At 42.0% G+C, this 72,089-nt stretch overlaps 2 long non-coding RNA genes across 2 annotated transcripts; one reads left to right on the forward strand and one right to left on the reverse strand.

The window, feature by feature from the left end:
• The first annotated feature begins 9,062 nt into the window (after positions 1-9,062).
• LOC117523563 lies at positions 9,063-37,029 on the forward strand. The gene is made up of 3 exons (XR_004564540.1): positions 9,063-9,073; positions 12,365-12,376; positions 36,958-37,029. It is a non-coding gene; the product is annotated as an uncharacterized LOC117523563 (long non-coding RNA).
• Positions 23,918-42,811, reverse strand: LOC117523564. Its single transcript, XR_004564541.1, has 3 exons — positions 42,733-42,811; positions 29,706-29,711; positions 23,918-23,930 (listed from the first exon to the last, which is right to left on the reverse strand). It is a non-coding gene; the product is annotated as an uncharacterized LOC117523564 (long non-coding RNA).
• Positions 42,812-72,089: the final 29,278 nt, after the last annotated feature.

Consider the following 72,089-nt stretch of genomic DNA (forward strand, 5'->3'; position numbering starts at 1 on the left):
GTGGACACGGTTCGAAATATTAAGCTGGTTTTCAGTGAAAATTTTAACAGCTGATGAGAGATTTTGAGGTGATACTGTCGCTTTAAGGACTTCCCACGGTGCGAGACGTCGCGCTGCGCTCTCAGGCAGCGTCATCAGCCTGTTTCAAGCTTAAAACCTCCACATTTCAGGCTCTATTGATCCAGGACGTCATGAGAGAACAGAGACGTTTCAGAAGAAGTCGGTTTCAGCATTTTATCCGGATATTCCACTGTTAAAGGAGATTTTTTTAATGAAAGACGTGCGGACGGGTCCACGCATCGGGACTCAGCCGACGCAGTGCGGCGGCACAGGAAAAACACCTCCGTGTTGATAACCATTTGTTAAAATCCAGTTGGCTTTTGATGGCTTTCAGTGGAGTGAGTATATGAGAAATTGTTTATCAGCTGGAGATGTTCCAACTTGTCCTCAAGGCTTCCAACAGAGGTGTTTTTCCTGTGGCGGAGCGTCGCGGCGGCTGCGAGCCGACGCTGCAATCCGCCCGCACGTCTTTCATTAAAAAAATCTCCTTTAACAGTGGAATATCCGGATAAAATGCTGAAACCGACTTCTTCTGAAACTTCTCTGTTCTCTCACGACGTCCTGGATCAACAGAGCCTGAAATGTGGAGGTTTTAAGCTTGAAGCAGGCTGACGACGGCGCCTGAGAGCGCTGAGCGACGTCTCGCACCGTGAAAAGTCCTTAAAGCGACAGAATCACCTCAAAATCTCTCATCAGCTGTTAAAATTTTCACTGAAGACCAGCTTAATTTTTCGAACCATGTCCACTTCGATGTGTCTCACAGGTTTAGAAAAAATTTTGATCAAACAAAGCGCCAGTCTCTCAGCAACTTCTCAGACAAAGGAATTCCGACGAGGGGCTGGACGACTCCTCCCACAAGGAGTGCTCACAGGCGAATGATGTCACCGACAGGCGTGGAAAAACTCACGCATGCGCACGAGGGTTCAAGCATGTCTGACGTAAAAACATATGAATGAAATCCATATAGTTTTTGAAAAAAATAAAAAGGACTTATACTTTACGGACAGACCTCGTATATATATATATATATATATATATATATATATATGTGTGTGTGTGTGTGGATGTAAACATTTAGGACAGTGATTGCGAACACTGTGTGTGTGTGTGGGGGGGGGGGGTGGAGGTAGATTGGGTTGGTTGTTGTCTGGGGTTGAGGAGTGTTTATGGGAGCCGGTCTGTGCGTGACTATGTGTGTGTGTGTGTGTATATATATATATCTCCAAGGGTGTATACAGGACGTATGCCCCAGAGGAAGAAGCTGTTTGTCAGACTGCTGGTGTGGGACTTTGTTGACCTGTAGCATCTCCCAGAGGGCAACAGGTCAACAAAGTGGGTGGTAGTGGAGGTAGATTGGGTTGGTTGTTGTCTGGGGTTGAGGGGTGTTTATGCGAGCCGGTCTGTGGGTGACTGTGTGTGTGTGTGTGTGTGTGTGTGTGTGCATCCATGGGTGTTTGCAGGACATATGGTCCAGGGGAAGAAGCTGTTTGTCAGCCTGCTGGTGTGGGACGTTATTGATCTGTAGCATCTCCCAATGGGAAACAGGTCAAACAGTGGATAGGCAGGGTGTGAGGGGTCTCCTGTGATGGCCTTGGTTTTCCTAAGACAGCAGGATGTAAGCGATGTTTCCAGGCTGAGCAGAGGGCAGCCAGTGATCTCAACCCTCTGGAGTCCAGGGTATAAGTGGCCGTTTTTTGACTACTTTTGGTTTTACTTTATAATTTACCTTTAGAAAGTGTTTACCTGGCCTTGTTTGGTGTCATTTTTTTCAGCACAACCTCACTTGTGTGACTTTACAGTTTTTCATTCATTCTGACCAACTGTATTAACACAGTAAACCTAAAATCACACAAAAACATAAAATCCAAGTAGAAAAGTTTTTGGGGGTTTTTTGACTGTGAAAACCACACACTTGTTTAACAAACTATTTTCATAACTTAAAATGTAAATATAGATTGTAAATTTTAAAACATATGTACAAATGTAGCTAATGTAATGCTACAAATGTAAGTTAAATACAACTATTTACATAAATACAGGAAATGCTTCAGCCATTTTTTGTACAATTATTTACAAAACAGTCAGATATCACAATTAGATTTAGAATGTAAATATAAATGGTACATTTCTAAAACATATAATGCAAGAAATGCTAATGTTAAACTATTTACAAAACAATCAGATGCCCAAATAAGATGCAACACAAATTATTTGTGCCACTCAAAAAAAACTATTCCTGTCTATCACAACACAGAGGGGCACATCGCAGGCCTGAAAATTCCACGGTGTGTCACTCCTCTTGTTGTCCACCTGAAGGCACTGTTGGCATCTCAAGCTGCCTTTTGTGGCTTTTTGGTGAGGATCTGTGCCTATCACAATTGGCACTGGAACGTGGTTCTGGCTCCTGTTCTGTGGGACACCTGTTTTGTCTGTGCCACAGAGTGTGTCATGGGCTGCACTTGCTTGACACTGCTGATCTCACGATGCAAGAGGAATGCATTTGTGGTTGCAATGTCAAGGAAGTGCAGCAAAACTGTCGTGTACCAGTGTGCAGTTTTCCAATGGGTGGAGTAGTCCTGGATGAGCTGGTCAGATAAGTCAACTCCAACCATGTTTTTATTATAAGCCAACACTGGGGTAGGACAGGGAATGTCTTTCACCGTCCAGCATCCATCCTTCTCATCCTTCACCCTTTCTGTGTAGGGTCTCAGTTGTCCAGGTGGTTTCCAGAGTAGCTTCTTCTCTACAAGAGTCAAGACAGACGCCAGACTACCAGAGCAAGAATTTTAGCTGAGGAAGCTTCTGCGATTTGAAGCGAAACGTCCTCGCGTCAAGCAACCCAGTCCAGTCGAAGATTCAAGCTTCTCTACTAAAATGCTTGATGGATGTTGGCGCACACAGACACCTCCTGTGTGTCCATCGATTTTACAAACACCAGAGGCCCCTCTCTTATCCATCTTATAGATCCTCTTTCAGATTTTGCCCATCCTCTGGGGCATCCTCGTCTGTTGTCCCTGTATGTGCCACATATCACAAACTTTATTTTAGCCAGGTCCATGAACAGTTTGGGACTCGTGTAAAAATTGTCCATGTAAATGTGGTACCCAGTACCAAGTGAAGATGGCTGGATCAGGTTCATGACCACATCATATGACAGCCCGTGCTCACTTGTGGTCACAGTCTTGCCAGTGTAAATGGTGAACTTGAGTGTGTAGCCATTGCTTGAAACAGCCAACACAAAAAGTTTCATGCCCCATTTTGTTGGCTTGTCCTTCAAATATTGTGTCACAGTTTTTGCCTTCGTCGCCACCATCTTTTCATCCACTGTCAGCTCCCTCCTCGGGTGGTAATAAACCTGGCAGGCACTGAGGATGTCATCATAAAGAGGCCTGACTCGAAACAGTTTGTCATGACCTGGTGTTCCCTTTGTTCTATCATTTACTGGATCACTTAGGTGGATGTTCCGGAATATTGATCTAAATCTGTCTCTGGACATTAGTATCACTGGAAAGTGCACAGACAAAATATACGAGGTCTGTCCATAAAGTATCGTACCTTTTTATTTTTTTCAAAAACTATATGGATTTCATTCATATGTTTTTACGTCAGACATGCTTGAACCCTCGTGCGCATGCGTGAGTTTTTCCACGCCTGTCGGTGACGTCATTCGCCTGTGAGCACGCCTTGTGGAAGGAGTGGTCCCACCCCCTTGTCGGATTTTCATTGTCTGGAAATGGCGGAATGAAAAGGACTTTTTTTCCATCAGAATTTTTTCAGAAGCTTTTAGAGACTGGCACCTAGAAACCATTTGAAAAATTTATCTGGCTTTCAGTGAAAATTTTATGGGCTTCACAGAGAATAAGGACTTTAACTACAGGTTTAAGGACCCCTTTAAGTACGGTCGGTGCGCCGTGCTGCGAGCTGCGACGATGCAGCACAAACCACTAGATCATTTCTAAGCTGATGGCTCTGTGGATATGAGACCGTCGTGTGCTCTTTCTCTGGTTATCACAAGACCTGGACATCAGCCATTTTCCGGCAGATTTCACTTTTAACAAGAGATTTTGTCATGGAAAGCCGCGCGGAGGCTTCGCGCGTCACGACCGAGTCGCTGATGAAGCGAGACAAAGGAACACCTCCGTTTCGGAGTGTTAGAGGACAAGTTGGGACATGTCTGCTGGAAAATGGCTGATGTCCAGGTCTTGTGATAACCAGAGAAAGAGCACACGACGGTCTCGTATCCACAGAGCCATCAGCTTAGAAATTATCCAGTGGTTTGTGCCGCATCGTCGCAGCTCGCAGTGCGGCGCATCGACCGTCCTTAAAGGGGTCCTTAAACCTGTAGTTAAAGTCCTTATTCTCTGTGAAGCCCGTAAAATTTTCACTGAAAGCCAGATAAATTTTTCGAATGGTTTCCAGGTGCCAGTCTCTAACAGCTTCCGAAAAAATTCTGATGGAAAAAAAGTCCTTTTCATTCCGCCATTTCCAGACAATGAAAATCCGACGAGGGGGCGGGACCACTCCTTGCACAAGGCGTGCTCACAGGTGAATGACGTCACCGACAGGCATGGAAAAACTCACGCATGCGCACGAGGGTTCAAGCATGTCTGACGTAAAAACATATGAATGAAATCCATATAGTTTTTGAAAAAAATAAAAAGGTACGATACTTTATGGACAGACCTCGTATTTTGTTTCCAGTAGTCCTGGAGACTTGGCAGTGACACTGACATGTATATCAGAAGTCCAAAAAATTTGTACAGATCTTCCATTTCAATGTCTGTCCAGATGTATTTTTCCCCAATGCCTTGATTTTTGAGCAATTTGATTGGTGTTGGTGCAAATTGTTCTAATTGTGTCAGTTGCAAAAAACATAAGTAAAAGGTGTTTTTGACTTTGGGTGGAAAGTGTATCAATCTGGACTCCTGGTGTTCTCTGAGGCTGAAATCTGTTTACTACTGGAAAAGTGTCTGCAACCTCCTCCGTGTTCCAGCAGTCAGCACTGGGGTGTGTCTCTGCTACGTGTCTGAGCGGAGATCTGGATCTGGAAACAGAAGTGCAAGCTACGACCCTCTCTTCAGATCTCCGTGCACACGTTGGTGGATCCACCTGCTTTGGCTGCTCCTCCAGAACAAAAGAGGGGTCATCTCTTTCAGCACCAGAATCTTCACTGACTGTTTCAGGCTCTGACAATGTGCTGTGCGCTCCGTCTTCCTCCAGTTCAAACAATAATTGAAGCCCTTGCTCCACATTCATAAAACCCCTCATTTTTTCAACCCCCCCCCGCCCCAAAAAAAAAACAACAAAACACTAACCACACACGCTTCCCACCAGTTATAAAGAGAAAGCGACCACACAATCAGACCCATGTGGGGTGGGTGGGCTGTGATCAAACACACGTGTAACCCCACGTTACATATGAGAAATATGAGAAGTCATATTTCTTCTCACCACTGTCGCTGCTGCAGTAGAGAAGGAAATTATCCTTTTGGTTACATGTCTGTACATAAACACGCAGCGAAAAATGACAATAATATTCTTGGCGTAAAAATACTCATAGGTCAAGTTACGCTAGGCCTATTAACAAAATTTCAAAAGTGCTATGAAGGTTGAAGTCTCCACATTCAACACACATTCAAAGGGAGCCTTAGAATGCAGCAGATTGAGTGTTACGTCTGCTTAATTAGGTCATATGACTTTTTACCCGAGGGCACATCATTCAACTCCAGAGGGTTGAGGACAGTGTTAATGAACCGCTGCACCACCTTTCTGTCCTCAGCTCTAGAGCCTGCATACCACACACCCAGACAGTATGTCAGTACACTCTCCATGGAGGAGTATATGAATTATTCACACTCTTTGCTCAGTACTTTGTTGATACACCTGTGGCATGAAGTACAGCCTCAAGTCCTCTTGAATATAATGCCATTGTGTGTGCCACTGTGAACTGTGTGTAGAATTTTGAGGAAAAAAAAGAAAAGAATGTAAACCATTTTAGAATCAGGCGGTAACAATAAAAAATGTGGAAAAAGTGAAGCGCTGTGAATACTTTCTGGGTGCACTGAATTTACAGAATCAAAAGTTTTCTTAATTTTCCACTTTCAACAGACAAGTCACTCTCCAGACATTTCTAAGGCCAGAATTTCTTAAGCTGAACTTGCACGTTGTCCGTGGGGTCCACGGGCTCTAGATTGGGTAGTGTCTACAAAATAGGTATCTGACATTTTTCAAGGGTGGTAATAATTTGTGCAGTTCTATAATGATTTGGAATGGTGTGAGTCCAGAATGTAATTATCAGCATCCACTGTTCACTGTTGTTAGTTAATATCTGCAATTTCTCCAAAAATATTAGTCCTATCAATGTTCCGTTTTGTCGGCATTCATCCTTGACCCAAAATACATAAGTATACCAACCGGCAAATTTATTTGTTTATTGAATCTTTGTTTAACCAGGTTAGTCCCATTGAGATCGAGTCCTCTTTTCTAAGGGAGACAGGGACAATTATAAAGTTTCCAATTCACCTAACCTGCATGTCTTTAAATGTGGGAGAAAATTGGAGCACCGAAGGGAACACATGCAAACACGGGGAGAACATGCAAACTCCACACAGAAAGGCCACAGGCGGGAATTGAACCCATAACCTTCTTGCTGTGAGGCAACAGTGCTAACCACTAACCACTGTGCTGCCAGCTCTCCCCAGTTTGTCCATGTTAGAAGGTACACACATGCATGCACGCATGCCAGCCCAGTCTCACGTTTTTTGAAATGAGTCAAATTTTCGTGACAGACTTTTTTTTTTAACTCACTATTACTAACCCTACTCCTACCCCCAAACCTAACCTTAACCTAACCCTACCCTAACTCCAACCCTAACCTTAACCTAACCCTACTCCTACCCCCAACTCTAGCCTTAACGTAACCCTACTCCTACCCCCAACCCTAACCTTGACCTAACCCTACTCCTAACCCCAACCCTAACCCTACTCCTACCCCCAACCCTAACCTTAACCTAACCCTACTCCTACCCCTAACCCTAGCCTTAACCTAAACCTACTCCTTCCCCCCACCCTAACCATAACGCTCCCCCCCCCTGCCGCTTCACTTTTAATTTTGTGCAGCCATCACGGAATGAATTAGAATGAATCTGTGCTGCTGTGATGAAAATGAGGCACTTTTCCTGACAATATCACAAACCAATAGGTTAATGTATATTTCATGCTGCTGAATCATGACTTGCCTGTGCGCATGCACAGAAGACACTTGGTTTTTAATATATAGATGATTTACCACTCCCTGCTGGAATCATGTGTGATTCCAGAATGCATTTATTAATGTCCATTGTTTACTGTTGTTAGCTAATAAATGTAGTTTCTCCAAAAATATTATTCCTATCAACAGTTCATTTTGGCGGCATTCATCCTTGACCCAAAATACATAAGCATACCAAACGGCAAATGTCAGCTCTCCCCGGTTTCTCCGTGATCAAAAGTACACACACGCACGCACACAGAGGCCACTTGGCTTTTAATATATAGATGATTTACCACCTCCTGCTGGAATGGCATGTGTGTCCAGAATGTAATTATCATTGTCCATTGCTCACTGTTAGCTAATATCCTTAATTTCTCCAAAAATATTAGTCTTATCAACTTTCCTTTTGCGCAGCATTTATACGTGATCCAAACATAAATACGCATACCGAATGGCAAATGTCACCTCTCCCCAATTTGTCTGTGATCAAAGCCAAACACACACACAGATATATATATATATATATATATATATATATATATATATATATATATACTTAACCAAAGATGAAATTTATACACCAATTTAAACTTTTATATGTTTCTTTCATGTGATATTTAAATTATCTCTTGGTGCATGATTAAATGTTATTTGTTGATTTATTATTGAATCATCATGGTGAAAACCGTGTTTCTGTTGGTTACTTCCTTTTTCTAGGATTGGTTTAGAAGGTGACTGCCAGTCAGCCAAAGAAGAAAGAAGGTACATGTCATTTATTGTATCTGATGTGTTTTCCTAAATAATTTTGTTTTAGGACCAACCTGATCCAGAGTGCGCAGAGCTTGTTACCATGCCCGTAGCATTCTTTTAAATGAACCGTGAAACAAAGAAATTCTCATCCTTCTTCAATGCTTCCATGCTCTTCTCTGAACTTCTCCTTCATTTTCTTTGTTCCTAGTCTTAGCTTGTGGCTTTAGTTACATTTTTACGGCCGCCAAGGACATAATAAAATCATCAGTGCATATTTTTTTGTCTGTCTGCCAGTTAGCAGGTTTACATCAAAACTACTTCATGGATTTTGACAAAATTTTCACAACAGATAGAATCCACCTCCAGAATCCATTAAATTCTGGAGGTGGTCAGGACCAGGGTCCAGATTCTGGATCAAGTTTCACTCTATATAGACTATGAAGGATTACTGTTAGTAGGATTACATCAAAACTACTGAATGGATTCCGACGAAATTTTCAATACATACATATTGGGCCATGGAAGACTTCATTAACTCTTATAGGGTCTTCATTTTTTGTTACACAGGGAGTCCTGCTGGGTCCGGCAGATCCATTACAATTTGGGGCTTTTAATTCAACATAATCACAGTTTCTTTTCTTTTTTTTTTGTTAAAATACTCAGCAGATGTTTAATTCATCCCAATTACAAGTAATATAAACAACACATATGTTAAGTTTGTTCCTTTTACTTTTGTTAAATCACATTTATGAATAGAAATGCAACTCGTTTTTGTTCATTTTTTTAAATTAAAATGTGAGAGTAGGCATCATAAAACAGGCATAACTGGAAAATAGTTAACAAATGTACAAATGAAGCAAGTTTTTCCAAAACAATAGTGTATTATTTGTTATTATTATGTGAAATTTAACCTACTCAGGTCAGTTTACACATAACACCTGTCTGAACAACACATTAGCTCCACTGAACTCAGCCATTTTCATACCAGACTTTACCACACAAGAGGGCAGCGTTTCACTGTGTGTATATTGTACACAGTGGGCCTCATGTATCAATGTTGCGCACTTTTGGCGTAAATTTAAATTTACGGCGTAAACTTGAAATACACCAAAGTCGCCGTGACATGTATCAAGCAGTGCGCACCTGCCCATTTCTGGCGTACGCCTGACATGATCTTGATAAATGCGGCGGATGGAAACGATCGTAATTATAATAAACATGCCCATAAATATTCAGACTCCGCTTCAGACACACCCTCATTTTACGACATGGAAGCCAGGAAGACGCCAATGAAAAAGAACTTCACCAATCACGACGCGTGCCAATAGAGCGTCAAAAGCGGCCATCGTATCAATTGTTTTGTAGTATATAATCAATAAAGTGTTACAGTGGTCCCTCATTAATTGCTGGAGTTACGTTCTAAAAAATAGCCCGAAATACGTGAAACTGCGACGTTAGGCAGCGTTATTTTTTACAATTATTATAGACGTTTCAAAGCTGTAAAACCCCTCACTACACAGTTTATACACTTTCTCACTCAGGCATGAACATTTTCTCACTTTTCTCTCGTGTGTAAACACTCTCAAAGTTCAAACCTTAGTAGGAAAATAATACCAAACTGTTTTCAGGCCCAAACATTTGTTTGAGAAATAAAAATAGAAAATTTTTACTATAAATAATTATGATGGCATTTAGAACTAACAAATTAATTTTAACGATCAACGAACGAGGTCGGACACAAGAAATTATTAATAGTGACTGACCAGTATTTCACAGATCGCTCCTCTGCATCCTGACGCCGCGCCTTTTTCCACTCACACCTGGCTGCAGGTGTTTGTTTCCGAGTGACAAACACAGTTATGAGTAGTTGTTGGCGCTCTTTTTTCTTCTGGGCGACAAGATTCTTATAAACAGATATGCAGAACAAAGAACACTGTAAAAAAAAAAAGGCATGCAAAATTGGACTAAATACTCCGCGAGACTCCGAGGCCACGACAGGTGAACGGCGTTATAGCGAGGGACCACTGTATTCTCTTTTCACATGTCAATAATTCTTGACATGTGGATATGTGCTCGCTCAATTAATAAGACACGCCTAATCTGTCAGATTTCTTTATTTTTTAAATGTATTTCTGTATTTATTTTATTGTGACAACCGAATGGAGACGACAAAACCTGGTTGCAGCACGGGCGAATTAAGGGAATGATGAAACTACAGTTGTTATTATCAATTTCATAGTCTAAAACGATCACACCACATAAAGCTCAGCGCTGCTCTGGCTCCAGGCTCGAAGTCTGGAGAAAAAGGGCGAGCAGCGTTGTCTTTGCAGTCAGCGCTGTAGCCACGGATCGTGCTCCATAACAATCCAGCAAAAGTGGGATTTGTATTGATTATTATGTAGTATAATCAGGAAAGTGTTATTTATGTAACATATGCATTGATTTGTATAATGGCACTGTTTATCATGTTGATCATCTTCATTTTTATGTGGATTCCAGCGCTGGTTCATTTTGGTGTATAATTTACGCCACCTCTCGACCTGGTGTATATTTTCAGCGCAGCGTACGCCAACGACCACATTGATAAATGCCAAGTAGCGCAGCCGTTTTGGCGTACACCCCATATAATATATATATATATATAATATAATATCGCCGTACGCAACGTTGATACATGAGGCCCAGTATGTGCTTCTTGCACTGGGTGCATGTATATTTGTTTTTCAGTCCATCTTGGGTCCACACATTTCACAGACTAGTCATGGCTGCTGAAGGACTGGTCCTGAGGCTTTTTCACACTTCAGAACTGGCTGATGCTCATCCTCCTGTACAAACCCAGTGTTAGACTCTGAATGATAAGAAATGTGATCATTCTGAAACTTCTTCCTCTGGATCACCATCAAAACCCTCTGTCTTTTCCAATATCAACTGTAAACCAGCCAGAACAGAGAATTGCTCTGCCATCTTGATCAGTTGTGGTATGGAACCACGCTGCTCCCCTCCACTCACCTCCCCACTCACTCACTCACAGGCCCAAAGAGCAGAAAGGGAGAATGAGGGTGCACAGGACCTATGATTTCCACACTTTCAATAGCCCCAGGTCCAGTGAACCCGAAGACCCTGTATGTAATACAAAAGTGAAGGGGGGTATACAGGGGAGCGTCATTGAAAATGTTTTCTGATTTATGTTCCTCACAGAAAATAAGCCAAGGCCAATGAATGTTAGTTTAAAACAAAATATTTGTATAATTTTTCTTAAGACACGAGGACCTTATGAGGGTTAAATTTTGGAGGTGATCTGGATCCAGATTCTTGGTCAAGATTTCCCTTTATATCGGCTTTAAAGGATTATGTCAAAACTACTTCACAGATTGTCACCAAATTTTCACCACAGACAGATATTAGGCCATGGAAGACTCCACTGAATATTGGAGATGATCCGGATCAGGATTCTGGATAAAGATTTCCCTTTATATAGACTTTGAAGGATTACGTCAAAACTAGTTCATGGATTCTCACCAAATTTGCACCACACATAGGCAATGGAAGACTCCAATGAATTCTGGAGGTGATCCGGATCTGGACTGGTAGGCATCAGAAATTCTTGTTTGTTCTTGTTTTTTGTTTTAATCCCACTTTTTGTGTTAGCCATAGCCTGGAACGTAACCAGCGTCAAATTCTCTGCATTTTGAAGACAACTTCCCAGCTGACTTTTTAAAATTAAGAATGAATTTGTGAGTCTCCAAATTCTTCTTTCTTTTGCTCAATGCAAAAAGTGTTTTGGTTAACATTAATTTTTCTACACAGTTTTCTTTGCCAAGCCTTCAATCTTTTTTCTACTTTTTTCAAAGACTTTAAATTGACTTTGCACAAGTTTTGGAAGCCACCAGAGCCTTTTTGACAGCAAACACTGAAATTTTCATCCTGGGTCGGTGAACCCAACTTCTACAGAACTGCTGAATGATCACGTTTGGTCCTGCTGGGTAAATGAGCTAGATCCACACCTGTAAGTCACATGTATCAGGTTATGTAACCAGGAATGGCTGGACGCGCACGCAGAACACAGACACCAAGGTTTGACATTCAAGAAGCTTTAGTGAGTTATCGAGCAATGGCTGGTACACAAAGAGACAGTACAAATACAGCAACAGTGTCAAGCTCATTGGGCTAAAGGCAAGGTCACAAAAACAGGCAGGGTGGTCACAAAACACAGCAAGTCAATCAAAAACGAAGGCTGAAAGCAAAGGCGGTGAAGCACAATAATCTGGCAGAGAAGAAAAAAAGAGAGAGGCTTAAATACAGAGAGAGGCTTAAGTAAAGAGAGAGGTTTAAGTACGACTGAAGCTGACTGGTGCATGAAGGAGGAATTGCACGCCACTTGTGAAAAATCAGAGCCGCCTTGAACGCCCCGTAGAGCTGTCACCACAACCATTTGTGCACAGCACATGCATTCTACATTCACATGCTGCTTGAGCCTGTAACCCATTCCACCGGTGGGGAAGATGAGGTTGCATTGTCATCTGATCGTGTTCGCAGCTTTCGCACAGCATGTCGTATGCAGATCGGACACATTGTGCCGCGGCACGATATGCTGCACAAAATCATTGCCCATGTTACACCGTGACCAAATGACGCAATCAAGGCAGCCTTCAAACAAGCGGCCAAAAGACAGCAACTGCCCATTCATCCCCCTCTGGTCAGACATGTAATCTTAGCCCTGATAACTGTTATGATGAACCTGCAGCATTAACTAACTAAAAATTTGTCACCATGAAAGACAAAATGAGCTCAATATTAAATTAATCCTTTTTCCACATTTCTGTACGTACACATTCAGTTTGGATTATATGTGAGTCTGGTGTTTTTTTTTTTTTTTTTTCACCCCAACTGCCATGTGCCTGACAGCACCTGCCTGAAAACACCTCGCATGAAACATTTTAACATATACGTAAATACATTCAGTTCATTGTGGACTCACCATAGTTTTGTCCTTTTTCCATGAATTGTATAATACAGAGTTTGACTCACAGAAAACAGTGTGCAGCTCCGGTCAAAAGAAGACAAAAAAGTAAGTTTTCTGAAGAGGACAACAGTCACGTGACTTTTTTCAGTCCCTGCAATGGTTTTTAAAAAATCTGTTTTAATTCTTCATAACTGAAAAGGTGCCATTTGTCCAGTGTTGTCATTTTCTGCAGATTTAGCTGATGCTCTCTCTCTCTCTCCCACACACACACTCGCTCTCTCAGTGTGCACGCACAGTGAGGAAATATGACGGCAAACTGCTCAAAGCATATATGTCAAAAAATATTTCTGTAGATCTCTGGAGAAATGTGACATCATCTGTCTCGCTAAAACTCCATGTGAGACACCGATATGCACAAGGGCTGCTGAAGCAGTTACATTGAAACGTATTTCCATGTCACCTCTGCGGATCGGGCATGCGTTAAGCTGCATGACAGACTCACAACTGCCGCTGTCCTGTGTAAAGGCGGCCTAAAGTGTTGTTTTCAATTTTCAGTTTAGTTTTGTTTTGTGTGCAGATTGTATTTATGTCATGACTTCACCAAAATAAGGCCTTCCATAAAAACTATAAATACACTGCACTCAACATTATAATGGCTCTATATAGTCAGAAAACCACTGAGTAAAAAAAACTCACATTGGTAAAAGACTCAAACAGCTTTTATTGCAGGTGGTGATCGAAACATAGTAAATTCACACAGAGTGATCAGTCTATTCAGTAATGTGTTCCATATGGAAATAGACTGGTTTGAGGACACAGGCAGAAGATTGGTGCACAGGAAGGCACTCCAAAGGGCAACAGAGTCCATGAGGGTAACAGCAAAGAAGAGTCCACAGAAAGTGGCAAAGGGCTAAAATACAGTTATCAGTCATACTAGGTGGATGAATCAGGAAAGAGCAGGCTGAGCTCAAGAGACACAAGCAGGCTGAGAGTTCAGCAACTGGAGAACAAACAGAAATAATGTGAGAAAGCAGAGATGGAACCAAGACAATCTGGCACTCAAGTGAAGGGCTGGGGACAGTTATTGACAGTGTGACTCAATTAACCATGAAATGAGCGCACATGTGAAACCTGAAACTTGACTGTCCATGAGACCGGATGTAAAGCTGATGGCAAACGAGTAACTCTTTCATAATAAATGTACAAGGGGAAAAGGAGCAGAGAGCAGAATAGCAGAGGAAATACAAGATAAATTTAAATACACAGAAGTTAATCTCATAATAGATAACATTAGACAAGCAGTTACCAAGAGAGCAGAAAACAAACACCAAAGACATGAACCTTGACAGATACAACATACTTAAATATGTTAAATAGAATTTAACATATTTAATTAAAAATAATAAAAACATGCCCCACAATAATATAACGATAGCAATATATATATATATATATATATATATATATATATATAGTACTCTCACACAACAGAGACTCTACTACAAGAATCGATGGGTTGAGGGCCGTGCTAAGGATTCACAGAGTGCAGCTTCCCCAGAGTTGCTGAAGTAGGTGAATCACTGGAACAGATCAATTAATCATAGAAGTGACACAAAAAGCCATATTTCACATCTCATATTAGCTTATCAATAATTCACTCTTATTGAATCAAGACTGAATGTCCTTCATCTGCAAGGCAACACCAATAAATGGGAAAATTTACACAAAAATGATTTATCTTCTGATGAAAATGTAGTTGGGTTTAGCTTACTCAGGAATAATGAAAAATCTATAAAACCCCAGTGTTTAAAGAATTTATATTTGTGTGCATATGACAATGTATTTCTGTATGGTTAATGTACAAATCCACATTTCCAGGATACTGCAAATCTGTTAGTTGAACAATGGGATGAAAAATTTAGAAATGCGCTGGAATGCCTTACTGATGTGCACTGTCTTCTTAAATATTTTTTTTTCCAAAAGGCCTCCTTCTGACCAACACCTTTGTGCTTGTGGTGTTGTAGTGCTCAGATCCCTGTCAGCTAGAAGGTTTCACCCTGTTCTTCAAAAATATGCTCATCTGCAGGTCAGGTCTCAGAGCACACTACAAACTACAAAGGAGCCTTGAGTCCTGGGCAGCAACTGTCCAGGCAAACAACCAGCCCATATGCCAACCACTCGAAAGTAACCATTTATCTGCCACAGCCAGGTGAAAAGTGGGCATCTTCTTGGCCTTCACCAACTGTTGAGGTCCTCAACACTGAGGCACATGCATGCTAGAAAATGATGGCATTATCATTACCTTTAATATGTATATGTCGCAGACATGAACGAGCGAAGCTCTTCAGCATCTCACCATGTCATTTAGGTCCTTCCGACTGAGTAAATGCTTCAGGGGAGCATTAGCATGGCTAAAACCTTTCAGCCCCACACTTTTTAAGCATTTTTCTTTTTTGCCTTTCAGCTTCTAGGGGGCTCCACCCACTTAACCCCCCGCCTCTTTAAGCATTTTTTTTATGTAGATGTAAATTAATATTCAAAGTTTTCAGCTAGTTGACAGTAGGGCTGTACACTATGGACAAATTATCATATCCCAATATTGTTATATCAATATGATATAAAATATGACTGTTTTCTCACAAAGTGCAGCAACAGTGAAAATTAAACCTTCTTAAACAAAACAGTAATAATAGCACACTCATTTTACACTCATCATAAGGTTAGGATACTGTGCACTCAGAAGTATTAGAACACTTGGAATTTCACACATTTTAAATTGTTTATGCCTTTTTAAATACAAGAAATACAAAAAAATAAAAATTTAAAATTTCTAAAATTATCTTCCTCAAACTCAAACAAAGCAAATCTCTAAAACTTGATAAAAGCTGTAAATAATCAGTTTTATTGCCAGTTTCTTCAGACAAGTCAGGGGATGGAAACATGAACATTTCCAAGTCAATGAATATGTCTTGGACTTTATTTACATCAATTATGAAGAAATATAAAAGTTTCTTTCACCAAAACATCAAATCTAGGCTTTCATCTCAAATGTACTTTCTGTCAAATTGTAGCTGATCTTTCAGGTCTTCTTTTAAGAAAATCCTCCTCAACACCAATTCATCAGGAAGATGGATTTTATATTTTGAATTAATTTATATCAAGTTGTAGAGATTTGCTTTCAGTTTGAGTTAAGGAAGATAACTTTAGATTTATTTATCTAAAGTTGTGTTACTGGTGTGTCACTCAGACAGCAAAATTAAAAATAAGTCCTTAGCAAAATTCAGAGGTTACACAGGTTTTATACAGAACAGAGGAGTAAATTACCTGTATTTCTTTCAGCCTGAGAGTCTTCCCGTTATATCTCATGTATCAACAGCTGCCTGCTCGTTTACTGAAAAAACATGTGACTATATAAGGCAACCTGAATTAAAGGAGAAATGCCGCTTTTAACAAACTGGACCTCATTTCTGTCATAAAATACGAGCATTTATTCACCAATATAACTTTGGTGTCATTTGGAGTCCATGAGTCAAACATTTTTCTTCTTCTACTAGGGTAGATTAGACTCAGAATTTGGCACTTCCTGTTTCAGTGTGAACTTGCCATTATAGTCCCGTGAGATTCCATGAGATCTTGTCTGTCACTCCAGGAAGTGTCAAACCAGGAAGTGTTTGACATTTTACATTTCCTGTTTCACTGTGGACTCAAAACCTGGCACTTCTTGTTTCACTGTGAACTTTGTCACTGTATTCCCGTGAGATTCCATGAGCTCTTGTCTGTCAATGCAGGAAGTGTCGATCCAGGAATTTGACATTTCCTGTTTCACTGTGGACTCAAAATTTGGCATTCCTGGTTTGGGACTCCCTTGCTTCACTCATAAAATTCATTTGGAACTGTTCTTTGTGTCTATGTTTGATGGTGGCAAACCAGGACAGTGTGGAAGGTGTACAATGAATGTGAAAATAGCACCATGCTGAAGAGTGATTTAAGTGACTGACGTGCAAGGAGGAGCAGCCACCTGATGAAATACTACACATCATCTAAAGACTCTGAAGGCAGATTGCTGGGCACAAATATTGGTAGGAATAGCAAAATCAGTACCTGTCAAGATGCTGCATTCAAGCATGTATCTAGGAGGTGATATCAACTGCACAAACACAAAAGCACATTAAATGTCAACTGCATGTCGATTGCAAGTTTGTACAGATAATGTAAAACACAGCACAACATATTTGTAAAAAAAAAAAGCTGCTTGTTCATTTTCTAGATCCTTACCCCACAGTTGTGTGTGCTCGAGTCGAGACCCCATCAACCATGTGTTCTTGGCTGTCCAGCCTTGGTCACCAAATAAATTCATATTTGAACACTTAGGAAATAATTTCATCAAATTCATTCCACCATGATGTCTTCCTTTGTCCAGTTATCAAACCCAGTGACTTCCTGGCTGTGTCCCTCACCACTTCTGCAATAGTTCAGTCATCCTACATCACTTTACCTCTATCCAGCCCCTGTAAATATAAGCAGGCATGCACATAACTGGTACCGGGTGGGTTTGTGCGTGCTAAAAATAAATGATGTGTAGCAGAAAACACAAGGGAAGCACTTCATTGGAGGAAAGCAATGACAGATTGCGGGAAAAGTGTTTCCCTCTGTGTGCTGACTGCTGTGCATCAATGAGTTTTAGCACACATGAGCACGATGAGTACCAGTTATGTGCACCCCTGAATAAAAGGATATGACAGACTCAAGCTCCATAAACTGCTCCACTAATGCCGTTCATTCTCTCAGGGCACGCAGTCACCTGAGAATTTGCTTCACCTTTGTGGACACAATATAGTTCAAGACAGTTACATAACTCTTTGCTATTAATGGAGTTCCTACCACTTTGAATCTTGTCCTGTGGCCTGTGGTTTCTGATCTCCCTGGATATCTGTTTTTCCCTATTTTTACTTCCTCCACGAAGTTGGGCAGAAGTAATTTTTTCAACCGTTTGTTTGTTTGTTTGTTTGTGAGCAGCCTGTAACCCATAATTTTTCATATATATTATATCTTAACCAAATGTGCCCTAATCACTCTCATATTTGAAAGTGAGTTTCAGACTTGCATTCACTGTCACCAGACAAAGGTTGATCTGGATCTGGGGCATCGTGTACAAAGACTTGTGTGGATTTCCTACTGAAACCTGGAGTACAAGGAAACCCAGAAACTGGCGTAAGCATAAAAATATCCAGATGTATCAAAGTGTGTGTAAGCATTGGATCCAAGCACGTTCCATTTGTACATCCCACTGAATGTGGAATTGTACGCACATGCACACGCACCATGCCCCTACCTTTCCACAGCCCTTCTTAAATATGCAAATCCAAGTAAATAGGCCCTGGGAGCCTGGAATTCCCCTCCATCAGATCAGTCAACATGAACACAGAAAAGAAATTATACAGAGTATGAGACACAGATGATGTGGAGACATGCGGGGATAGTTTATTTGGTACCCTGTCAATAAACAAAACGGTAAAAGAGCTGGTGGGAGTATGTGTGTGTGAGAGGCCACAACACTGTGAGCTCAGGGCAGCACACGCACGCTGAAGTAAAAAATGTGAGGGAGGCCGTGGCCGACAGTGTTATTCCAAATTCTACACATGCGTTTATTGACAAATACTGAACACAGGGGGCCTGTTAAGAAGCTCTAGTGTCACGATCAAGAAGCAAAAAAGAAATAATAATAACAAAATACATATTTGAATGTGCACATGCCCAAATGTGGTTTTCATTCGGAACAGTTAAGCGAATAAACTATTTACTCATCGCACACGTGCCAGATGGGGGCACAAATGTGGGGTGATATGGGGGAGGTGTGCTGGGGGAGTTATGGTTAGAGTTCGGGGAGTTCAGAACACAGACCATCATATTTAATGCCCATCACTGAGGTAATTTGAGAACCTGGCGACTGCTTGCAATGTTCTCTAGGTGGCCTCTGGGGTGGTTTGGGAATAGAAAATTTGATTATGATTAGTCTTTTCAGAAAATCATATGCCTGCATAAGTGGATTGACAGTAGTCTTTATATTCACTTATTTCAAGTAGCTGCTTATCTCATTTTATTCCTTTTCACACAGTACTTCACCTTTAACTGGTGATTCACTTGAGTTCCTTTAAAAAGGAATTTCTGTCAGGAAGACATAGCACAACACATAATATGGACCACCTCTTTGCATTCTGTACAGGAGTGAACGGTAAAAATGGCTCACATTATAAACTCCTTTCATTCTGTCTTACTGTGGCACTGCTTTCTCCTCTGTCCACTGTGTGGCCTGACTGAGAGATGGGCCATTTTCTGGAGAAGCACTCAGCCGAAAAAAAAAAATGATTCCACACCAGCACCCGCCGACAGGGGCCATTTTTGAAAAGTGAGAACAGCATATGAATGTCTATTTGTATGTGTGCCTGGGCATGTAATGTGTTCCTGTCCTTTGGTGCATTTTAGCTCCTTATAATATACCCCCACCACCCCCCAAAAAATCATCTTTTGCTTTGCACTCAAATTTTTAAAGAGTTTGCATTTTGACTTTCAGATTAAAATCACAGGCATCTCTAATGAATAGACAATGAAACAGCATAGCTGAATTATCTCCACCTCCTACATGTAAGTCTATGAGTTATGGATAACCATGAAAATTAAAAGTACACATGCACTATTTTTTTCCTCCAGGATGTCTCCATGGGTGTCATTTAATCTTGGAGCTCTGCATTGAAATTAAAATCAGATTTTTGAAGCTTTGAAATGATATTGTCAATAAGGATTATTGTTGTGTTGTAGTTGTAGCAGTGAAATAATGCCATGTTATTGGCTGATTGTTGGTTGGTTTTCCAGGTATCAGTGAGTGCGATAACATTATTAGTATTTATCTGCATCATTTCCAACATAATGACAACAGTTATGATGAAAACCCATACCTTATATTATAATACGAGCAAAGCGACACGCATCAACGCACAAAGATGTGCAGCGGCGCACAGCTCGCTCATGGTACAGGGAGTCCCAAACAGGAAGTGCCAAATTTTGAGTCCACAGTGAAACAGGAAATGTCAAATGTTGAACTCTTCCTGGCATGGGTGGAGCATGAGCAGAGGCCAGTGTTGCACAGGAGTCCCCTGAAATCTGACTGGACACAGATGATTGTCATGTCACAGCACCGCACATCTGGTTGAAAAGAGCTGCATTTTGAAATCAGTGATACATATTGACTGCTCGGCCCCTCCAGTACAGTAGCTGGTACTGTGTACAACAAAAAGTTCTAATCCACCTTAGCAGAAAAAGAAAAATGTTTGACTCATGGACTCCAAATGACACCAAAGTTATATTGGTGAGTAAACGACCGTATTTTATGCCAGAAATAAGGTCCAGGTTGTTAAAAGTGGCATTTCTCCTTTAATTCGGGTTGTCTTATATACACGTGTTTTTCCAGTGATTTTTAAACAAGCAGGAAGCTGTTGATTCATGAGATATAACGCTGAAAGAAATACAGGTAATTTACTCCTCCTCTGTTCTGTGTAAAACCTGGGTAACCTCTTAATTTTGCTCTCTGAAGGACTTATTTTTAAATAACCTCTTAATTTTGCTGTCTGAGTGACACACCAGTAGCACAACTTTAGATAAATAAATCTAACGTTAATCTAAACTCAAACTGAGAGTAAATCTGTACAACTTGATATAAATGAATTAAAAATCTAAAATCCAGCTTCCTGATGAAGTGGTGTAGAGGAGGATTTTCTTAAAAAGAAGACCTGAAAGTTCAGCTACAATGTGCCAGAACGTACATTTGAGATGAAAGACTAGATTTGATGTTTTAGTGAAAGAAACTTTTGTATTTCTTCATAATTGATGTAAATAAAGTCCAAGACATATTCAGTGACTTGGAAATGGTCATGTTTCCATCCCCTGACTTGTCTAAAGAAAACTGGCAATAAAACTGATTATTTACAGGTTTTATCAAGTTTTAGAGATTTGGTTCAGTTTGAGTTTGAGGAAGATCATTTTAGAAATTTTTATTTTTATTTATTTATTTTTTGTTTTTATTTTCTTGTATTTAAAATGGCATAAACAAATTAAAATGTGTGAAATTCCAAGTGTTCCAATACTTTTGAGGGCACAGTATCCTAACCTTCTGATGAGTGCAAAATGAGTGTGGTATTATTACTGTTTTGTTTAAGGATGTTTAATTTTCACTGTTGTTGCACTTTGTGTCAAATCATAGTCATATCGTATATCATATTGATATGTACTGAGATATGATCATTTGGCCATACTGTACAGCCCTGCTGTCAACTAGCTGAAAACTTTGAATATTAATTTACATCTACATTAAGAGAAATGCTTAAAGAGGCAGTTGGTTAAAAGGGGGGTCTGGAGGGGAGCACTCCCCAGAAGCTGAAAGGTTTTAGCCATGCTAATGCTCCCCTGAAGCATTTGCTCAAAAAAAAGTCTGAAGGACCTAAATGACATGGTGAGATGCTGAAGAGCTTTGCTCATTCGTGTCTGTGACATATACACATTAAGAACAAGAATTTTATTCATGCAGCACTTTCAAGTCAGTTTCAGAAAGCAATTTCAGAATGCTTCACGTTATATATAAATCTCACCATTAATTCATTTGTTCATTTTGTATACCCATTTACTCCAGTCAAGGGTGACAGGGGGGCTGGAGACTATCCCTGCAGTCACAGGGTGGGAGGTGTGGTACACCATGGACAGGATGCCAGTCTGTCACAGGACCACATATAGACAAAGAAACGTATTCACACTCGCACAAACACACCTATGGGCAATTTAAAGTCCCCAATTCACCAAACCTGCATGTCTTTGGAAGTGAAGCCAGAGCACCTGGAGAGAGCCCACACCAACACATGGAAACTGTACACAGAAAGAACCAGACGGGAAGCGATCCCAGGACCTCTTCCTGTGAGGCAACAGAGCTAACCACTAAACCACCTGCTGCCAAAATCCCAACATGAAAGTTAAAATATTTAAAAGCATAAAACAGATCAAAATAAATACATTAAACACATGCACAAGAAAACTTTGAGTCAGGTCATGGCTGTAGCAGCGCTGTGCACCATCATCAGATTATATCACAAACTAGGACAATGAAAGTCCAAAGCTTTACAACCTGACAGCTCATTCTTCACCCTAGAAACACAGAACAAGCCTCGCAAACTGAACGGCCCGCCCCTAAAAATTGGTCCGTCCTGAAACCACTGTGCATTTCAGCCAAAGCAGCTCATCTAAGACGGACTCTTCCCCAAAGCTATCAAATGGATTAATGGGATTATTACCCATCAGATGACAAGGTAAAACATCTTAAATCATTCTAATGTCAGTTTTAAGCAGATATGAGGCAGTTTTAAGCAGAAACGAGTCAATACTCAGTGACGACTTGAAATGACCAACACGCAGTGAACGCATCAGCTAGCAGCTTGTGTAACTGCGGCACTCTGATCACTTCCTACGTCTTTTTGATGAAATAATGCTGAATTTATGTGGAAATGATTGTTGTTCAAAAGCTTCAGATAACTGTCACTGATAGATGATGACTGCAGGCAGTTTGAAGCAGAAACGAGGTGATAATCAGTGAACCGCGGCGGACCGATTCTTAGGGGGGGACTGTTCGGTCGGCGACACCGGACTGTGGCTGCCCACTGCTCCTAGTGGTTGGATTGTGTCTAACTGCAATTAGGATGGGTTAAATGCAGATGACAGGTTTTGTTGTATATATGTATATGTAAAATGACAATCAAGGCTATATTATCATTATTATTATGACTGTGTATCAGGCTCAATAAGTTCCATAAGATACGTTGGTGCACAACCATTCAAAATGATGTGAGAACCTTAATATCTGCTCTAATATTCACATGACGTCAGTGAAAGAAGGTCATTAACAGTGAGATGTAATCAAACCTCCTAGTTCTCTGGGTTAGAAGGGCGTGCTGGTGACCAGAGGATCCTTGATTTGATTCGCACTCAGACAAGCAACTGGCAAAGGTAACCTCACCCAAGCTCCTTCATCACCAATTAGCCGCAATGTGCGGCAAGCTGACATTGGTGTATGAGTGTGTGCATGAATGGGTGAATGTGAGGCATCATTCTAACATACTTTGAGCATCAGATTGAAAAGCTCTATATTTATAAATGCGGTCATTTCCCTATCCGAATCATCTGACATATTGTAATACTGTACTGTTGTGCAGTAGAAACATCAATTCTGCAGGACACAAAGTCACGAAAGAGTAACCGCCTGCCATCGACTGGACAAGGTCTATTCATTTTGATGTTACAGGAATAAAAACAAGCCATCTTAGCTCCGTAGCTAATGTGCAGGTAAAATGACAACGTTAGGTCAAACTCCACACCAAGATAATTAAAAAATATTATTAAAAAAGGCTCTAAAACTGGTGACTCTGGGTAGAGTCCATTGCAGTCAATTCTACGATTTTCCTCATTATTATGAATTAATTTAGAAGAGTATGATATCTTGCCAACAGATAGAGCATATTTATGCTGAGCAAATCAATCATGGCATCCATGCAACTTAAGCTCCAGCCTGGAGTGACGACACATACAGACCAATCTATGACATTCTCCAGGTCTGTCAGTCATCAAATGAGCTCAGGCACGTTTTCACAGACAGCACCCTCAAATCTGCATCCAACAAACCATGCATCACTGAATTATCATCACCAGTAATAACCTGTACACAATCATCCTGATTACCGAATGACCCAAGAAAATGCGGACCTTAAGCAATAAGTTCTCTACAGGTAGAGGGTTCAATGCATCCTACTGTTTCATTCATTCATTATCATCTCTCCTTGGACATGACAGCAGTATTGCAAACTTGACAAGAAACTGGTCAGAGAGAAAAGGCAGAACAAGACGTACTTCAAATGTGGAAACATGTACACTCGGGTGGTGTGGTGGTGGGAGGGGGGGTGCATGTGATAATTAAATATTGCAGTACTTTTAATTGCAGTACTTCACTTCTGAAATGTATGATGCTTTGGTGTAACGCGCCATGTCAATTACAAGATATTGCTATTGCAACCAAACAAGTACAATTTCAATTTAAATTATTTTCTTTTAATGCCAGCAGAAGACTGCCCCTCCCTGAGCCTGGTTCTGCTGGAGGTTTCTTCCTGTTAAAAGGGAGTTTTTCCTTCCCACTGTCGTCAAGTGCGTGCTCACAGGGGGTCGTTTTGACCGTTGGGGTTTTTCCATAATTATTGTATGGCTTTGCCTTACAATATAAAGCGCCCTGGGGCAACTGTTTGTTGTGATTTGGCGCTATATAAATAAAATTGATTTGATTTATATAGTGCCAAATCACAACAGAGTTGCCCCAAGGTGCTGCACACAAGTAAGGTCTAACCTTACTAACCCCCAGAGCAGCAGTGGTAAGGAAAAACTCCCTCTGAGGAAGAAACCTCAAGCAGACCAGACTCAAAGGGGTGACCCTCTGCTTGGGCCATGATACAGACACAAATTACAGAACAATTCACAAAACAAATATACAAGAAATGCTGTTGGTGCACAGGACAGGAGGGTTTTCAGCACAAATACCACACCCATCTCTAGATGGAGCTGGGGTCCAAGGGCATTTTTTGGACAGTTCACTCTCCTGGCATAAATGTTTTATTATTGCTGTTAAAAGCTCACCCTGTATCCCACAGTCAAGTAGTATGTCTCTTATTTTTCAGGACAACCTGTACTTTCAGAATATATATGCTATACTGAAATTTTAGTGTAATAATAATAAGTGTAATAAACGTTTATAATCAGAAATAAGAAAGGAAAAAATAAAGTGGAAACATTTTCACATATATTTATTTAAAACACACAGCAAACTATAATAAACAACTATTTTGACACTTTATAAAGGTAATTTTGGGTCTTGTAGAACAGAATGTACAAAATAAATGTTCGAACAATAAACACAAATGCACATTTTGAACAATATATACAAAATGGTCTATGTGTTTTGTTTGATTTTATGCCATATCTCAAAGATGACTGACACAAACGTTTCTTTCCTGGAGTTTGACACTTTCTTGGAATGTGTTCCTGCACTGTAAACAGCCTCTCTTCACAGTTTGAGACCCTGTTAACAACCCCCCCCCATTCATTTATATGCGTAAATGGAACTTTACGAGCGAGAGCGACAGCTGGCTAGAAAGCCCACGGAGTTAACTTTTCAGCAAAAAAAAAAAGTAAGTTTCTATATCATATCATTAAAAAGTTATTTCTAAGTTAGTAAAACTTGGTCTCAGCCATCGTATACGACAGCGTCGGCCCCAGAGGGTTAATGCAGTGCCACCTGAGGGATCAAACGTCATGGGCATTCAATGTTGGTTTTCGGCCTTGCCGCTTAGGTGTAGAAAGTTCTTCTGATTCTCTGAATCTTCTGATTATATTATGGACTGTAGATGGTGGAATCCCTAAATTCCTTATAATTGAACATTGAGAAACATTGTTCTTAAACTGTTGGACTATTTTTTTCAAGCAGTTGTTCACAAAGTGGTGATCCTCGTTCCATCTTTGCTTGTGAACAGCTGAGCCTTTGGGGAATGCTCATTTACACCCAATCATGACACTCACCTGTTTCCAATTAACCTGTTCACCTGTGGAATGTTCCAAACAGGTGTTCTTTGAGCATTCATCAACTTTCCCATTCTTTTGTTGCCACTGTGCCAGCTTTTTTGAAATGTGTTGTCGGCATCCATTTCAAAATGAACAAATATTTGCACCAAAACAATAAAGTTTATCAGTTTGAACAGTTTAAATATCTTGTCTTTGTGGTGTATTCAATTGAATATAGGTTGAAGAGGATTTGCAAATCATTGTATTATGTTTTATTTACTTTTCACACAACGTCCCAACTTTATTGGAATTGGGGTTGTATATTCTTTCATGGACATCGGCACTAAATCTGCTCGAAAGCTGAGACACTATTTCAATTGGTATGCTGTTGTAACACATGAACTCTGCTAAAAGCGTGACTATCTGACCAGATACATAGATAACAGTGGGCTACACTTCGATCCATTTTGATGAAAATCATTAACCTGTCACTAACATCGGGTTCTGTTTCTACATATTAAATCTGCAGTATCAAACCAATTCTTAAGAGGCCCTACTTACATCAGAGCTCAGTGAAATATTACAGATATTTAATTGATTTCTTTGCACTAAAATTCCTGGAAAAGGTTTCACAGCAGCTTGTGGATTATCATGCCAATAATGACCTCCTTGAGGGCCCCTCACACATAGGCCGAATGGTACATGAAGGAGGAATTGTATGCCATTCATAAAAAATCGGAGCCGCCTCTAACGCCTGTTGCCACCCCTACACCTGTTGCCACAACCATTCACACACACCAGTGGCTGAAAAACAGACAGTGCCCTGCGAGTGCCCATTCGATCCCTCTCTTGGCAGATGTCAGCCAAATTCTAGGTGCCACACACGAACATCCAATACCACTCGCAGAACTCTTAGAAAATGTGGGGTCATTCGCACAGCCAGCACAAAAACAGAGAGAGCAGGAGACCACTTTCAAGCTGGCTGTGAGAACTGTCTCAGTGCCCCATGAGTGTGGCGTTGCCAAGCAACGCACACGTGGTGTGCCAGACTGTCGGCTCCCACCTCAACTCATGTGGTGCAACACACATAACATATACAGAGGAACAGAGGGATACTTGTATTGTCCTCTCGATAAGATGGATTACATATTGGAAATTGTGGTGTTTTTTTTTTTTTTTTCTCCACAGCAGCGGCACGATGTGGTGCCACATGCTGCAACTGCTCGCAGTATGGTTGCACACGCGCACGAGTGTGCATGAAACCGTCGCAGCGGGATCGTTCACGCCTGCCCGACCATGTGTCCCTCCCGACGTTGGCTCGATGTTGTCGGGGTTCGCTCATTCTGGCTGTTTCGCGCGTGATTCACCCTGGTTTATACCTGTTTGTATTATGTGTGAAGCGGCTCTGAGCCACTGCAGTTGGCATTTAGAATGCACCACTCCATGAACACAGCACTTGCTAAGGTTTTGAATGATCTTATGCTATGAATTTGGATACCACAACAGCCCTGCTATTGTTAGAGCTGAGTGCTGCATTTCAAATGGTTGAATTGAGAGTTATTGTGGTATGTCTGGCCATGTTCTCTCATGATTGACATCTTACTTATCCAGTTACTCTCACTGTGTCTTGTATAGCAATGTTACTTCAAATCTTGTTCCAGTAAAAAAAATGGGGTACTGCAGGGGTCCATAGTAGGCCCTCTCCTATTCTCTCTATATACAGACCTCTTGGTTAGAGGTTATGAAGCTACATAGTTGCTTTTCACTTCTGAAAAAGCTGATGACACTCAGTTTTACATGACAGTAACTGCAGGTAAGCTCACCCACACGACGACTTCAGACGACTATGTGGCTTCAGTGAAAAATTAGGTATTGAGCAAATTCTTACTCTTAAATTCTGATAAGACCATGATGATGGATGATGACGGTGCTGCAAGACACAGACATCAATTTGATCACAAAACATTAACATTGGACTTAGGTGTTTTTCTTCACAGTGATAAAGCAAAAAAGTTTCTGGGTAACCTTTGATCTCACACATTGACCTACACATTACTGAAATCAGAAAGAATGATTTCTGTCACCTAGTAATATTGTGAAGATTTGACCTATTCTGTCTACCGCAGATACAGAAACACTGATTTTTGCTTTGCCTGATAATCTAGGTGGAACTGACTTACACTTATTATTCATTATATGGGTGAAATTGATTTATATTTACCAATTAACCTACCATATCTCATGGTATGTCATAATTGAGCAGCACAAAATATATATTAATGTTTATGTATGTATGTGATATTGTCACGAAAAGCGCCACATTTTTGTAACAGGAGCACAAATTCACTCTAATACATTCTGTGACGGCTGTACAAAATTAAAAGTGAAGCAGGAGCGTCGGGGTGGTTATGGTTAGGGTTGGGGGAAGGAGTAGGTTTGGGTTATGGTTAAGGATAGGGTGAGTTAAAAAAAAGCCCTGTCACAAAAATTTTAATCATTTTGTGACGGGAACACACACAAAAAAAACACAGTGAGCCTGGGTTGTCATTAACTCGGTGAAATTGATTTACATTTACTACATATCTGCATAAAAATGATTTGGATTAAGTAAATAAAATAAATGTCACCTCCTATTCTAGCACAAAAGTAAGCAAGTCCGTGAACAGTGCTTCAGTTTTGGAGATACTGATTGTCATCCCAGTTGCCTCACACTCTGCCTCAAACCTGCTCAGTGCACATCGGAGGTCAATTCCTGTTCAATCAATTGACTTATTTATTAAGTAAACTGTACACTGTCTTCATTGTTGCCATCGCTAGCATCCATAAGATAACAAACCCATATAAACATTGTAATATTTTCATGTGCTCTGGCTTTATCATCATATCAACTTTGAGTGCGGTTGTCCAGCAAACCATCATCTTAACCTTGTCTGAGTAAAATGAAATCTGCAGCATCCCACCACCACAGAATCCCGTGCTGGTCACCAACACTCAATAACCTCATGGTGGTCACCACCATACCACCAGCATATCAGCAGAAACGCAACGTATACTGGATCATGCTGGAAAAACCAGCAGGTGCTGTAGAGCTAGATTAGATGGAATAACTGGTTAGTTAACATATGAGGCTGTGGTTCGACAGCAGTCCACGGCCTGCCAATTAAGAGTGATGATCCACCCCGCTGTGTTCTAGACAAAGTCTTGTTTGAAATCAGTTTTCAAGATGGATTCATGTATTATGAGCTTGAAATTCCACACATTGAAGCTCACCGTGTTGATGAAGACGGGACATTCTGCCCATCCACATGCACTCAACAGGTAATATATTAGAATTCAATTTTGGACAGATTGATGCTGAGGGTGTGAGAGCTGTGTGTGTTAAATGGAAGGCAGGTTATTCTTACACAAGTATTGTCTGTGCATGTTTATTTGTATTAACAGGATGTTGAATCAGAAATGATAAAAATAAAATAAATAGCGTCTTTATCTCACATCAGTTTTCCCTTGAACTTCCTCACCTCTGTTACTTTCAGAGCTCATGGCTGAGTGCCTCTGACGAGTCGGGGTGTTTGTTTAAATGTAAAGGTAATTAAGTCCAGCATGCCACAGAGATGTGCAGAGCCAGAGACAAAAAGGGACAAGCATTGGGATGATATCTCAGGGGGCTGACACAAGGACAGTGCAGACTGGCAAAACCTGCATCCTCCCTCCATGACAGGATATTAAGTTATGTATTGTTATGCATTAAAAAATGTGAAAGATGTTTATATTGTTGTTGTTTTTTTTTTGTTTTGTTTTGTTTGTTTTAAACCAGTAAGTATGGTGTTGCAAAATTTTGGGATTCAAACTTTTAGGTATGTCTATTACACCAATCTTTGCAAATCAATTAAAAATAAAATCTATATAAATCAAATAAATCACTTTTGCCAGCTTTTTTAAACCAAAAAATATTAGTGTACAAATAATCTCATGTCCACACAGAACATTTGTGTTCAGGTCTGTCTCTCCTGCGCAAATACTTTGAGGTGCCTTGACACTTTGATCCACGTCATCCTTATGCAGATGACACTGTAATCTATTGTTGTTCAAACTCAGTGACATAGGCATCTGAAATTTTGCAGTCTGCTTTTAATGTAGTACAGTGCTGTGTGGAGAAATTCAAACTGGTCTTCCAAAATAATGTTTCTTTTCAAAGACATTTGTTTAAGAATATACCATCAATTAAAAACGGCTTATGGTAAAACTCTCAAGCTAGTCAGCAGTTATAAGTATTTGGGATTAATTATTGATAGAGTTTTCTTTTAAACTTGATTTGAAACACTTCATTTCCAAATTAAGGGTGAAGCAAGGCTTCCTTTATAGAAACAAGTCATGTTTTTCCTTAAGAGCTCGGAAGCTCTTGATAACTGATACCTTCTTGCCTGTACTGGACTACAGCGATGTCGTGTATGTGCGCTTCAACCAAGTTGTCTACAATCCTTGACCCTGCTGTAACATTGTGCTCTGAGATTCATCACTGGTAGCACCTCACCCACCACTGTGAGATGTATGCTAATGCTGGCATGCCTCCTTTGAATGTAAGGTGATACACAGATTAGATGACTCTGGTTTACAAGGATCTAATTGGGCTGGTTCCGATTTATTTATCCAGTTTACTTCAAAGATCTGAAAGCCATTATGCTTTGCACTCAAATGACGTTGTGGTTTCATGTACGACGTGTTTGGACTGAAACGGGAAACAAAGCTTTTAGTTTTTCTGCTCCCTCTGACTGGAATGTCCTCCAATCTGAATTTAAACTAGGAGTTGATTTCTTTGAATGCTTTCCTCTCGACTGTTAGAGAATGCAAATGGTATTCTTTTGCACAGTGCCCGTGTTTCTAAATTTAAATTTGTTTTATATTTTATATTGCTACAATGGCCAAGCTGATTGTTTTATCTATATAATGCTTGTTAACATTGTCTTGATTCTTGATGATGTTAAATAAAGGTTTATATATATATATATATATATATATATATATATATATATATATATATATATACACACAGCAAAACATAGCCCAAGATAGGAAGAACAGAGAAAAATGGCTTATTTTCTTGTTTATTTATCTAAGAATGAATTTAACTGAGAAAGAGGAACACAACAACAAGATCATCAAGCAACTTTATATCAGTAAACTTTACAGAAAGTATGAGTTTCTTCTTGTTCCATTTGTGAGAGATTTTCCAGAAAGGCTTAATGCGACAGTGTGATAGATAGAAATGGCACAAGTCTTTGCCAGTCAAAGAACACCTGAAAGCTTGCATCCAAGGAACTGGAAAGGTGCCTCACAGAGCCAGCCAAATCCACAGCTTTTTTGAAGAGACATTCAACATTGAAGAATTGGACATGCAGATTAAATAGTATGGGCCACGGAATAAATTAAGACTAAGCTACATTTTCTGGTGTGAATTCTCTATCTTTACCTGAACTACAGATTTATAGAAACTTTTTGGCCTATATATTGAAGCCTGGGATGTTGTTGCATGTCATTAAACGTTTTAGAAAACATGCTTAGAAATGCCTTCTGGTCTTATTTTACAATAATTTTTAATAACTTGATGATCAGCCAGAATCTGTGTCATTGTTATCAATGGCAATTACTACGCATAAGAAAGGTTTTCATGAAGACTGATTTGCACTATCAGAGCTGTTTCACTTTGGATGTGCTACTAGAGCTAACGTGTCAAATTTAGTTGATTTACACATAAAAATGTAAATTCTCTTCTATGAATTCCAGTCACACTCACTCATTATCTCAATATATTGGCTTTCAAACTAAGGAGACAATTTTCAGAACCATTAGCCCTCCCTGCCTTGACCAGACTCTTATCTGTCTGGTTTCGATGGACCGGTCGGTGCAGCTAAGTGTACTTCTTGTCATGTTTCTTTAACATTCACAGAGACTTCAACTGACCACTTCCAAAGCTACAAACTCTTAGCTGTAAGATCCATCTCTGCTCTAGATCTTTCACTTGCAACCAGTCCCAGAGTCTGGTGATGGTCACATATGCAGCTCTCATCCTCTCATCCTTTCAGCAGTAGACTGATTAGATGCTGTTCTGTGTGTCACACTTTGCTGTGCAACAGTTCCTCATTTTTACTGAGAGAACAAGGGAAAAAATGTTTATAAATTCAAGGGGGAAAAAATGATAGCCTTTTAAATTAATGGCAAACATCTGAATTTTTATTATCTTTCACAAAAGCTGTAAAAATACACATGAAAGAATTATCGTGCCATCCAGATTGGCAAACAGCAGCAGTGGATTTATGACATTTCTTCCTCCAAAATAGAAGAAAGATAGCATCCCACTGACTTGGTAAGTGCTTTTTCAGATCAAATATATTTGTCTAATGTTCAGAAAGCTACGTGGGTACCACGTGTGCAGCATGGAGCAACGGCTATTTTTGTCATAATGCATCTGTTTAATCCCAGCAGTCACGTTTTGTCTGCCTCTGTCGCCGGTTAAAACGCCTTTGAGGACGCCGATGTGGGCTCTATCGCCGTTTTACACGCCGTTGGTTAGGGATACAACGCCGGCCGCCAATTACGGCGGTGTAACCTGCGGCACTGCAGGAAGGGGCAGGATGAAACGGCGATTAAAAAGTATCAAACGCCGTTGTTCGCGTTGTCTCCGTCGTCACGCGAATTCTCCGGGAGCGCTCCCGGAATTATTCGACATGTTGAATAATTTTTTCGACGATTCCCGGTAAAGCCGGAACTAAGCCACGCCCCTTAGTGCCGGCGTTGACAACAGCGTTTGATCCTTAAGACGGCCAAAAACTCTTCCGGGACACTTCCGGGAGCTCTTACCGTCTATGTGTAAACGGGGCTTAAGGCAGGGAAACCCTGGACAGAACTCACCCTGGACAGGTAGTGAGTCTGTTGCAGGGCCACATATGGACACACAAATCCATTCAGAATTGCATGCACATCTACAGTCAATGTAAAGTTTCCCTTTTACCTACCTATATATCTTTGGAGGTGGGAGGAAGTTGGAGCCATGCAAACTACATACAGAAAGGACCAGATTGGAAGTAATCCCAGGACCTTCTTGCTATGATACAGTGATCTACAATTTACTTCATATATTACACTACTTTTGTGAGTCGCATAGTTTGGAAAAGATTTGAAGACTTTTCTAAAAATGCATTTCATATTTTCAGCTATAGAGACAAATTATTTCTGTGGCACATAATCTGAAACCTGAGAGTTTTGGATTTGACATGCCATACATGTGTATCATACAATATGCAAATATGGCATGGTTTCTCACTCAAAATGCTGAGATTGTTCTGAACACTTAATAGGCAATACATGGGCACTATATTACCAGAAATGACCTTAAACGGGAAATGACTGAAAGCATGGTAAAATAAAGAAAATACCCTTGAATCCAAGAGCATTACAGGAGTGCTGTACCACATCCAAGTCTCGTCCAGTGATTTATCTCGTTACAGCACTACACCACTCCACCACCATGGCCATGTACTTCTTTGAGGCTGTGATAAGACACAGCTGACAGCATAACCTTCACGATAACATACCTTCATTCTGTTGGAATAAAGTAGACCTGTATTTGTTGAAACAATAACAAATGACAGCCACTGAAAAACTGTCACACAATGTGAAAAAGACTGATCTACACACTAAATGGATCACCCTTATATTGAACAAAAATCCTGGAAAAATAAAACAAGTATAATGACAACTACACTGACTTTTCAAGAACACATGTTTGAGGAAATGATTAATCTTTCTTTAACTTCTGTTTCTGTTCCTAAATGTTTCAAATCTGCAGTGATTAAACCATTACTTAAGAAACCTAATCTTGACCCGAGTGTATTGAAAAGCTATAGGCTGATATCAAATCTATCATTTTGCTCTAAAATTCTGGAAAAAGTGTTTTCACAGCAGCATGTGGACTATTTTACTGAGAATAATCTCTTTTAGCCACTGCGGTCCGCTTTTAGAAAATATCATTCCACAAAGACGGCTCTCACTAAAGTGGTGAATGATCTTCTGCATGCAATGGATTCAGACACCAAAATGGCTCTGGTGCTGTTAGAGCTCAGTGCTGTGTTTGATACCGTGGATCATCATATTCTACTTGATAGGCTAGAGAATCCACTTGAGGCAACTTGAGGCAAGGACACTCCACCGACCTGAAGAAGGCAAAGCACCTTTTTCCAGTCGAGAACCATGGCCTCGGATTTGGAGGTGCTGATTTTCATCCCGGATGCTTCACACTCGGCTGCAAACCGCTCCAGTGCACACTGAAGGTCCTGATTTGACGAAGCGTGAGATCGACGGATCAATGCAGCGTCTGCAGTGATGCGGTCAATGTATCGGAATGTCGTGGTGAAGAGAGAGCTGAGCAAGGGGGCAAAGCTCTCGATTTACCGATCGATCTACGTTCCGACCCTCGCCTATGGTCATGAGATTTGGCTCATGACCGAAAGAATAAGATTGTGAGTACAAGCGGCCGAGATGAGTTTCCTCCGCAGGATGGCTGGGCGCACCCTTAGAGATAGGGTCAGAAGCCCGGTCGCTCGGGAGGGCTCGGAGTCGAGCCACTGCTCCTCCACGTTGAAAGGAGCCAGCTGATGTGGCTCAGGCATCTTTTTCGGATGCCACCTGGACGCCTCACTGGAGAGGTGTTCTGAGCACGTCCCATCGGGAGGAGGCCCCGGGGAAGACCCGGGAGGGACTATGTCTCGCAGCTGGCTTGTGAACGCGTCGGGGTTCCCCCGGAGGAGCTGGGGGAGTTGTGTGTGGATCGGGAGGTCTGGGTAGCTTTGTTTGAGCTGCTGCCCATGCAATGTGACCTCAGATGAAGTGGAAGGAAATGGATGGATGGATGGATGGATGGATGGAGGCTGGAGAATCATTTTGGGATTATTGGGAACGTCCTTGCAGGGTTGCCGTCATACTTGACCAGTCGATCTCACTGTGTTTTCTAGAGTAACACTACCTCTAACCTTGGTGACATGAAATTTGGGGTTCCACAGGGATTCGTCTTAGGCCCCTGCTTTTCTCCCCTTATATAGCACCCCTTGGGCACATATTGCGGCATTTTGTGATTACATTTCACTGCTATGCTGATGATACTCAGTTATACATGCCGATAACTGCTGGTAATCTCATTCACATAAAAACCTTAGAAGATTCCCTTGCATCAGTGAGAAGTTGGATGTCTAGAAACGTCCTACTTTTAAACTTTGATAAGACTGAAATGGTGGTTCTTGGTACAGTGAGACATCAGCATCAATTTGACCAGTTAATGCTCAGCCTAGGCTCGTGTGTCATACATCACACTGACAAAGTGAGGAACCTTGGGGTAATTTTTGATCCTACACTGTCCTTTGACCTCCACATTAGAAAAAAGTATGAGGACTGCTTTCTTCCACCTGCGAAATATAGTGAAGATTCATCCCATCCTGTCTATGGCTGATGCTGAGACCTTGATCCATGCATTTGTCTCTTCTAGATTGCACTATTGCAATGTTCTATTTTCTGGTTTACTGCAGTACAGCATTAGGGCTGTCCAACTGTGCAAAATGCTGCCGCCAGACTTTTAACACGAAGCAGAAAGTTCGACCACATTACATCTATTTTGGCATCCCTTAACTGGCTTCCTGTCCTAGTGAGATCAGATTTTAAGGTTGTGTTACTAGTCTATAAAACTGGTCATGGACTGGCACCTCCCCACCTAGCTGACCCAATTAATCCTTACGTACCGGCCCATGCTTTGCGTTCTCAGGGTGCAGGACTACTTTGTGCCCCCAGGGTGAATAAGAAGTCTGCGAGTCATAGAGCTTTCTCTTATTGTGCCCTGTTCTGCCCCTGTTCTGAAACAGTCAGATTCTGTGGAGACTCTCAAGTCCAGACTTAAGATGCACTTATTTTCCCTTTCATATGGCTAGCATACTGGCATAGTATAGTTCTAAGCTTTTTACTATTAATTCATTTTAGTAAGAAACGGAGCAGGCCACTGCCTCAACTTTACCTAAATTCTGGGTCTTTTAGTGAAGCTTAGGGCTAGTGGCCGGCGATCACCTTAGTATTTCCTGATTGTCTTGTTGATTAATGCTGGCAAATTATACTGCATTTCTTGTCTTTCTGATCCCTGATTCTGTTTTTTTCTGTCTGTTTAAGGTGTAGCTCCATCCAGAGATGGGTGTGTTATTTGTGCTGGAGACACTCCTGTCCTGTGCATCAACAGGATTTCCTGTATATTCCTTTCGGGAATTGTTCTGTAATTTATGTTTGTAGCATGGCCCAAGCAGAGGGTCACCCTTTTGAGTCTGGTCTGCTTGAGGTTTCTTACTCAGAGGGAGTTTTTCCTTATCACTACTGCTCTGGGGGTTAGTAAGGTTAGACCTTACCTGTGTGAAGAGCCTTGAGGCAACTCTGTTGTGATATGGCACTATATAAATGAAAATAAATTGAAATTGAAATTAAAATTGAAGTGTCAGTCTGTGTGGACATTTGTTCCTATCCACTGACAGAAAAGGAGCACACCAGACACTCTACAGACTCCTTGTGGGTGGTGATCCCACATGGAGATGACACCATGTTGTTTCTTCGTGCTGAGTCTGACCAAGTTTCAAGGTTGCAGACCCATCCACCCCACCCCCACTTCCCTAGGCCTGGCACCAGGGAGTGGCCCTGATATCCCCAATCTATCTGAGATGACTCCATCCCTAGTGGTATCTATCATAATGGGTCAGATGGTTCGCCCTTCATCTGTCTCCTCACCTAGGACCAATCTGCCAAGAGTGGCCCTGCTAGGAGATAATGCTCCAAACTACATAGCTCCCAGGATCGCTGGAGCACATAAACCCCTCCAGCCCAATAAGGTGGCAATCCAGGGATATGAGCTGACACTCCTGGCCAGGGTGGGAAGCTTGACTATCTGGGAGAGACTTGGAGTAGAGCCGCTGCTTCTTAATATCACAAGGTGCTAGGTGAGATGGTTTGGGCACCTGGTGAAGATGCCTCCAGGCCGTCTCCCTCGGGAGGTCTTCCAGGTACGTCCAACTGGGAGGAGTCCCAAGGAAGACTCAGGATACACTAGAGAGATTACATTTCCCAGCTGATTTACAAACACCAGGAAGATTTACATAACTTGGTTCAGTATACGGAAGTGTGGGGTGAGTTGCTTGGTCTGTTCACACACACCGTGAACTGGACAAGTGGCTGAAAGTGAATGAAAGAAAATTGTCACCGGGCTGCATGGTGGCTTCGTGGTTAGCACTGATGCCTCACAGCCAGAAGGCCCCAGGTTCACTTCCAACCTGGTGCTTTGTGTGGAGTTTGTATGTTCTTCCAGAGTTTGTGTTGGTTTCCTTCACAATAAAATCACCAGTGTAAAACTAACACTGACCGTGTTAAATTAACACTGCCAGTGTACATATGGTCCTATTCTGGTCAGAATGGGACCATATTTACTGTGTTCAGGTGCTCTGGCTTCCTCCCACTTCCAGACACATGTCGGTGAGATGAATTGGTGACTCTAAAGTAAATGTTGGTGTATGTGTGTGAACCAGTTTGTCTGGCCATATGTGGTGGCCCTGCAATACACTGATCGACTTGCGGCCTGTTCTGGGTGTACCCTGCCTCTTGGCTAATGGGTTAAGCTCTTGCAACCATGTTAGGCTCTTGCACCCATGTGACCCTTAAGTGGAATAAGTGGGTTCAGAAATTTGATGGATCTTTCTACATGCAGTTCTGTAGCAGCGTTGTAGATGTTGAGATAAGGGCTGAAATGACACAGTCCAAATTAAAAATGTTGACTATGAAAATATGTTGTCTTCTCTGGAGTGCATCGATGCATCACTGAGTTTATATTCACGTCTAATGAGTCCTGCTCCTGAGCATGCTTGGAAGGGAGATTAATGCTGAAACACTGACAAGAGTTGAGCTCTGCTACCACTACGTCACCCCCACTAGTGTGCCGTTACTGCTCCGTTCCCCTCTGCTGGCCTCGTAGTGTGAATGGACCCTTAATAATGATCAATATAGTTGTTGATTTCATTTAGAGTCTTGACTGGGGAAGTAACCTCTATTGGACTGGCATCTTGTCTGGGGGAATGGTGTAAACTCTCTTCTGCTTCAGGTGCACCAGGTGCTTACCTCCATAGTACTAACAGTAATAAATGTTTAACTGATTAATTATTGCAGCTCAAACATATGCACTATATTATTATTAATGTACACCAGTGAAGTCTGAAATCATTTGGGTACTGTTATGAAAATGTATCAAACATGACATTATCAGAGCTGAATAACTGAAACCACTTGTCTTTTCCTTCAGGAATCCCACTGGTGCTTATGGCTTGATTCTATCATATGAAGCAGAAGAGAGTCTATAACTCCCCCCGGAAGGGACACTCGTCTGATGCAGGTCTCTTCTCCAGTAAAAGCTGGTACTCGTGTACAGCCAGGTGGACAGGGAAAATGCAGATGAAGTGCCTTGTCCAAGGACACAGACAGGTAATGTGATGGGTAATTGAAGCCAGGTCAACATGTTGGTAGACCCGCAACGTCTCCCACTGATCTACCTGCTCTACCTTCAAGGCTTTACTTCACCACTTCAAGACTGTATTTTAAAAGATTAGGCCTGAAACAGAAGCAGATCAGACATGGTTTGAATGAGGTCAACAGAATGTGTATTTAACCCTCTGGGGCCAACGCCATCGTATACGATGGCTAAGCCCAAGCTTTACTAAATTATAAATAACTTTTTAATGATATGAGATAGAAACTTACTCTTTTTTTTCTGAAAAGTTAACTCCGCGGACGTTCGAGCCAGCCATTGGCCATCTTTGTATTCCTCATAGAAGCTGTGTGATGACATGCACAATATAAGTGTCCAATCGGAATTGGTTCACCGTCACATGGTTTTCCAAAATCCAATCGTAGGGCAGATTTACCTCACGTGAAAAGCCAAAGATCATTTTCAGGAGTGATGTGTTACTAGTTGGCCCGTTTGAATAGCCCCCTGGGTGCTCCAATGAGTAAATACTATTAGTACATACTCAGGGCGCCCTGTGCCATTACGCACAGCGATCACTGAAAGCAGACGGAGAGCCTCTGATGACAATCTCACATGCTCAAACAGTTTGCATGTGAATGTTACTGGATAACTCTGTTGCTTTCTCTGCATAAAGCACTGTTTACCATATCAATGGACAACAAAACACATAGACCATTTTGTATATATTGTTCAAAATGTGCATTTGTGTTTATTGTTTGAACCTTTTTGTTGTACAGTCTTTCACACAAGACCTCAAATTACCTTTATAAAGTGTCAAAACTGTTGTTTATTATAGTTTGCTGTGTGTTTTGAATAAATGTGTTTGGAAAATTATTTTTCGCTTTATTTTTTCCTTGCCTATTTTTAATTGTAAACCTTTATTACAATTATAAAACACAACAAAAACATATATATTCTGAAAGCACAGTACATAAGTACATAAAATGATTGTGGGATGCAGGGAGAGCTGTTAACAGCAATAATAAAACATTTATGCCAGGCGAGTGAACTGTCCAAAAAATGCCCTCGGACCCCAGAGGGGTAAAAAACCGATGCTCGCATTAATGAATGCAGACTGCAATGGGCAAACATTAGACACAGTATATTTCGATCAGATTTTAAGGTTGTGTTACTAGTCTATAAAACTGGTCATGGACTGGCACCTCCCCACCTAGCTGACCCAATTAATCCTTACGTACCGGCCCATGCTTTGCGTTCTCAGGGTGCAGGACTACTTTGTGCCCCCAGGGTGAATAAGAAGTCTGCGAGTCATAGAGCTTTCTCTTATTGTGCCCTGTTCTGCCCCTGTTCTGAAACAGTCAGATTCTGTGGAGACTCTCAAGTCCAGACTTAAGATGCACTTATTTTCCCTTTCGTATGGCTAGCATACTGGCATAGTATAGTTCTAAACTTTTTACTATTAATTCATTTTAGTAAGAAACGGAGCAGGCCACTGCCTCAACTTTACCTAAATTCTGGGTCTTTTAGTGAAGCTTAGGGCTAGTGGCCGGCGATCACCTTAGTATTTCCTGATTGTCTTGTTGATTAATGCTGGCAAATTATACTGCATTTCTTGTCTTTCTGATCCCTGATTCTGTTTTTTTCTGTCTGTTTAAGGTGTAGCTCCATCCAGAGATGGGTGTGTTATTTGTGCTGGAGACACTCCTGTCCTGTGCATCAACAGGATTTCCTGTATATTCCTTTCGGGAATTGTTCTGTAATTTATGTTTGTAGCATGGCCCAAGCAGAGGGTCACCCTTTTGAGTCTGGTCTGCTTGAGGTTTCTTACTCAGAGGGAGTTTTTCCTTATCACTACTGCTCTGGGGGTTAGTAAGGTTAGACCTTACCTGTGTGAAGAGCCTTGAGGCAACTCTGTTGTGATATGGCACTATATAAATGAAAATAAATTGAAATTGAAATTAAAACTGAAGTGTCAGTCTGTGTGGACATTTGTTCCTATCCACTGACAGAAAAGGAGCACACCAGACACTCTACAGACTCCTTGTGGGTGGTGATCCCACATGGAGATGACACCATGTTGTTTCTTTGTGCTGAGTCTGACCAAGTTTCAAGGTTGCAGACCCATCCACCCCACCCCCACTTCCCTAGGCCTGGCACCAGGGAGTGGCCCTGATATCCCCAATCTATCTGAGATGACTCCATCCCTAGTGGTATCTATCATAATGGGTCAGATGGTTCGCCCTTCATCTGTCTCCTCACCTAGGACCAATTTGCCAAGAGTGGCCCTGCTAGGAGATAATGCTCCAAACTACATAGCTCCCAGGATCGCTGGAGCACATAAACCCCTCCAGCCCAATAAGGTGGCAATCCAGGGATATGAGCTGACACTCCTGGCCAGGGTGGGAAGCTTGACTATCTGGGAGAGACTTGGCGTAGAGCCGCTGCTTCTTAATATCACAAGGTGCTAGGTGAGATGGTTTGGGCACCTGGTGAAGATGCCTCCAGGCCGTCTCCCTCGGGAGGTCTTCCAGGTACGTCCAACTGGGAGGACTCCCAAGGAAGACTCAGGATACACTACAGAGATTACATTTCCCAGCTGATTTACAAACACCAGGAAGATTTACATAACTTGGTTCAGTATACGGAAGTGTGGGGTGAGTTGCTTGGTCTGTTCACACACACCGTGACCTGGACAAGTGGCTGAAAGTGAATGAAAGAAAATTGTCACCGGGCTGCATGGTGGCTTCGTGGTTAGCACTGATGCCTCACAGCCAGAAGGCCCCAGGTTCACTTCCAACCTGGTGCTTTGTGTGGAGTTTGTATGTTCTTCCAGAGTTTGTGTTGGTTTCCTTCACAATAAAATCACCAGTGTAAAACTAACACTGACCGTGTTAAATTAACACTGCCAGTGTACATATGGTCCTATTCTGGTCAGAATGGGACCATATTTACTGTGTTCAGGTGCTCTGGCTTCCTCCCACTTCCAGACACATGTCGGTGAGATGAATTGGTGACTCTAAAGTAAATGTTGGTGTATGTGTGTGAACCAGTTTGTCTGGCCATATGTGGTGGCCCTGCAATACAATGGGCAAACATTAGACACAGTATATTTCGATCAAGATTCATGTTGCAAAATAATGGAAAGGTTGAACAAATAATTTAGTTAGGAGTTTTAAACAAGAAAGACCTTTAAAACTCATTTGTTTTAGGTGAAGCATGGAATTCCAAGATCATGTTAATCCATTCATTATTCTTTGTTTATCATGTTGTTGTCTTTGCAGAACTGATGCATTGCACTCTAAACTGAGAAAATAAGCTTTTTTTTTTAATCTGAAAATATTTGTTACTTTCTTTTCTTTGTGAGAAGTAGCTTTTGAAATTATAAATGTGGTGTTTTTCTGACAATAATGATGAGAAAAAACGTTTATATTTGCCCAGAAACATGAAGGTATTTTGCAGAATACCGTGTCTATACTGCATGGACTGTGTTTGACGTGTTCATGGTGCAGCTCTTACTGTGAAGTGTGTCACCCTCCAACATTAAACCAAATGGTAACTACCTGATGACGGGCAGTAAAAGCTAAAAGATAACCATCTGTTTGCTTTTCTTCCAACAGCGTGCTTTGTTCTTGTACATTATTTTTTTCTATTCTTGACTTCTCTGTTTTCAGAAGTCATTTTTTAAAATAGAATTAAATGCAAATTAGCACAGTGCTGATTATCATATAAACAGCTGTTGCCTGGAGGGGAAGACACTCTGGTTTTATTTATTTATATTGTCATATTTTCCACAGCTCCCCATAAAACTCTGACTTTAATCAGTCCACACTTTCTTTAGAAGACATCTGGGATTTAGAGACCAGGTGAAGGGAGCGTTGTGTTTGTGTGTGTTGGTAAATTGCAGTTTTGGGGATAAGCGACCCAAAGCAGGAGAGGAACTTGCACCATCAAATGACTTGCACAACTTCAGCAACAGTCATGTAAACCGATGCTGTACATGTACAGTGCACCATAAGCCCGGGTGCTGTGAACTTTTGTTGCTCCGTGTCCATAATTTTTTACTGTTCACTCTGAAGGCAATCACCTGTAAAGGTGCACATCTGGAATATCATTGCAAAGTGGAAAATTCTAATGCTGTGCATCATATTTTTATAGCATATGTGTGTGTGTGTGTCAGCTGGATAATGTTCAGTCATTCACCACTATGTTGGGGGGGGGGGGGGTCATTTAAATTCAAAGGGAGTGAGAGCAACAGTGTTTGGGCAATTACCTGGAACTAACAAGAGAGTGAGCGATGGAGCAAAATAAGGAGAAGCAATTGATAAGACCTGAAGAACAGAGCACCTCAAATGTAATTTAGTAATTGTTTTGGAAAATAAGGATAAGGCGTCTGGGTCCAGTGCCAGGTTTTGGATGAAGGTCTGACTATATTTTGTTGACCTGTCAGAGTTTAGTTTTTAATTTAATATTAATAACTTCAGCCAGGACTTTGAGGTTTGACTACAGATATGGACAACTGAACAGTGGGACCATCCCATCCATCTTCTATATCCACTTACTGCAATTAAGGGTCACGGGGGTGCTGGAGCCTATTCCAGAAGTCATAGGGTACACCCTGGACAGGACTCCAGTCTATTACAAGCCACGTGTAGACAGACAAACACATTCACACCAGCTTCAAATTTCCAGTTCATCTAATCTGTATATTTTTGGATGTGGGAAGAAGCAACCGGAGGGAACCCATGAAAACACTGGGAGAAACCAGAAACCAATGAGCTCATAAATGCCACTGCCACAGTAATCCTTGACACTTCGGTATAAGATGAAGACTACCCCCCAAACCTGGAAAGCCAAGAAGGATGTTAGCTAACTAACAGAGGTACAGAAAGGCATCATGAGAGACAGGTCCTGAATGGATAAGAAGTACAACAAGATGACCATAACTGAGGACCTAGAATCTGCCAAACAAAGGTTTACAGCTATGGCTACTTGGGTAAAGAGATACACCAGAGACACAGAGGCCAAGAAAATAAATGGCCTGTCATCCAATGACCAATCCATTATTAGAAACCCAGCAGGATGCAAGATGCACGCTGGGACAGCGTACACTAAACGCCCCCTGACACTTGCACGACTTTGATTCACGCACCTGTACACAGTGTGTCATACTGGTGAGTTAACCCACTATGAACCAGTGCAGATTGAACGTGAGCTGTGTGCTGCCGTATGCAAGTATGCAAAGAGAATTTTGAAATGCTCAAAAAATATTTCACGCATCATAGTCGTGCAACAAATGTGAAATGGCTGTGAAGATTGTGCGATTGATCTACTCATCAACACATAGTGTTGATGCCAGCCCAAACTCACTTTTTTCATGTTCCTGTCATGAAATGAGTCAAATTTTTGTGATGGGGTTTTTTTAACTCACCATTACTAACCCTACTCCTACCCCCAACCCTTTCGTGCAACCATCACGGATTGAATTAAAATGAATTATAAAGAATTCATGCTGCCATGACAAAAATGAGGCGCTTTTCGTCACAATATCACAAAGCAATAAATTAATGTATATTTTGTGCTTCTGAATCACGACTTTCCGTGAGACCAGGTTGGTTGACGCACGTTGATGCTTGATGGTGCGTGAGATGGCACGCGCACCTCGTCAAGTTGAGTAAAGAAAAAGTGAACAGTGTGAGTGGTTGCATCAGCGCACTACATCAGAGCACAGCTCTTCTGAACGATGATAACAAGATGTTAAATCTATCATAAACATACTTTTACAGCTGCATACAAGAAGGAAAGAACATGCAACTGACAATGACAATGTAAACATGACAAATAATTACCTTTTTAGATGACTCCAAACGCCTTTTCCAGCTCCTTCAGCGCACGAGTGAGAAAAGCAGCAGCTGGAGCACTCCTCTGGGATTCCAAAAGTGATTAGAGGCGTTTTCAACAGCTAATCTCGGACAGAAAATGATTAATCTGCTACAAAATAATTATTTTATATAGCAGCGTATGTGTTATATGTGCAGCGTCCAGCGCACAACGCATGGCAGCCAGTGGAATAAAACGTGGCGTCCAGCTGGGAACACAGCGGGTGGGATCGTCGCGATGATGTGCATGCAAGTGCACGGATCAAAGTCATGCAAATGTCAGGGGGCCTTAAGAGGTACAACAACGTATCAGGAATCATGTACAAGAACATATGTGCTGCATACAGATTAGAAGTCGTCAAGTCCTGATGGGAGACACCACTGAAGGTGGTTGGGAAGAACAGGGCAAAGTTCCTGCGGGACTTCAAATTCCGGACAGACAAGCAGCTGCTGGCCAACCAACCAACCATAGTGGTGGTTGACAAGGGAAAAGAGAATGCAGTTGTGGTAGATGTGGCAATCCCATCTGACAGCAACATCAGAACGACGGAGCATGAGAAATGGTAAATGGACTGCATTTATAGAGCACTTTTCCACCTGCATCAGAAGCTCAAAGCACTTTATAATTATGCCTCACATTCACCCATTCACACAGACACATTCACACACCGATGCCAGGGTGCTGCCATGCAAGATACTCACTACACACCAGGAGCAACATGGGGATTAAGGACCTTCCCCAAGGGCCCTGAGGGATTTTCTGGTCTGGAAAAAAAAGAATTCCATCCATTTTAGAAGAAGGCTGTAACATAAAAATATGTGGAAAAAGTGAAGCACTGTGAATTATTTTCGGATGCAATATATATATATATATATATATATATATATATAAATGACCACAAGGCATCCATTCATATTTATCCCTATGCTCACTTTTATCCCAGAAATAAGTACAGCGATTTTTGATCATTTTGAAATAGCATAATTAATGTACAGTCAGTGTTGTCAAACAAAAAAATAACTGATTTATTTATTTATTTTTAATTATTGTTTATTGGTGTGCTCCATTCTGAATCCTGGACTGGCACATGCTTCAGTCACTTGAAGGCTGAAAGAAGCACTTGCATCACAGGCCCATATGATTTTCTCCAGCCTCTAGGATAGGCTGTGAGTGACGTTATCCAGAGTGACGAAGATGGAGACAACAGCTAAGAAGTTGTATTTTCAGGAAGTGGCATAAAGGACGTTCCATGTGATTAAAAGAAACATGAGAAAGACTGGATCTGGACATGCTGGTGCATACCCAAAATATCAGTAACATAAACGTTGTAAAAACATAATATGTTTATGTTTGGGGCTAAGAAAAATTGATAAAGTGGATACTTGTAAAATGACAATCTTAAGGGCCCCTTCACACATAACACGAATGATGCTGAATAGCGCATGAAGGACGATTCGAATGGCACTCATGAAAAATCGGAGCCGCACTCGAACGCCTCGTATGCAAAGTTGGGGAACAGATATTGTCACATGTGCTCCAATCACCCATGTTCAGCCCATGATTGCCCCCAGCCACGTCCCAGCGAGCACAGTCATGACCATGTAGCCAGGTGGGCCATCTGAAATGATCCGTGTGATCATTAATTCCTTGTTTGCTTCCATGGGCATGGTTCATGAAAAAAAAACAAAAAACAGAAGGATGATAGTTCTGGTGTTCTCTGCTCTTTATAACAGGAATTAAGATATTTTTACAGACAAAAAGAAACACTTCTCACATGGTTGCACTGTGTTTGTGAGTGTGCACAAACCGTCGCCGCGGGATTGTACGGCATTCGTACACGGTTTTCCGACTGTCTGTCCCTCCCGACTGGAATTAACGGACCAAAAAAAAAAAAAAAAGGACAAAATTTCTTCTGCTGAAATCCAAGAATAATAATATCTGTGCATTTTTGGAACTAGTTGCAAAATTGCAGCTCATTTTAATGAAGAGAATGTATTTACCTGGGGGGAACATTTTATTTTCATTTTAATGCTGAAGTGCATATGCAGAAGATAAGGGATGTTTACTCGGACCTTGTGTGATGCGTGTATACAGGGTGTGCATGCTAACATCAGTAATATGTCTTGTAAATCACTTTAGAGGTGTTATCTGGTTTCAAAATCAGCATTTTGAAATTTAGAAATGTTTATTTTCCTGCTATCTTAAGAAACATGTTGATTATACAGAAACAAGATGTTTCAGCTCATTTTCTGCCATGGTGGATTTTTTTATTTGAGAGAGCAGCCAGCTGATGTCACTGTGCCTATCTACTCTGATTGGCTGTTGCCATGTGCTTCCCAGCATCCCTCGTGAAGGTCAGGGGAAACCCCCGTGTGATTTATGATATCGTTTCCATAGACTCTATGTGTCACTAACATAAGCAGTTCAAGGCCGTCTGTTCGTTTGAAATGTTCCCCTTCAGGTAAACTATTAATTGTTTTCTTGACAACACAAATTTTCATCATATTGACAGTGTCATTATGAATCCCTTATTTAAATGATAAATAAAATAGTGCTGGTAGAAAGACAGAAGAAATTTTTTTTATGACTTAAATCTTAAAAATTTGAAAGGTCGCACGGCTTTAATCTTTGTAATGTGCACTGAATCAACATTAAAGTACCATGACATATATCGTATCGGACATAAGAATCATCCCAGTATTGTTGTGTGCTGTCAAATAAACAACAAACGGTCAAGCCACAGATGGTCAGGCCGTCACATCTCAGCAACGTCACATGGGATTCAGTGCACACTGTTTTTCAAAAGATATCGACTCCTCTTTTCTCCACTGGCTCTCCTCTCTCCTTGTATCTTTGTGTTCATGCTCGTGGTTGAGTCTTTTGTGTTTTCACTTGGTTGTGAACTCTGCAGCCCTGAATCTCTCCATTCTTCAGTAAGCTTCTATAGGTGCTCTGCATCAACATCTCTTTCTCCTTGTAGCCCCTGGCATGGGGCAGACGAGGGCTCAACTTCCAAGTCTTACTGTCTCAGGTGTCTCTGCGTGCACATCCAGGTGCAAACACACATGCACACACACACACACACACGGTACCTATCCAAAATACACTGCAACTCAGAAACCTCGAGCAGGCACAGAAATATCTAGCTGATGTAGCAGCATGACACCAAGTGCTGTTAATTTTTCTGTGTATCGTTCCTGTACTTAAAAATTCCAGGTGCTTCATTTATAAACAATGAGTTCCCACAAAAACCACACAGTCCAAGAATGAAGTAGAATTTATGAAGACAGAACATGAGGTATCAAAGTGCACAGATCACACATGATCCAGAGCAGGTGTTAGTAAGTCCCTTCGGCTGCTCCCTTGTTTTCACTCACAGTCACCACAGCAGATGAAAGGTGGATCATCTGCATGCTGATTTAGCACAAGCTTTATGCCGGACGCCCTTCATGACACCACTCTGCTTAAGATGGAGAAATGTGGCAGGGGTAGGGTTTGAACTGCGAACCTTCCGCACTGAAACCAAGTGCACTAACCACTTGGCATATTTAAGATCAGGTGAAATGGACACAAAAAATAAGGTGAGACAGCAAACCAAAGCAGCTGGCATCACATTTCTCATTAAAATATCTCTAAATCCAAAATCTGTGTGTCTATGTTAGTCTGTCTGGCAAAAGCATCTCAAAAACCACACAGATGTTTTTTTCTCAACAAAATTGTCACCAAGCACATTATAAGTTCTGTTGCTCACCATGGAAGCGCTCAGCACATGCTAGTGTTAGCCCATTAGCATTCTACGTTTGACTAATCGTGGGATTATTGAAAATGCTTATGCGGCCTGTTTCGTATCAGTGGAATGTCTGGACAGAATGGACCCCGTCTATATTGTTGCTGTGGAATTAAGTGATGGAACGCAGGCACGTCTGTGCACGCCAGCCTGCTGACATTTAAGACATATGTTATGCAGGGATGAGATTGGCAAATTCGATTTTCGTTGGAAAATAAGACAGGGTCCAGAAGCCACAGGCCCCGGCAGGTCCACAATTCCACAATTTCTCGGATAATCACACGACTGAAAAGCCACGAAAGCCGTCCGAATCTTCTGAATGGTGGAAGAGGTAGGCATGTCTCAACATGTCCTGTGAGACTTCAACACGGAGGCGCTTTTGTTCTGCCATCAGCTTCGTGCCCAAGTAATCGGCATGAATTTCGCTGCAACTCTTTTCATGGCAAAATCTTCTGTCACAGTGGAATGTGCCAAAAAAGTGCTGATGTCCACCTCTTCTGCAATTTCTCGGATAATCACACGACGGTCCCACATCACCACAGTGTTCACTTTGGAAATGATCTGGTCATTTCAGCGTGTTGATGGCCGCCCGGAGCGTGGTGCGCTCTCCACCGTTGTGCGGCCGCCTTTAAACCGGTTGTACCGCTCCTTAATCTATGTAATGCTCATAGCATCGTCACCTAAAGCCGTCTGAATAATCCAAATGGTTTCCACCTGGCTGTCGCCCAGTTTCTGGCAAAATTTGATGCAGTCGCACTGCTCCAGTCGTTCCGCCATTTCCTTGCAAAGAAAAAATGACGAGAGACCCCACCCATCCTCACACAAAGGCTGCTTACAAGCAAATGATGCAATCGACAGACGTGAAAAAATTCACGTATGCGCACGAAGGTTCAAGGTTGGCTCATGCAAGCACACGATTCAAATCCATGAGGTTTTTGAAAAAAATTAAAAGGTCGGATATATATATATATATATATATATATATATATATATATATATATATATATATTTATTTATTTATTGGGGGGGGGGGGGGGATTCCGGGCAGATCAGAGTGGATTTTTCCATGGGATTGTGCTTGTTATTTCTTAGTGGTGTTGTGTGGGCCGCTGAAGAGGAGGTACTGCTGGCCCACCACCACCAGAGGGCGCCCTGCCTGGAGTGCGGGCTCCAGGCACCAGAGGGCGCTGCTGCCTAACAGGAGCAGCCAGGGTGACAGCTGACGCTCATCATCCTTGACAGCTGTCACCACTCAACAGGATCAGCATTGGTATATCAGCCAGACGACATCTCCACCTCTTTGCCGAGATATCGTTCTACCTTGAAGGTAACGTACCTCAGCTGGTTGTGAGATAATAACCCTTTGTTGCTTGAGCGTTTTTTGTGAACTCTTTATTCGACGAGAGGAGGAGGTGGTTCTCCACCGTACGTATTGCTGGGTGCACACGCACCCACTTCTAACTGTGTTTGCTCCTCGCCAGCAGTACCAGATCCGACACGCGGAGGCAGTGGCCACCTGGGAGTTCGGGACTTGGCGGCTCCAGTATTCCCGGGGTTCGGTGGCGGAGGAAATCGTGTGGTTCCGGTTCGACTTCGGACTGATGTTTCCTATCTTCGAGCCTGCCCACATGACATCTTGTATTTGACTCACTATTGTAATCTGTTGTGGTTGTTGTGCATTTTCACAACAGTAAAGTGTTGTATTTGGCTTTATCCATTGTCCGTTCATTTGCGCCCCCTGTTGTGGGTCCGTGCTCCTACACTTTCCCCAACAAGTGGACTTCTAAGTGGACTTTCTTAGTGGATTTCTAAGTGGACTATGGAAAAAAGCTCATGTCCCAAATCTTCAAAGGACTTCCAAGCCACAAGTAGAAGACAGAATGCTGCAGCCCATGTGGTAGGAAGGAGACATATCCTCCCCCAACAGCTTGTTGACATTGCGCAGGATAACTCGGAGGGTGACGCTCAGTCTGATACAGATGAATTATTGGATACTGAACAATAATTCCTGGCATACTGCAGTGATGAAGGTGACCATCGGGAACATGAAATTTAAAAATTATGAAAATGGACAAGAATATTTAAGAATTTTGGAAGAATGTATTTCTTTACTCTCTTTTGGACATCCTTGTAGGCTCTCTAAGAAGTTGCTGCACATCATAGCCAGTGTAACTGTCAACGGTAAAAAATTACCTATGGAATGTGAATAAGATGACTACAGTATACTGCCAGATTAAAAGTACAGTACATTTCCATGAATTTATGCACATTCTGCAACTAAAAATTGATGAAGCCGTGTACTGCCTATGTGTATTTGATTAACAAATAACATATGGGGCAATACCTTGAACATCTATCTTTGAAGATTAAGATTACTTTTTATTAACTTGGCAGTGCTTTTTTGATAAGTAAATTGCTCTTGTTAAAGTGCTGTACAAATCCACTTATGATTATTATTATTATGATGATCATCATCATTATCTGTGTCACCCAATCTACAGCACATAGAGGAAATGCACTGACATGTGTTCACCACACACTCCTAATTATGTGGCATGAAATCTGAGTCCAATTTGTGTTGCAGCATGCAGACAGTTGGATATACTCACCTAATTAGTTATGAGCATCTTTTTTGCATAACAAATGGTGAAAGATGGCAACGCACTTGTGTGCAGCGGCTCTCCAGCTTGGTGTATTCTATTATGTGTTGGTTTGGCTGTTTTAGTCAAATTCGGTCTGTCAGATTATGTCATCAAGATCTAACTGACACTGGACTACAATGTAACTCCATTACCACAGATTGTTGTTACCATAATTGTTGTTGGTTCTTGCAAGCGGAGGAGACGGAGCAGGCAGAGGAAACAAATACGTGCTTCAGGTCCAACCTACTAGCTAGGCTCAGGAAACAACTACACAAACCTTCAGTTCCGAGCATTCTTCCCACCAACGCCGGGTCTGTTTTGCACAAAATGAAGGACCTGGATCCACTTCTGGCTGCTAATTGCTCTATTCAAGACTGCTGTGTGACAGTCAACACTGAATACTGGCTGCACTCTTCAATCCCCAACACAGCGGTACAACTAGCGGGATGTACGCTCCACCGCCACGACAGATACAAAGACTCCGGTAAAAGCAGAAGAGGAGGGCTTTGTTTGTACGTGCACACGGCCTGGTGCACCAGCAGGATTATTGACTGTCACTGTTCTCCGGATTTAGAGTCTCTTTCAGCTGTGCACAGACCCTATTACCTGCCACGACTGTAACAGCTGTTTATAGTCCACCAAATGCTAATGATAGCATCGTTCTTAGCCACCTTCTGACTAATGTAAACAAACTACAGCGTACGTATCCTGATGGCGTCCACATATTAGCCAGCAACATTAGTCATGTGTGTTTTAAACAGTTCTACCCAGCCTTGTGCAGTATATGGATTGGAACTAGGGGTGATAACACCTTGAACTGTGTTCATGCAAAAATTACGCAAGTTTATAGAGCAGAAGGTGCAGGTTTTCTTTGCAACCACCCACTCCACCAGGTGACTTCACCTTAACATCATTTGAGCAGATGGAATCAGTTAATCAGTGAAATCACCTGGTAGAGTGGGTGGTTGCAAAGAAAACCTGCACCTTCTGCTCTATAAACTTGCTTAATTTTTGCATGAACACAGTTCAAGGTGTTATCACCCCTAGTGTTATCACCTGCACCCTCTTGGCCCTTTCTGGAATCAGATTGAGACCTCTGTTGTGGAGCCATGCCTCCACCACACTTAGGACTCTCCAACCACCTCTCACTGCTCATGTTACCAAAATATATTCCCCTCAGGAGGCAAACAAAGCCTAGTTGGAAAACAATCAAAACCTGGCCTGAGGATGCACTTGCCCAGTTACAGTACTGTTTTGAGCAGACATAATGGTAGGTTTACGAACAAAAAGACCTCAACTCACACACAGAAACTGTGATCTCCTACATACTAAACTGTGCTGACAACCTCACTGTTGAAAAACACAGCCAGGTGTTTCCTAACCAGAAAGCCTATAAGAGCACAATCGAGGACCACCTCAAAGACAGCTATCCACGGAGGATATGGCAGGGAATACAAAATTTGACCAATTACAAAGGAAATACCAACAGCAGTAGCAGTGTAGACATCTCACTGGCTGAGGGATTGAACAATTTCTTTGTCCGGTTCGAGGTGACACTACCTACCTACAGACTCACTTCCCTCACCAGCCTCTAACACCACTACACTCACCATGCAGCAGTATGAGATGAGACAAGTGTTGAGATCTGTGAATCCCAAAAAAGCTGCTGGTCCTGATGGCATACCCAGCAATACAATGCAGACATGTGCACACCAGCTCACTCGAATCTTCACCAAAGTTTTTAACATAGTCACAGTCATGCATCCCTGCATGCCTGAAGTCATCCATTATGATCTCTATCCCCCAAAAACCAAAGCTGATGGACTAAACAACTATACACCTGCGGCACTCCAGTGACAATGAAGTGTTTTGAGAGGCTGGTGCTTCAGTATCACAAACAGTCTCCCAAAGTTTGTTGACCCACATCAGTTTGTGTACCGTTCTAACAGGTCTATGGAAGACCCATCTCCATAGCTATCCATACTGCTCTCAGGGAAATTCTGTGAGGATGCTGTCTGTTGATTACAGCTCACCATTCAACATGATCATTCCTCGCACACTACATAGCAAACTACAGGACCTCGTCCTCCCCCACCCACCTGCTCATGGATCATGGCTAACCACTCAGAGACCATCAAAGTTGCACTACACCTCTCCTCCACCATCACACTTGGCATTGGTGCCCCGCAAGGCTGTGTGCTGAGCCCTTTAATCTACTCTCTAACCACACATGACTGTACAGTGACTCACCACTCCAACGCCATTATTACGTTAGCAAAGGACACCACGGTGGTTGGACTCATTACCGGTCAGCATGACTTTGCATACAGGGATGGGATCCAGGGACTGACTGAATGGTGTTCAGCAAACAACCTCTCACTGAAAACCACAAAGACTAAAGAACTGGTGCCGGACTTCAGGAGGAAACATGGAGCTGAACCAGCTCCCATTTATATAAACATGACTGTGTTGAGAGAGTGCACCTTCAAATTCCTTGGCACTCTCATCTCTGATGACCTCTCCTGGGCTGCAAACAACATGGTAACAGTTAAGAAGGCACAGCAGAAATTACATTTCCTGAGATTACTCTGGAAGAGCAATCTCAATCAAAAACTGCTGACAACCTTCTATTAAGATGCCATTGAGAGCATTGTGACCAGTGGCATGTCACTGTGGTACACCAGGTGCTCTGCAGCAGACATGAAGGCCCTGCAGCAGGCCGTCAAGACAGCACAAAAAAAAAAAACATAGGCTGCCCCTTGCCATCTCTGCACGACAATACAAGCTCTCACCATCTCCACAGAGTCCAACATATCACCAAGGACTCCACACACCACGCACAAGATATGTTTAACCTCCTTCCATCGGGCAGGAGATACAGGACTGCAAATACACAGACTTCTAGAATGGAAAAAAAGCCACTTTCCCACAGCCATAAACATTAAATTCACACATAAAATAAATCATCTCGAGTGAAATATAATTCCAAGTACACATTATAACTTTAAGTGTGCAATACCACAGCAAAGTGGTCATGATTTTTAACCTGTAACTTTACCGCAGTATTTCTAAGTACATACCCATAAGTGAATGAATGAGCGTATATCCTTAAGTGAATGAATGTTTTGTTTTGATGAACAAGTGAAGCAGTGCAGTGCCTGAATTGATAATAAAGCTTCTATCTATCTATCTATCTATCTATCTATCTATCTATCTATCTATCTATCTATCTATCTATCTATCTATCTATCTATCTATCTATCTATCTATCTATCTATCTATCTATCTATCTATCTATCTATCTATCTATCTATCTATCTATCTATCTATCTATCTATCTATCTATCTATCTATCTATCTATCTATCTATCTATCTATCTATCTATCTATCTATCTATCTATCTATCACCTTCAGCCTGGCCCCACATCCTTTTTCGTCCAACACACTCACTAATACTTTTTAGTATTAGGTATTTACATAAAATGGGTGCTGGCTATGAAAATGATAATGGCATCAGTCATACGTCACCAACTACACGTGTGTTGCGCTGTGCACTGTTTTGAATCAGGTGGAATACAGAGTCCATAATGTCATGTCAGCAAATCCCAGCATGTCTGCAGCCTTGAATGTGAATGTAGTTTCAGTTTATATCAGCAAAGTGATCCAGAGGTCTACAAGGTTTAAGATGACTGCATGACAGAGCTTCTCACTTTATATCTAAATTAACACAGAGTGATGCTGTCAAATGAAATTCCATCTTGCTGATGAGCAATGATACACACAAGGGGCACTTAGAAAAAGCTGAGGATTGGCTACATTTTGTGATGTTCATTTCTCTTGTTTAAGCAAAACATTCTGTAAGATCGAATAAGTAAAATCAACAAGTCAGTCAGTCATCTTCTACCGCTTAGTCCAATTAAGGGTCGCGGGGGGCTGGAGCCTGTCCCAGCAGTCATAGAGTGCGAGGCAGGGTACACCCAGGACAGGACACCAGTCTGTCGCAGGACCAAAAATAGACAAAGAAACACAGACACACCCACACACACACCTACGGACAATTTCAAAGAGTCCAATCCACCTAACCCGCATGTCTTTGGATGTGGGAGGAAACCGGAGCACCCGGAGGAAACCCACGCAAACACAGGGAGAACATGCAAAGTCCACACAGAAAGGCCACAGGAATTGAACCCACAACCTCCTCGCTGTGAGGCAACAGTGCTAACCACTAAGCCACTGTGCTGCCCTAAAATCAACAAGTAAATTAGTAAAATCTCACTCCATTAGGCACTGGCCAATATCTCATGGAGTGAGATTTTTGATGTTAAAGAAGTAGGGAGGGTTGAGCAAGTGCATATGTCACTCTGTATGCACAGAGCTCGAATGCATTAATGAAACAACACCGATAGTATGTGAGGTTGAACAGCAGGAACACTTCCTCACCAGAATGGCCAGGTAGTGTTCTGTGTGCTTGTATTTTAAGGTTTTAACTTTCACAGTTTTGTGCAGGTGGGGATGGGTCAGTTGTCAGTGGGGATGGGTCAGTTTTCAAAGTCAAAGTCAAAGTCGGCTTTATTGTCAATTCTTCACATGTACTAGAATCAAAATTTCATTTCTCACCTTCCCTCTGTGATGACAGGACAAGACATTTCAACAAAAAGGACAATTATTTAGTATTTACAGTGTAGTGTCTGAGGTAATAGTAAAAGTGGAAAGTGCAGTAGTGCAAACCATTCAGTATTTGCAGCAGCAGCAGGTTTTTGTTAAGACACCGTGCAAGTAGTGTGGTGGTGATAAAGTGAATCAGTGCAGGACATTGGTCATAGGCAACAGATATTATATATATATATATATATATATATATATATATATATATATATATATATATATAATAATAATAATAATAATTATTATTATTATTATTATCTTCTTGAAAGCCTGGGTGGAGCTGGGGGGAGAGAGTTCAATAATCTCACGGCCTAGTGGATGAAGCTGTTTGTGAGTCTGGTGGTGTGGGACCAGAGGCTCCTGTACCTCTTCCTGGAGGGCAGAGTGCTAAACAGGTTGTGTGCGGGATGGCTTGCATCACCCACAATTGTGGTTGCTTTGCGGGTGAGGTGGGTGGTGTATATGTCTTGCAGATAGGGGAGTGAGGCACCATTGATCCTTCCAGCTGCATTCACTATGTGCTGCAGGGCTTCTTGTTGTAGTCAGTGCAGCTTCCGCTCCACACAGTGATGCAGCTGGAGAGGATGCTATCAATGGTGCCACGGTAGAAAGTGCTCATGATGGTTGGTGGAGCACTTGAGTTTGCACAGGAAGTACAGACGCCGCTGGGCCTTCTTTGCCAGTGATGCAGTGTTGGTGGTCCAGGACAAGTCCTCACTGATGTGTATATCCAGGAATTTGTTGCTGCTCACTCTCTCCACAGCAGCGCCCTCGATGGTCAGTAGCAGGTGTTGGGTGTAACCTTTCCGGAAGTCAACAACAATCTCCTTGGTCTTGCTGACATTCAGCAGGAGGTTGTTGTTTCAGTTGTCAGTGGGGATGGGTCAATTGTCGGTGGGGATGGGTCAGTTGTCGGTGAGGATGGGTCAGTTGTCAGTGGGGATGGGTCAGTTGTCGGTGAGGATGGGTCAGTTGTCAGTGGGGATGGGTCAGTTGTCGGTGAGGATGGGTCAGTTGTCAGTGGGGATGGGTCAGTTGTCGGTGGGGATGGGTCAGTTGTCGGTGAGGATGGGTCAGTTGTCGGTGGGGATGGGTCAGTTGTCGGTGAGGATGGGTCAGTTGTCGGTGGGGATGGGTCAGTTGTCGGTGGGGATGGGTCAGTTGTCGGTGGGGATGGGTCAGTTGTCAGTGTGGGTTGTTCCTTAGTAAGGTGAGTGTGGTGACCTGGTGTGCTGTGACAGAGTTTCCAGGCCCTATGTAAAGAAACTGTAACCCTTTAAGTTTTATGTTAAATGTATTTGTTTGAGAGCAGCCTTTCTGAAAGAGTGGTCCACGGACCCACTAGTGGTCTGTGAGTATATTGGTAAAATACCACATTTTAAAATTAATATCATGCTCCTCCCATTAAGATGGCAACAGAGACATAAACTGAATGAGTGAGTAAACAAGGCTATTTGTTTGTCATTTTTTAGGTTGTAATTTGTAGTACACTGTTGTAATACCCTTTGATTGTATACTCTGAGCGCAGGTGGAATCAAAGACTGAAGCATTGCTTTGATCTGTGAGGGAGGATTATTATTATTATTATCTTCTTGAAAGCCTGGGTGGAGCTGGGGGGAGAGAGTTCAATAATCTCATGGCCTAGTGGATGAAGCTGTTTGTGAGTCTGGTGGTGTGGGACCGGAGGCTCCTGTACCTCTTCCTGGAGGGCAGAGTGCTAAACAGGTTGTGTGCGGGATGGCTTGCATCACCCACAATTGTGGTTGCTTTGCGGGTGAGGTGGGTGGTGTATATGTCTTGCAGATAGGGGAGTGAGGCACCATTGATCCTTCCAGCTGCATTCACTATGTGCTGCAGGGCTTCTTGTTGTAGTCAGTGCAGCTTCCGCTCCACACAGTGATGCAGCTGGAGAGGATGCTATCAATGGTGCCATGGTAGAAAGTGCTCATGATGGTTGGTGGAGCACTTGAGTTTGCACAGGAAGTACAGACGCCGCTGGGCCTTCTTTGCCAGTGATGCAGTGTTGGTGGTCCAGGACAGGTCCTCACTGATGTGTATATCCAGGAATTTGGTGCTGCTCACTCTCTCCACAGCAGCGCCCTCGATGGTCAGTAGCAGGTGTTGGGTGTAACCTTTCCGGAAGTCAACAACAATCTCCTTGGTCTTGCTGACATTCAGCAGGAGGTTGTTGTTTCAGTTGTCAGTGGGGATGGGTCAATTGTCGGTGGGGATGGGTCAGTTGTCGGTGGGGATGGGTCAGTTGTCGGTGAGGATGGGTCAGTTGTCAGTGGGGATGGGTCAGTTGTCGGTGAGGATGGGTCAGTTGTCAGTGGGGATGGGTCAGTTGTCGGTGGGGATGGGTCAGTTGTCGGTGAGGATGGGTCAGTTGTCGGTGGGGATGGGTCAGTTGTCGGTGAGGATGGGTCAGTTGTCGGTGGGGATGGGTCAGTTGTCGGTGGGGATGGGTCAGTTGTCGGTGGGGATGGGTCAGTTGTCAGTGGGGATGGGTCAGTTGTCGGTGGGGATGGGTCAGTTGTCGGTGGGGATGGGTCAGTTGTCGGTGGGGATGGGTCAGTTGTCAGTGTGGGTTGTTCCTTAGTAAGGTGAGTGTGGTGACCTGGTGTGCTGTGACAGAGTTTCCAGGCCCTATGTAAAGAAACTGTAACCCTTTAAGTTTTATGTTAAATGTATTTGTTTGAGAGCAGCCTTTCTGAAAGAGTGGTCCACGGACCCACTAGTGGTCTGTGAGTATATTGGTAAAATACCACATTTTAAAATTAATATCATGCTCCTCCCATTAAGATGGCAACAGAGACATAAACTGAATGAGTGAGTAAACAAGGCTATTTGTTCGTCATTTTTTAGGTTGTAATTTGTAGTACACTGTTGTAATACCCTTTGATTGTATACTCTGAGCGCAGGTGGAATCAAAGACTGAAGCATTGCTTTGATCTGTGAGGGAGGATTAACTGGTTCAGGTTTCCTCAGTCCACCATGGAGGACCCAGAGAAAGCTTTCAACGTGGACAACAACTTGTCCACTCTTGTCCCTGACATCCCCTCTTCTTGGGAAGTCAAAAGACAGAGAAGAACAGAGGTGGTCCTGGTGAGCAATCTATCCCATCTCTGTCCCACCTCAGGTGACCACTCCATAGTGTCGACCAGGGCTAGCCAATCACATGCCACTGCAGGTTTCTCTTTCCACCAATCACCTGAGCAGGAGATTTCGTTCATGTTCAGGTGTTTATGTTCATGGGAGAAACTCATCAGTAAACCCACCTGCTCAGGTGATTGGTTGCAAGGAAAACCTGCACTGTTGTGGCCCTTGTTGCCCACCTCTGGCTTAGATGATGTCATAAAAGATTTTTAACACTGACCTGCACTTGCTGAAGCACAGCGATATAACATGTCAAAGTTCTGTTCATGAAGAACTCAAAATGAATAAAGTGCTCTACGTTAGACATTCACTTACATAAATCAGATGCATGTGTGATAATAACCTACAGAATGTGTTCGACCTGTTTCAACCACCAGTTAATCACCGGCTGCCACCTTCAGCAGTCGCTCCGGCCTGCTCAACACACCTCACTGACAAAGCATAGAATTAGCTTACGCAATTATGAAACAAAGTTTGAGCAATGTTTCACCATCATCCATTTGCCAGTGCACTCCTACACACGTCAATTGGCCAATTCTTCTCTCTGGAAAATAAACATTGTGCTGTTCAAACAGGATTTTAGACAAGATTATATGACTTTTTCATTAATCTAGAGTTTCTTTCATTGGGGAAATAAAGACTGTGGCTTTGAATAATAGATTTACATGAATTTACACAAGAATGTAAATGAGTTTTTATTAATGTAGACTTTTTTCATGGGAAAAAGACACTGTGGCTTTGAGTGGATTTACAGGAATTTACACAAGAATATGTGGCTTTTTACTATAATGTATGTTATAGGTATTTTACCATGATTTTCAAAATATTCTGCAAGCTTTAGCTGCGGTTTTTGAAATGCTATAACAGCCTTTTCAGTCTTCATGAATTTCATGTAGTTTAATTGTTCTGAGTTAATGCATAATTTGCTTTACAGTTAAAAGGAAAATCATTCCAGGTCCTACTTCCACTTCATATTCTGTTATTTCAATATGATCACCTGCTGGTTCAAATGAAAGGTTGGATAGTGACATGAAATTTGGGGTTCCAGAGGGGTCTGTCTTAGGTCCCCTGCTTTTCTCCCTTTATATAGCACCCCTTGGGCACATATTGCGGCGTTTTGGGATTACCTTTCACTGCTATGCAGATGATACTCAGTTATACATGCCGATAACTGCTGGTAATCTCCTTCACATAAAATCCTTAAAAGATTGCCTTGCAGCAGTGAGAAGTTGGATGTCTAGAAACTTCCTACTTTTAAACTCTGATAAGACTGAAATGATGGTTCTTGGTCCAGTGAGACGTCGGCATCAATTTGACTAGTTAACGCTCAGCCTGGGCTCGTGTGTCATACATCACACTGACAAAATGAGGAACCTTGGGGTAATTTTTGATCCTTCGTTGTCCTTTGGCCTCCACATTAGAAATATTACTAGGACTGCTTTCTTCCACCTGCAAAATATAGCGAAGATTCGTCCCCTCCTGTCTATGGCTGATACTGAGACCCTGATCCATGCGTTTATCTCTTCTAGATTGGACTACTGCAATGTTCTATTTTCTGGTTTACCACAGTCTAGCATTAGGGCTCTCCAATTGGTTCAAAATGCTGCAGCCAGACTTTTGACATGAAGCAGAAAGTTCGACCACATTACACCCATTTTGGAATCCCTTCACTGGCTTCCTGTCCCAGTGAGATCAGATTTTAAGGTTCTGCTACTAACCTATAAAATTATTCATGGACTGGCACCTCCCTACCTAGCTGACCTAATTAAACCTTACGTACCGGCCCGGGCTTTACGTTCTCAGGGTGCAGGACTACTTTGTGTCCCTAGGGTGAATAAGAAGTCTGCGGGTCACAGAGCTTTCTCTTATCGTGCCCCTGTTCTGTGGAAAGATCTCCCTGCATCAATAAAACAGTCAGATTCTGTGGAGACTTTCAAGTCCAGACTTAAGACGCACTTATTTTCCCTTTCATATGGCTAGCATACTGGTACAGTTTTGTTTTATGCTTTTTACTCTTGTTTCCTTTATTAGTAATTGGAGCGGGCCACGGCCTCAACTTTACCTAAATTCTGGGTCTTTTAGTGAAGTTTAGGGCTAGTGGCCGTTGATCACCTTAGTATTTCTCTGTTTTTCTTTTTAATGCTGGCAAATTATACAGTATTTTTTGTCTTTCTGATGCCTGATTCTGTTTTTTCTCTCTGTTTAAGGTGCAGCTCCATCCAGAGATGGGAGTTGTATTCATGTTGGTGATCCTCCTGTCCTGTGCGCCAATAGCATTTCTTGTATATTCGTCCGTGAATTGTTCTGTGAATTGTTCTGTAATTTATGTTTGTATCATGGCCCAAGCAGAGGGTCACCCCTTTTGAGTCTGGTCTGCTTGAGGTTTCTTCCTCAGAGGGAGTTTTTCCCTTACCACTGTTGCTCTGGGAGTTGGTAAGGTTAGACCTTACCTGTGTGAAGCGCTTTGAAGCAACTCTGTTGTGATTTGGCACTATATAAATGAAAATAAATTGAAAATAAATTGAATACAGGGTCATTTAAATATGCACTAATTTTGAGACTTTTTGTTCCAGGAGATGCTGAAAATGTATCATTAGATTAAAAAATTAATTTGGTTTCTGGGATCCCACGGGGCCCGAGACCCCGGCTCCAGGGGGCCTGTGCCCCCCAGACCCCCTGCAAATTTTCCTTGGATTTCACAATTTTCATTTCACAGCCCTGATACTACATTACTTGTCTGTTCATAAACATTGCATAAAGCTATATTTTGGGTTATCTATGAGGGTAAAAACAGCACAATTGTGATCAAGGTCAATTATAGTTTGTACAGGGGTCAAAAGTGAATGATGCTCCAGTTTTGGTTAAAGAAAATGCAAATTATTGGTTGAGCTAACAAAACAAATAGACTGAATAGTTTTGACTATGTTCAAAGTTTGGTCACCAAAGTAATGGTCAAACAAGATCTAAGTCCATGTTATGATTCCTGTCTGTGTCCTATGGCTCCCTCTTGTGATCACTCCTGGGTTTGGTTCTCTGTGTTGCCAATGTCTTTCCCATGCACTTCCTGCTTTATTTTAGGGGTCACAGTTTCCTTGTGTGTTTTGTCGGCTTTCTTCCTGTGTCCGTCCTCAGCTGGTCCCCATTAGCGATTACCCTCGTCTGTCGTCAGTTTGTGTGATGACCTCTGTGTGTATTCATACCCCTGTGTCTTTCTCGTGCCTCGTCTAAATGTTGTGCATTTTGCCCTCTTCTTGCCTGCAGTTTTCCTGTGCTTCCTCGTGCCCATCTTCTTGTTCCTGAACCTTAGAATACTTTTTGAAATTGCCCACTGTTTGTTGTACACTGTCATCAGTTACTCTGCTCTCTCTGCCTTGACCTAATTTTACTGATCTCTGTGTACCGACCTTGCACCATCCCTGGCTCTGGTAATAAAGATGTTTTTTCTCACACCAACCCATCTTATCTCTGTGTTTGGATCCTCAACCATCTGCCACCATGAAAGTTCATGGTGCAAGCCATTCCTTTTAAATCCCTGTTAGCTTAACCAAAAATTTGTAGCATTTTTTACCAGAATTGGATGAACTTTAACTTTTGACCACCATACACACTGCAATCGCCATTTGTCACCATTTTTGATGTCACCATAACCTCATCTAGACTCGTCAAACATCAATACAAAACATCACAAGCATGCTAGGAAGCCAGTACATCATGCAAAATCCACTTTAAAAACAGGAAGCTTCATGCAAATCATGACCATGAATTATGGACAATGCTTATGAAGAGTAGGTGCTGCTGCAGAGTACATTTATGTCAGCATGTTGCTGGTCCATGACTATTACTTCACATTTTGCTATGAATAGTGATGTTTTAGCAAGATGCTGCCACAAAAACAGCAAAATGTGCCAATACATCATCACAGCAGACGTGGCAAGGCGGCAAATTGTTTTTGAATATTTCAATAAAATGTCACAGGACGTCCTGGATTCCCCAGAACATGATGACACATCACACTGTACCAGCAAGGTGTCAACAGGACTCACCAAGTTTGACAGTTTGGAATGCATCGCGTTAAGCATTGTGGAGGCAGAAACCTCCCTTAGAGACACACACACAGTCTACACTGGGCAAACAATATGCACACCACTGACAAGTGACGCTTTTCTGTAGGTTTTACATTTCAGTGATTTGGACCTTTGAAAGTTTGACCCAATAGGTAACTTGTCGTCACGACACCTAATGGACGTACCACATTTGTTGCCAATCAGGCAATTAGAAAGCAGGTTACTGCACTCAGTATTTTTACAAATTATGCTCCAGTCACCTTGACCCTTTGACCTATTCACACCAAACCAATAGGCTTCTTGGGGTCAATATACCCAACACATACCATCTTGTTGGAGAGGACACTTTGCAGCTGACTTGAGAAGTAAGCTATCAGGCAAGAATGTACTTTACCACAAAAAACCTCAACAACATTCAAATCTGTCTATGAAAATAGTTATCAGCTGTATAAAATGCAGCACTCAGATCAACCAGCAATAACACTGAAATACTCTCTCCCAGTTCGAGATCTGCAACCTTCTAAGGGCTGTGGCCCACAAACCTCTTCAGACTTAATCCTTTCAGATGTTGTGGAGACCTGAACGAACTGTTCAGAAATGTTAGCCCACAGAGTATTTTGCTATTGTGTCATTACGTTTTCCCCACCCAAACCCTGTTGCCTGGCAACGTTGACAGTGCACAGGCCAAGCTACCTGAGTGGGCATAACCCATAGGTGAATAATCTTTTTTAAGTACTCATTTATGCCTTCATTTCCTATTTTTGTAAACAGAAGACAGCACCAGCACGAAATGGGTTTTAATACACTTTGCAGCTTCCCTCTACAATCTGTTAGTGGCAAGCTATAGGGCAGCGCAGTCTCGTTTGAACCCTGTGTGATATCGTAGGATTTGATCACTTATTGGGACAGCTGCTCCTCTCTCTCTCTCTCTCTCTCTCTCTCTCTCTCTCTCTCTCTCTCTCTCTCTCTCTCTCTCTCTCTCTCTATATATATATATATATATGCACAGCATACCTTCCCATGGATAAATGTTGTTTTTGGCTGCAATCACCAAAGCAGTCACAAAAAGTGCAGGATTTTTGTTTACCAGTGGAGAAGGGAAGACGAGGCAAATGGGAGAGGTTGTGTCGGTAAATGTTAGCCTACACAGCTAACCATTATAGCTACGCTGTCTCCCCTGCAAAACCGCCACAACACATCTGAGCTCCGGGTCATAAACAAACGCATCATCACATTTTCTTTGTATTTTCACTTTGTTTACATGTAATTTGCCTAAAATCTCAGAGAAAGTGCCGTGTTTCCATTTCTAGAAATACAGAAATTACATCATATGCATCATATTTTACCCCTTCAGTGCCTGCCCTCAAACGAGACTGCACTGCCCAATTGGGGTGAAAGGTTGCTTTGCTACTGTAGCAAGAATGGAACCCTGTGAAGGAAGCTTGTTACTCTGTTTTAAGCACAAACAGCAGAGGGTGTTGCTCCAGTGGAAATTCATCAAAGAATGCTCTAGTGGTTTATGGTAATGGATGTGTTGATGTTACCACTGTGCAGCGCTGGGACAACAGATGCAAATATAGTGAAGCTCAAATCATAGATCTGCCTGACAAACAGTGAGTTGGACAATCTCTATCAGCAACCGATGAGTTTGACAAGACAAGTCAATGAATTGTTTTGGGAAAACCAACGCATCACAAAGAGAAATTGACTTCATAGTCTGAATTCTAAAACAGCGCGTGGGTCACATTATTGCTTTGCTTGATTATGAGAAGAATTGTGCTCGGTGGGTTCCTGGATGCTCATGATGCCTCAGTTGGCACCTGGCAGCTGACTCAGAACTGGTGTGGACCAGGGAAATCATACTGTTTAATTAATAGTCTGCTGAAAGCTCCTGCTGAAAGCTCGCCGACTTAAGGGTCCCTTCACACATAGTACAAATGTGGTCCAACTGCGCTTGAATTACGCATGAAGTAGGAATCGTATGCAATATGTGTTAAATCGTCCTTGCCTCCAATGCCTCGTACATCTGTTGCTACAACTATTTGCACACACCAGCGGCTGAAAGACAGAGTGTGCGTTGTGAGAGCCCATCGAACCCTCTCGCAGCAGGCGTTGGCCAAATTCCAGGTGACACGCAGGAACATCTACACCGTTCACTAGGCAATTCACCCCCCTGGCAGGCGAGGCGCCTTGCACATCCCATCTGACAGGACACGTGTTGTGCTAGACTCGCGCGGGGCCGGCCCGATATGCATGTCCTGTGAGCGGCGCAGGACTATATGACAAGCCAACAGCGCGACAAATACGCCACTATTTGCCTCTACTTGCTTGCCTCTACTGGTGGTTGGCTCTCACTGCGGTATTGTATCACTTCATGTTCCGGTGCACAGCGGTGTTTTGCTGTATCTGTTAGCTGTTTACTCTGCGCAGTTAGATTGATCTAGTTAACTAGATAACGATTTGTTTCACAGTGTAATCTTCACGTGCCTTAACTAAAGCACTCCCTCTGCTGAATCACCTCTAAATTATTTACACATTATTCACTTTGTGTGTTTTTAGGAATCCGCTAGCTTAGCGCAGCTACTAGCTCTTAGCCGGTTTAGCATGGCGGCTTCTCCTGTCTCTCCCGCACTTTTCTGCTCTGGGTGTGAAATGTTTAGTTATTCCTCGGCCTCCTTTAGCAATAATGGTACTTGTAATAAGTGTTGCTTATTCGTAGCTTTGGAGGCCAGGCTGGGCGAATTGGAGACTCGGCTCCGCACCGTGGAAAATTCTACAGCTAGCCAGGCCCCTGTAGTCGGTGCGGACCAAGGTAGCTTAGCCGCCGTTAGTTTCCCTCTGGCAGATCCCGAGCAGCCGGGAAAGCAGGCTGACTGGGTGACTGTGAGGAGGAAGCGTAGCCCTAAACAGAAGCCCCGTGTACACCGCCAACCCGTTCACATTTCTAACCGTTTGCCCCACTCGGCGACACACCCGCCGAGGATCAAACTCTGGTTATTGGCGACTCTGTTTTGAGAAATGTGAAGTTAGCGACACCAGCAACCATAGTCAATTGTCTTCCGGGGGCCAGAGCAGGCGACGTTGAAGGAAATTTGAAACTGCTGGCTAAGGCTAAGCGTAAATTTGGTAAGATTGTAATTCACGTCAGCAGTAATGACACCCGGTTACGCCAGTCGGAGGTCACTAAAATTAACATTGAATCGGTGTGTAACTTTGCAAAAACAATGTCGGACTCTGTAGTTTTCTCTGGGCCCCTCCCCAATCGGACAGGGAGTGCCATGTTTAGCCGCATGTTCTCCTTGAATTGCTGGCTGTCTGAGTGGTGTCCAAAAAATTAGGTGGGCTTCATAGATAATTGGTAAAGCTTCTGGGGAAAACCTGGTCTTGTTAGGAGAGACGGCATCCATCCCACTTTGGATGGAGCAGCTCTCATTTCTAGAAATCTGGCCAATTTTCTTAAATCCTCCAAACCGTGACTATCCAGGGTTGGGACCAGGAAGCAGAGTTGTAGTCTTACACACCTCTCTGCAGCTTCTCTCCCCCTGCCATCCCCTCATTACCCCATCCCCGTAGAGACGGTGCCTGCTCCCAGACCACCAATAACCAGCAAAAATCAATTTAAGCATAAAAATTCAAAAAGAAAAAATAATATAGCACCTTCAACTGCACCACAGACTAAAACAGTTAAATGTGGTCTATTAAACATTAGGTCTCTCTCTTCTAAGTCCCTGTTAGTAAATGATATAATAATTGATCAACATATTGATTTATTCTGCCTTACAGAAACCTGGTTACAGCAGGATGAATATGTTAGTTTAAATGAGTCAACACCCCCGAGTCACACTAACTGCCAGAACACTCGTAGCACGGGCCGAGGCGGAGGATTAGCAGCAATCTTCCATTCCAGCTTATTAATTAATCAAAAACCCAGACAGAGCTTTAATTCATTTGAAAGCTTGACTCTTAGTCTTGTCCATCCAAATTGGAAGTCCCAAAAAACAGTTTTATTTGTTGTTATCTATCGTCCTCCTGGTCGTTACTGTGAGTTTCTCTGTGAATTTTCAGAACTTTTGTCTGACTTAGTGCATAGCTCAGATAAGATAATTATAGTGGGCGATTTTAACATCCACACAGATGCTGAGAATGAAAGCCTCAACACTGCATTTAATCTATTATTAGACTCAATTGGCTTTGCTCAAAATGTAAATGAGTCCACCCACCACTTTAATGATATCTTAGATCTTGTTCTGACTTATGGTATGGAAATTGAAGACTTAACAGTATTCCCTGAAAACTCCCTTCTGTCTGATCATTTCTTAATAACATTTACATTTACTCTGATGGACTACCCAGCAGTGGGGAATAAGTTTCATTACACTAGAAGTCTTTCAGAAAGCGCTGTAACTATAAAAAAGCCCTCCGTAAAGCTAGGACATCTTACTACCCATCACTAATTGAAGAAAATAAGAACAACCCCAGGTTTCTTTTCAGCACTGTAGCCAGGCTGACAAAGAGTCAGAGCTCTATTGAGCCGAGTATTCCTTTAACTTTAACTAGTAAGGACTTCATGACTTTCTTTGCTAATAAAATTTTAACTATTAGAGAAAAAATTACTCATAACCATCCCAAAGACGTATCGTTATCTTTGGCTGCTTTCAGTGATGCCTGTATTTGGTTAGACTCTCAGATTGTTCTGTCTGAGTTATTTTCATTAGTTACTTCATCCAAACCATCAACATGTCTATTAGACCCCATTCCTACCAGGCTGCTCAAGGAAGCCCTACCATTATTTAATGCTTCGATCTTAAATATGATCAATCTATCTTTATTAGTTGGCTATGTACCACAGGCTTTTAAGGTGGCAGTAATTAAACCATTACTTAAAAAGCCATCACTTGACCCAGCTATCTTAGCTAATTATAGGCCAATCTCCAACCTTCCTTTTCTCTCAAAAATTCTTGAAAGGGTAGTTGTAAAACAGCTAACTGATCATCTGCAGAGGAATGGTCTATTTGAAGAGTTTCAGTCAGGTTTTAGAATTCATCATAGTACAGAAACAGCATTAGTGAAGGTTACAAATGATCTTCTTATGGCCTTAGACAGTGGACTCATCTCTGTACTTGTTCTGTTAGACCTCAGGGCTGCTTTTGATACTGTTGACCATAAAATTTTATTACAGAGATTAGAGCATGCCATAGGTATTAAAGGCACTGCGCTGCGGTGGTTTGAATCATATTTATTATATTATATTGCTTAAATTTTCATTGTTACGCAGATGATACCCAGCTTTATCTATCCATGAAGCCAGAGGACACACACCAATTAGTTAAACTGCAGGATTGTCTTACAGACATAAGGACATGGATGACCTCTAATTTCCTGCTTTTAAACTCAGATAAAACTGAAGTTATTGTACTTGGCCCCACAAATCTTAGAAACATGGTGTCTAACCAGATCCTTACTCTGGATGGCATTACCCTGACCTCTAGTAATACTGTGAGAAATCTTGGAGTCATTTTTGATCAGGATATGTCATTCAAAGCGCATATTAAACAAATATGTAAGACTGCTTTTTTGCATTTACGCAATATCTCTAAAATTAGAAAGGTCTTGTCTCAGAGTGATGCTGAAAAACTAATTCATGCATTTATTTCCTCTAGGCTGGACTATTGTAATTCATTATTATCAGGTTGTCCTAAAAGTTCCCTGAAAAGCCTTCAGTTAATTCAAAATGCTGCAGCTAGAGTACTGACGGGGACTAGAAGGAGAGAGCATATTTCACCCATATTGGCCTCTCTTCATTGGCTTCCTGTTAATTCTAGAATAGAATTTAAAATTCTTCTTACTTACAAGGTTTTGAATAATCAGGTCCCATCTTATCTTAGGGACCTCATAGTACCATATCACCCCAATAGAGCACTTCGCTCTCAGACTGCAGGCTTACTTGTAGTTCCTAGGGTTTGTAAGAGTAGAATGGGAGGCAGAGCCTTCAGCTTTCAGGCTCCTCTCCTATGGAACCAGCTCCCAATTCGGATCAGGGAGACAGACACCCTCTCTACTTTTAAGATTAGGCTTAAAACTTTCCTTTTTGCTAAAGCTTATAGTTAGGGCTGGATCAGGTGACCCTGAACCATCCCTTAGTTATGCTGCTATAGACTTAGACTGCTGGGGGGTTCCCATGATGCACTGAGTGTTTCTTTCTGTTTTTGCTCTGTATGCACCACTCTGCATTTAATCATTAGTGATTGATCTCTGCTCCCCTCCACAGCATGTCTTTTTCCTGGTTCTCTCCCTCAGCCCCAACCAGTTCCAGCAGAAGACTGCCCCTCCCTGAGCCTGGTTCTGCTGGAGGTTTCTTCCTGTTAAAAGGGAGTTTTTCCTTCCCACTGTCACCAAGTGCTTGCTCACAGGGGGTCGTTTTGACCATTGGGGTTTTTACGTAATTATTGTATGGCCTTGCCTTACAATATAAAGCGCCTTGGGGCAACTGTTTGTTGTGATTTGGCGCTATATAAATAAAATTGATTGATTGATTGACTTTCAGTCATGTATCAGTAGCAATACACTGTAGCCAAATGTCGTTTGGTCAGTTATCATGGTGCTTTTTTTTAAGAAATACGTTTAGTTGGTTGATTTTAGCCATTTCCTCTTATAAGATAGTGATTGTAGCACAGTGGTAAAGTTTCCATCTGGTAATCAGAGCTTTTGTAAATTGCAGGTTCGAATCCCGTGAGTGGCATTTATTTTTTAATTAACCAGGGTTATTTGACCACAGGGTTCTGTATTGCGTCCCCTTTTATTTATTATTTATATCAACCCAGTGATATTCACTAGTTATACAGCTGGTTTTTATTTTATTGTCCTCCACATCAGTGGCGCGATGTGGTGCAACATGTCCCAGCTGCTCGCACTGTGTTCCTGCTTGCATGACACCATCACAGCTGGTTCGTTCACTCCTGCCTGTCGGCTCGATGTTTTCATGGTTCCCTCATATGAGCTCTTCCGCCGTGATTCGCACTTATTTGTACTATGTGTGAAGGGGCCCTAAAATTTGCCAGCAATGTCTATCATGTTAGGAGACTGAAGGTGAAGCTTTTCTCCACAATATCTTTACTGCAGGTAAAACTTGGGTGGACCATTATGAACTGGAAACAAAATGTCAGTCTATGGATTATTAACACAAAGACTCACCACAGTCAAAAAAAAAAAAAAAAATCAAATCACAACCTTCAGCTGGAAAAGTCATGTCAAGAGTGTTTTGGGATGCAGTTGTCTAATCCATCTTGAATTCCTTGAACATGGGACAACAATTAACACAACTCATTACATAGAGACTCAACGATCTTTTAAAAGGCTCTTACGGAGAAAGAGAATGTTTTGCTGTAATATGACATCGCTAGGCCACACACTTCTCGTGGATGAGCTGAGAAAGCTGAAACTCCACACATTACTGCATCCACCATGCAGTCCAGACTCGGTGTGATTTCCAACTTTTCCTTTAATAAAGAAGCGAGGCTTTTACGAAAAATCCTCACGACTCTTCTGATGAAATTCAGGAGCTGGTTGCAGAAACAGAAGGTGGAGTTCTTCCATGATGGCTTCACTAAACTTGCTCATGATTGGCGAACTGTATTCAGGTATCTGGCAGCTATGTTGAAAAATGAAGGTATATAGGTAAAGTGCAAATTCTATGGAAAATGTGTGAGTTTTCAATTTCAATTTGAATTTTCAATTTATTTTCATTTATATAGCGCCAAATCACAACTGAGTTGCCTTAAAGCGCTTCACACAGGTAAGGTCTAACCTTACCAACCCCCAGAGCAACAGTGGTAAGGAAAAACTCCCTCTGAAGAAGAAACCTCAAGCAGACCAGACTCAAAGGGGTGACCCTCTGCTTGGGCCATGATACAAACATAAATTACAGAACAATTCACGGCTAAACATACAAGAAATGCTATTGGCGTACAGGACAGGAGGATCGCCAACATGAATGCAACTCCCATCTCTGGATGGAGCTGCACCTTAAACAGAGAGAAAAAACAATCAGGCATCAGAAAGACAAAAAATACAGTATAATTTGCCAGCATTAAACAATAAGAAAAACAGAGAAACACTAAGGTGATCGCCGGCCACTAGCCCTAAGCGTCACTAAAAGACCTAGAATTTAGGTGAAGTTGAGGCCGTGGCCCGCTCCAATTACTAATAAATGAATTAAAAGAGTAAAAAGCGTAGAACAAAACTGTACCAGTATGCTAGCCATATGAATGGGAAAATAAGTGCGTCTTAAGTCTGGACTTGAAAGTCTCTACAAAATCTGACTGTTTTATTGACGCAGGGAGATCATTCCACAGAACAGGGGCACGATAAGAGAAAGCTCTGTGGCCCACAGACTTCTTATTCACCTTAGGGACACAAAGTAGTCCTGCACACTGAGAACGTAAAGCCCGGGCCGGTACGTAAGGTTTAATTAGGTCAGCTAGGTAGGGAGGTGCCAGTCCATGAATAATTTAATAGGTTAGTAGCAGAGTTTCATTCCTTAAAATATTCCCATCCAGTCACAAGTGATTTTTTGTGGGGAATTACTTTTCATTCCACTGTAGTACTTTTACAGTTATAAACATGGACCTCAAAGGTGTCCTTTTCTGTCTTTATTTTTTTTTCTAAATGGTTTGCCTTCAAAGGAAAAAAAATTCCCAATGAGTCATGGGGTCGTTTGGGTGGCGAAGGATATACCTGTTGTATCCTACAGCTTTAGAAGTGTGTAAATATGCTATCCAACCCTCAGAAGTAAAAAAATAAGTATCCCCTGCCATTACTCGATTCTGCCTGTGTACTCTCCAAGGTGCAACCATATTCACAAAGCTGGCTCTAAGGAATGCCTACCATCAGGTTTGCATATACGATGGAGATGAGGTTGGCTACAGAGCGTGATGGTGGCATGAGCTTTTTCTCTCCCATGTGTTGGTGCTTTTTAATCCCATTGGGACTTAATTCAAAGATATTGAAGTGAACTTCAGTTTAAGTATGACCAGGGGAAATAAAGGAAAAAGTAAAGGGATACGGGATAAGGTGGAGAAGGACCCAAATCAGGCTGCTTAACACAATGACCATCAATGAACAGGAGACCAAGAACACAGTGGCTAAATGCTTGGGACTGGAAGATATAAGTCAGCAGATCAATTAACTCAAGTCTGAATTAAAAGGGGACCTTAAAGTCGGAGGGGGCGTTTGGGGGCGACGCCCCCTCACGTCATCAACCTCGCCCCCTCGGATGTGAGTTATCAAAAATAAAAAGAAAAACGAAAGAAAAAGAAATACTGGAAAATATAGCACCTTGCAGTTTCGTGGATTTTTTTAGTCCAATTTTGCATGCTTTTTTTTTTTAAACAGCGCATTGTGCTCTGCGTCCTCATCAAGCAGGCCGATGTTGAGATGACGGGACACCTGTTGCGGCACCGCGAAGTGAGAGTACACGCATTGTGTTCTGCGTGTCTGTTTATAAGAATCTTCTCTCCCAGAATAAAAAAGAGCACCAACAACTACCCATAACTGTGTTCACAGAAAAAGACACCTGCAGCGAGGTGTGAGTGGAAAAAGGCGCAACAGTGGAGCGGCGCCAGGACGAAGAGGTGCGATCAGAGGAACTGTGAGTGGTCAGTCACTCTTAATAATTTCTTATGTGTCCAACCTTGTAG

Source organism: Thalassophryne amazonica, chromosome 13 (genome assembly GCF_902500255.1).
Source record: "Thalassophryne amazonica chromosome 13, fThaAma1.1, whole genome shotgun sequence".
Taxonomy (NCBI): Eukaryota; Metazoa; Chordata; class Actinopteri; order Batrachoidiformes; family Batrachoididae; genus Thalassophryne; species Thalassophryne amazonica.